This window comes from Magnolia sinica, chromosome 4 (genome assembly GCF_029962835.1).
Source record: "Magnolia sinica isolate HGM2019 chromosome 4, MsV1, whole genome shotgun sequence".
Taxonomy (NCBI): Eukaryota; Viridiplantae; Streptophyta; class Magnoliopsida; order Magnoliales; family Magnoliaceae; genus Magnolia; species Magnolia sinica.
In genome coordinates this window covers 25,689,885-25,750,832 of record NC_080576.1, presented here as the reverse complement: position 1 = coordinate 25,750,832, position 60,948 = coordinate 25,689,885, and the positions used below count along the sequence as shown (strand labels likewise).

Below are 60,948 nucleotides of genomic sequence, written 5' to 3'. Positions count from 1 at the left end.
CCACTTAGGCACTTACGGGTGCTATGTTTGGCTCGCGCAATGTGCAGCTGCAAGGAGCCTTGTTTTGACCGAGGGGTTTGGACACAGTGCGATGTCGAAGCGGACGCAGATTTCCTGCTATAGGCTCTGAGGTTCCTGAGCTGGGATGTAGGTCGGACCACCGTGATTTTTGTTGGAAATCCACCCGTCCATACGTTTTGCGAGATCATTTTAGTAAATTTGACAATATAAGGGCAGATCCAGAACTTAACTAGGCCACGCGAGAGGGAAAATTGAGTAAAGAAATACACACCGTTGAAACCTTCATGGGTTTTACGTGGATGTTCATATGCCATCCAAACCGTTTATAAGGTCATTCCCATTTCTGATGAAGTGAAAACCCGAAAAATCTTAGCCTGATACAAAAATATTGTGGCCATGCGATTATTTGAAGGATAATCATTGAATCGGCACTGTTTCCTCTCATATGGTCCACGTGAGTTTTGGATCCATGTCATTTTTTGTCTCATGTCTTAGAATTAGCTGGCAGAATGGATGGATAGAGGGATTTCTCACACACATCACTGTGGGTCCCACATAGCATCTGCAAAACCAAGCACGTGAGTTTCGGCATCTACCTCAAATCCTAACCGCTCAATCAGTGGGAACCACTTATCCTAACTGCCATATCGGAGGGCATGTAATCGAATGTAAAAAGGGAAAGAGTGGATGGTCCATTTTAGTCAAAGGAAGACCGTTGATCAGACTTCAGTGTTTTACAATCGGTTTGGAGCACACGACCAATCCACAGTGGGCTCGACTATTTAATCCGTTTGGATTTAAGGTGCGTGCCACGTGTACGGTAGAGTAGCCTCCCCTGACTAACGGCTTCCCCCACGTATGGCCCGCTATGTCAGAACCCTACATCGATATCTCGGTACGACAGCTAGGCCTTCCACACGCAGCAAACTTGTGTACATCGCATGCTTGTGCGACACTGGAGCCGTTCGTAAGGTGATCCCCACCATCCAGCTGATCCGTGAAAAAAACCAGTTCTGTCCACTCAAGCAGACCACCACGAGCATACGTAACCCCGCGTATGGCCACGCTATATAAGAACCCTACATCGATATCTCAGTATGACAGCTGGACCTTCTACACCAAACAAGCTTTAGTACATCGCATGCTTGTGTGACACTGGAGCCGTTCATAAGGTGATCCCCACCATCCAGCTGGACCTTCTACACCAAAAAAACTAGTTCTGTCCACTCAAGCGGACCGCCACGAGCAACAAACCCAGTGGTGTGCTGATGTGCTGGCTGTGGGACCGAGTGTAATCTCAAGTGGACCACACCACAGGAAACGGTGGGGACAATGACATCCACCGTTGAAACCTTCCTAGGGCTCAACGTAATGTTTATTTGACATCCAAACCGTTGGTAAGGTCAGGTCACTCAGACCTGGATGAAGCGAAAACATAAATATCAGCCTTATGAAAAACGTTTGTGGCCCCAAGAAGTTTTTAATGGTGCACGTTAAATCACCACTGTTTCCTGTAGTGTGGTCTACATGAGCTTCAGATCTTCTTCATTTTTGGATTCATGCCCTACAATGAGGGGGAAAGACGGATGAATGGCGTGGATATAAAACACACACATCACGTTGGGCCCCACAGTGCCCAATGCATGACACACCACCGCCCGATCCGCATCCATAAAAAAACAAGCAAAGTTACCAAATCAAACATACATGCGTGCCTAACTCGACGAGCAGGCTGATCTGGTTGCACGGTGAGGCCCACATGATGTACGGTTCAGATGTTCCACACACCTACCGGCAGGCACATGTTCTGCGTGTAAAAGTGCGCGTGGAGAGAAGCGCGTCTGGGGCCAGCAGACCTCAGTACAAAATCGAATCCTCCACCGGAGAGCTGCAAGAAAACTAGATCAGAGCTGTCTCTCTCTCTCCAGCTTCAGCCATTTTTGGCCAGATCTCAGAAGAACAAGAAGCAAAAAGTACGACTTTCTTGTTCCTTTCCCCCTCGTTTTCTCGAGCACCATACCATTTTCTCTCCATTTTAAAGAAAACGTTAGGGTTTCTGATCTCCCTCTCTCTCTGTCTCGGTCTGTCCGTCTGACGCAGAGAAGAAGAAGAAGATAGAAGAAGAGGAAGAAGAAGAAGACGGAGAAGAAGAAGAAGAAGAGCTGAACATGCATTTTTATCATAAACAGCGTAAGATCTCATTCTCGCTCTCTCACATGCATTTTCTGTCCTTTCTTTCTCCAATTTCTCCTCTCTGCATTAGATCTGTTTTATTTTATTTTATTAAGTAATTTTTCTCTTCAATGCGATCTTGAACCGTTCTCTCTTGGATTCATGCATCTCTTCTGGGCAGGAGATTGATTATCCATGGGACCACTTGAACGGATGTTCTGTAATGGGAGGTCAAGATCGAAACCGTCTATTCCGTGGCCCCCAGCATGGATGCCCGTTGTGCAGAATTCCAAATGATCGGGCAATGAGGCGGCGGTGGCCGCAAAATAATTGTTAAAACTGAAACACCCAATGCTGGCATCGTGATGGGCTGGTTCTGATATTTGAGGGTGGACCCCATGTTGCATGTACCATAATGTATGTCTGCTGGAAGTATTAGAAAAATCTCACTCGCATGTACCATAATTTATGTCTGCCGGTAGTATTAGGGCCTGTTTGGGAGCGTGGATTTGAAACCCCGTGGATTCGGAACCCTCTGGATTGGAAACCCCCTGGATTTGGAGCCCCCTGTTTCTGTTTGGCACCTTGGATTTGGAACCCCCTGGATTGTAAAATTTGTGTCTGGGAGTGTGGATTTGAAACCCCCTCAAATTTTGTGGTATATTTGCATGAATATTCAAGGAGACCAAGTAAATTATTTAAAATACCCAAATTGATTAAAATATACTACAACATAAATAATTATGATAACAAGCCCATCAAAATATACACATTGGAAAAAAAGAAGAAGAAATTCCGAACTTCAGGTGGGCTATAAAAGTGGGCCCACTAAATTTCACCATTGTCATGTTTCCTTTTAAATCTGAGTAAACTCCGTTGGGCCCATCGTCAATGCATGTGGTTTATCCATGCCGTTCATCCGTTCTTCCATATAATTTTAAGAGTTGAGCCCAAAATTGAAGCATATACAAAGCTCAAGTGGAACATACCACAGGAAAGGAAATAGTGGAAATATTAATTTCCACCGTTGAAACCTTTACAATGTCTCCAGTGATGTTTATTTGTCATCCAACCTGTTCTTAAGATCACATGGACATGGATGAAGTGAAAACACAATTATCAACTTGATCTAAAACTTCTGTGGCCCCTAGTAACTTTTCAACAGTAGATGTTCAATTAACACTTTTTTCAATGGTGTGGTCCACTTGGTTTTTTTATATGCTTTGTTTTTAGGGTAACCCACTAAAAGTATTTGATAAAATAGATGGACGGAGCGGATAATATGCATGAAAGACGGTGGCCCCACATTATATTTTAAAAAATGCACAACGCTGCATGAATAACACTAAAATGTGGTGGCTTTACAAGGACGTTGCCAACTTCCTTCATTTTTATTGCAAAAAATAAAGTTCTTCGGCTTCCTTAATGATAGTTGGAAATTCACTCTGACCATAATTTGAGTTATCTTATTTTAGGCCAAGGGCCTAAATTTCAGGGCCATTGGTAGTTCAAGTTGATCACACTGCACAGAGTTCAAAATAATGTGTAAAAGCAATTATAATCGTTGAATTTGTTTTCATTCCTGTGGCCCACTTGAATGATATTTACCCCTAATTTTTTTCTCAAATCTTAAATTTTAATGGGCTATATAATGAGTGGATTACACCGTCCATATAACCATCACGGTGGGACATATGAATAAAGTGTTCTCCTCCCTCCATTCACTGTTTCATTTGGCGTGGTCCATGTGAAACCTAAATCAGTATAATATTTTGGTCATATGGATAAATTTTGACAAGTCATCATATGGTTGGAGCAGATTTTTCATAACCATTATAGTGGGCCACCCAAATAATAAGTTACAATTCATTAAAAGAAAACGGTAAAATATAAACCAACCTTTACAGTAAAGCTTCGTCTCCTTCTATACCAGCGATAGTGCAGCAACCTTTTGGCAGACCTTCTGCAGACTAGCGGCAGTATAGCAGCAACCTTCTTCTGCGGTACCGTAGAGAGTTGTGGTACTGGAGAGAGTTTTTTTTGGAGAAGATGAATGAGAGAGACATGTGCGTCGTTGCATGTGAAGATAAGTTTTTAAAGAAGATCTCTAAACGGTCGGATTTTTGACCGTTGAGTTGCTTTAAAAAGGCTATCCAAGGTTGGACCTTGGATTACAAACCCCCAGATCAAGGGGATTTGAAACCCCCTGGATTGCAAACCCCCAGTTACTTTATGGTGCCAAACAGCCAGGGGATTGCCAGTCCCGTTTAATTCCCTCCAATCCCCTCCAATCCACGATGCCAAACGACCCCTAAGTCCTTAAGAGAAGGAATTGTCTGGATGCACCTAGACCGTACATGTGGGGCCCAGTTTTAGTGATCCAGACCATTGATTCGATGTTCCTGACCATAGATGGGGGTTGCCCTAAAACTCTACTAGAGTGACCTTACCTTCCAATGATACGGAGGAAAACTGAGTTTTAAGGGAAGATACAGCGATCATCTGGGAGAAAATAAAAAAGAAACATAGATTGGATGTCTGGTCAAACCTAGAGAATTTGGGGGCGGACCCCGCCAAAATGAAGCCCACTTGTTCAGACTAGGAGTAGCAGGAGTACTATAATTACTCATTCAGGTTTTGGGAATGCCAAACAAACTTGGCACTGATCAAGACACTCAAGCCGAAAATGCAATTCTGAAACAAAGTGGACAAAGAGGTCTACATCAAGATTTCAAGGGGCGACGTCCACAACAAGAGTTCCGAGGGAGAGAAAGGGCGCCCAAAATCTCCATAATGTGATCCTCACAACAGTTTTTTTTTTTATTTAAAGGATGTGATTCTAACAACATCACTGACTTTCTTGAAATAACCACACATCGTTCGAGTGAGATATTTCTAAGGGGTCGTTTGGTACCGTGGATTGGAGGGGATTGGAGGGGATTAGAGGGGATTGGCAATCCCCTGACTGTTTGGCACCATAAAGTAACTGGGGTTTGCAATCCAGGGGGTTTCAAATCCCCTCGATCTGGGGGTTTCCAATCCAAGGTCCGGCCTTGGATTGCCTTTTTAAAGGAACTTAACGGTCAGAAATCCGACCGTTTAGAGATCTTCTTTAAAAACTTATCTTTGCGTGCAACCACGCACAAGTCTCTCCCATTCATCTTCTCCAAAAAAACTCTCTCCAGTACCGCAACTCTCTACGGTACTGCAGAAGAAGGTTGCTGCTAGACTGCCGTTAGACTGCAGAAGGTTTGCCGGAAGGTTGCTGCGCCATCGCTGGTATAGAAGGAGATGGAGCTTTGCTGTAAAGGTTGATTTATATTTTACCTTTAAAAAAAAATGAATTACAACTTATTATTTGGGTGGCCCACTATAACGGTTATGAAGAATCTGCTCCGACCATGTGATGACTTGTCAAAATTTATCCGTATGACCAAAATATTATACTGTTTTAGGCTTTACATGGGCCATGCCAAATGAAACAGTGAATGGAGGGACGAGAGCACTTTATTCATATGTTCGACCATGATGGTTATATGGACGGTGTAATCCAGCCATTACATAGCCCATTAAAATTTAAGATTTGAAAAAAATGTAGGGGTAAATATCATTCAAGTGGGCCATAGGAATAAAAACAAATTCAATGATTATAATTGCTTTTACACACTGTTTTAACTATGTGCGGTGGGATCAACTTAAACTACCAATGGCCTTGAAATTTAGGCCATTGGCCTAAAATAGGATAACTCATATTATGGTCATAGTGGATTTCCAACTATTATTAAGAAAGCCGGAGAACTTTATATTTTGCAATAAAAATGAAGGAAGTTGGCAACGTCCCTGTAAAGCCACCACATTTTAGCGTTATTCATGCAGCGCTATGCATTTTTTAAAATACAATGTGGGGCCATTGTCATTCATGCATATTATCCACTCTGTCCATCCATTTTATCAGATACTTTTAGTGGGTTAGCCTAAAAATAAAGCATATAAAAAAACCAAGTGGACCACACCATTGAAAAAAGTGTTAATTTTACATCTACTGTTGAAAAGTTACTGGGGGCCACAGAAGTTTTATATCAAGTTGATAATTGTGTTTTTCACTTCATCCATGTCCGTGTGATCTTAAGAACAGGTTGGATGACAAATAAACATCACTGGAGGCCTTATAAAGGTTTCAATGGTGGAAATTAATACTTCCACTGTTTCCTTTCCTATGGTATGTTCCACTTGAGCTTTGTATATGCTTCAATTTTGGGGTCAACTCTTAAAATTATATGGAAAAATGGATGAACGGCATGGATAACCCACAAGCGTTGACGGTGGGGGAGTTTACTCGGATTTAAAAGGAAACATGACAATGGTGAAATTTAGTGGGCCCATTTTTATGGCCCACCTGAAGTTCGGAATTACTTTTTTTTTTTCCAATGTGTATATTTTGATGGGCTTGTTATCATAATTATTTATGTTGTAGTATATTTTAATCACTTTGGGTATTTTAAATAATTTACTTGGTCTCCATGAGTATTCATGCAAATATAACACAAAATTTGAGGGGGTTTCAAATCCACACTCCCAAACACAAATTTTACAATCCAAGGGGTTCCAAATCCAAGGTGTCAAACAGAAACAGGGGGTTCTGAATCCAGGGGGTTTCAAATCCATGCTCCCAAACAGGCCCTTAGAATACTCTGCTACTTAGCAAGTTTTCAGCTGGCAATGCTGCTGTCACTATCATATCCATGAATGTTTATTTATGCTCAGATTGTGTAAGATTAACTGTAAACCATTACGGGCGAATTCCTATAATATGTAGGTTGGTGGGAAAATTGATTTTTCGTCATATCCATCATTTGCCTAGTTTCAGTTGTCGTATCTAGTCTTTTTTTTGGGGGGGGGGGGTTGAGTGGAGCTCACAGGTGCTTTTCCATAATTTTGCTTTTTAATCTGTCTGTTCTTACTGCAAAAGTAGTTAGAAGAAGAAAACAGAGTTTTGCATAAATGAATCTAGAGACAATGTATGGATGTTAGAATTTCTTTTTCCTTCCCTTTTAATACAATGGCATGAAATTAGAAGCAGCTCTAGAGAAATGGCTTTTATGTTCCCACAGACTCTGTGTATTGAACTAAATGGTTTCTTTTTGGTCTTGGATGATCTTCCTCCTGATTTTGTGTGTGTGTGTGTGTGTGTGTGTGTGTGTGTTATTGCACTAAAGTTAGCAATCCCATGATTCAAATCTAAGCATGCCAACTATGACCCTTGATGTGAAAAGTTCTTGCAGATATGGATAACAGTGCCGTGCCTAATTTTTGTGGTATTTTATTCATTGCCTTGTGGTTTGCAGGTCTATTTTATGGACTTCAGAACAATGTTGTACATCCATGAAATGTTCTATTTGATGGTGGTCCATGCTAGGGGATATCTAAGTTTCCATCCCATTTATGCTGACGAAAAAGCATGTGTTGAATTGTAGCCTCTTATTATCAAATTGGAGGAGTGGTCTTTTCAGAAAATCGGTTCATTAAGAATTGATAGCCAGGAAAGGGTGGGTTTTGAACTAATTAGTTGGCACGATGATCAGCAAGCCACTTTTGTTGACCTATCTATATCTACTAATCTACATACTTCTCTCTTCTGGAGTCATTTTGTACAACAAGGTAATGCATTTTGATGTTTTCTTTATGTATTTCCGAACCTTATTGCTGTTGAATTGTTGTATTTGTTCTATTCATAAAAGTTCTATTTGTTATGCTTCCTCATTTTCTTAAGCATATGCATTGGGTTGTACTCTTTCTTCACATGATTCCATGACATGGTGATGATGATATCTTAAGTTTTTCATTGGGTTTCATGGCCCCAAACTAGAGTAATCATTGTTTGGAGATTGCAAATTTTTGAGTTCTTTTTGTAACAAGCAAGTAATAATAATTGTAAAAGGAGCTGTAGCATGAACACACACACACACACACACACAGAGAGAGAGAGAGAGAGAGAGAGAGAGAGAGAGAGAGAGCAACCCATCTTCCTAGAAATGGATTTGCTCCCCCTCCGTTTTTCTTGTTTCTTTAGAAAGTCAATCTCATTAGCTGACCTAAACATTCAATTCTTCGAAGGTGGATGGAATTGGTGGATGATTTGAGGAAGTTCATGAGAGGCTTTGAAGTGGTCTTAGTTTGAAGGTTAATATATGGGTATTTGCTTTTCTAAGGAAGATATGGCTAGATTGGCGGAGGCGCTTGGCTACAAGGTGGGCTTCATTTCCCTCATCATATCTTAGTTTTTCAATATTCATTGCTAAACTGGTGAAACATTTGTGTGATAAGGTAATTGGAAGAATAGAGAGGAAGTTGTCAAGGTGGAAGAGTTCGGTATCTATCCTTGGGAGGTTGGCTAATGTTAGTTAATGCAGCCTTGTTAAATTTATCTTTGCATTCACCTCTCTCTTCAAATGTCTGAAATCTATCTTGGATAAATTCCAGAGGCTAAGATTGGATTTTCTATGGTGCGGCTTTGAAGCAAAACAAAAATTTCACCTTTTGAGATGGGAAGAGGTTTGCAAGCCATACGGGGTGGGGGGAGCAGGTAAAAGGGATTTGGAGACGATGAATCATGCCTTGTTATGTTAATGGTTGTGGAGGTTTGGTACGAAAGAGGGGAGCTTGTGGAGAGAGGTAATTGCAAGCATGAGACTTGAGAAAAGGCGGGGGGGGGGGGGGGGCGCGGTGAGAGTAAAGGAATCTTCTTTTTACTAGGCTTCAGGTTCATGGAAGGAGATGAATAAATTGGCAGTTGAGTTTAAGGAGGGAGGTAGCTACTCTCTCGGGGAAGACAACATGATTCACTTTTGGGAGGATGTGTTTGTTGGTGAGATTCTTCTCAAGCTTGACTTCCTAAATTTAGTTTGGATACTTAGGTAGGAATATCTCTATTGCTTGTTGCTTCTTTGCATGGTGATGTAGTGCTTTGGACCCCTCCTTACCGTAGTAGTTTGGTGGATGAGGAAACAAAGCGCGTTCATCAGTGCTTCCTAGCTTTGGGTAAGAGGAATGCATTGGTGTGGAACAAGGACATGTCGGCTTGCTTCTTGGTTCGTTCTTTCTAGAAGTTGCTTAGGGGATACTTGATAGGCGAGAGCTGTGGTCATACTATCATAGTTTGGTCATACGGTGCCCTACCTAAAGTTGCGGCTTTCGCGTGGCTGGTGGATAGGAAGAGGGTCCTCACAATCGACAACCTTAAAAAAAGATCGGTGGTGCCACTCAACATTTGCGTGATGTTTATGAAAAATGCGGAATCAGTTAATCACTTGTTCATTCACTGCCCTTTTGCTCAAAGGGCGTGGGATTCCTTCCTTAATTGCCTTAAGAGTTCAATGGGTGATGTTGGGGGCAATTGTTGAGCTCTTCTTGGCGTGGCATAGAGGGGTTGGGAAAGATAGAAGGGTGGTGTGGCAGCTTATCTTGTTGGCTGTTTTATGGGCTATTTGAGGGGAGAGGAATAGTTGGTGTTTCCAGAATAAGAGTAGTTCAGTGTCGGAGGGGTTCGGTAGGGTTAAGCTTAGTCTTTATGGGATGGTTGTCATGATTGTAATTTTTCTTCCTCCGTTGAGATGTAGCTGTTTCTCTCGCTTGTAATTTCGTTGGCATTTTGCTTAATAAAATTTCATTATCTTTCAAATAAAAAGGAAAAAAAGAAAGAAAAAAAAGTGAGGGGTCTCCATTATCCATATCAAATACACTAATCGAAAACCACTGATGCTAAAATATACTGAGAGAGGGGAATGAATCCATGACATCTTTCATGCGTAATGCTCTTTTACAAATGCTTCATGATGCAGACCAGGGTGGGCTATTATCTCACAGGGAAATACACTAATCCAAAACCATTGATACTAAAATATACTGAGAGAGGGGAATGAATCCGTGACATCTTTCATGTGTAATGCTCTTTTACAAATGCTTCATGATGCAGACCAGGGTGGGCCATTATCTCACAGGTGACTGGTTTGGGCATTTGGTGGACCCGCATGCCCATGATAATCCAAGTCTTATAAATCAGGATTAGATTGGTTTTACGGTATAGTAGATGCTTTTGTTTTAATCGTATAGCCCTTCCTAGCATCTGTTTCCTTTGCAAATGTGAGGAGGAATCCATCAATTATTTATTCCTTAATAATGTGTTGACATTTATTCTTCATTGTTCCTTTGCATCTTATTTATAACCACCTTTTTCTAATGAATATACTTAATATTATGTGGTAAATAACCCAAACCATACTACTGTAGCATACTGCAAACAAAAGGTAGTTGCTATTGTACCTTGGCGACCTGAATGAGCCTACCCACAGCTTACCACATATTGGATGATGTATCTTACTGTATACCAAAGCAATCCGAACGAGTCTACCCCAAGTGTACTGTGTACTTGTTCTCCTATTGTGTACTTGAGTGATAAGATTTCTGGGTATCACTGCCAACACCATTGCCTTTGCTATGGATGGTTATAAGGAACTATGGTGCCTCAATGGGTTTTGGATCAAATCGGGAACATTGTGTGATGCTTGGGATTCCTTTTGGCCATCTTCTTGGGATCCTAAACATGTGGTTGACCACCATCTTGCGAAAAAAGAAAAAAAGAAAAAAGAAAAGAAAAAGAGTTGTGTTTAGAGATTCTCTCTTTGTCAACCAATCTTTGCTATCTTTCTAATTTGTTTGCCATTTGTTTTTAACAAAGTGTTATTTTCTTTTAAAAATGAACTGCAAGGGAAGGGCTGATTCTACAAATGTTTGTATTGGTAAGCTCCCAACAACTAAGTCATAGAACATTGGAAGATTATTGCAAAATATCTTTTTTAAGCAAAATGATTATATGGTGAGTACTACTTGACTTTATTTGTTTGATCTTTTTATTACTGTTCATATGATTGTATCTCAGATGTGACCTTTCTTTCAAATTTGGAAAGTGTACAAGACCGTTATCATGTATATGTTTGTTGAGTAATTAATCCTGGTTAGCTGGACTTATATCCCAACTTGGGGTGAGCTAAGGCTGCACTTCCTTTGTGGTAGGTTGTAGAGTATTTCTTGCTTTCATCTGTCTTTCAATCTTTAATACTGCATTTCTCTTATTGTAGCATGTAGTGTATGAGAGACAATGACTTTTGATTTATGTTTTTCATATTTAATTTTGCTGCTAGAACTTCTATTTGACCGAATAGGTCTTTGAAAATTTTTCTATCTTCATCCATTTGCAGTGGGTTCTCTCACCAAAATATTTCAATTTTCCACTTCCTATAACGCTTACTATGATTCACATGGGATTTTCTGGCGCGGTATCATTCTTTCTAGTTCGCGTTGTCAAGGTATGCTTTTTGTTAATCCTTCGGGACATCATTCATGCCCCTGGTGTTTTCCTCTTACTTTATCTTTAGTACCATCGGTATTTTCTGTGGCCATGAAGCTCACGTTACATGTTTTCTATTTCATGCTGCTTTCGTTTTCTCCTTTCTTCTGCTTTCCTGCAATTTTTTTCCTTGTTGTGTAAATAAATGGCTGCATGACAAAATTTCCTAATATGTTAGATGCATACGTCTTTCTTTAACATCATGATATTTGATTCTCCTTTATCATTGGTATGGGGTGCCAATGCCATCGCTTTTTGGAAAAAAAAAAGGGGGTGCCAATGCCATACATATTATTTATAATGTGTTTGAATGTTACTATAGTGGATGGAAGACTGAGAGTAATCACTATTGACAAATTTGCCATTGGCTAGATTTGGTGGCCAGTCATATTATGTTTCAAAACAGTTTGACGGAAGAAATGACCTGAGCACCCTTGCATGCTCCCCAACCACTTAAAAGGAAGCAACACCATTTAATGAATTTCAAATAATGAGAAATTTGCATTTGAATGTCCTCCTTGCAGGAATTATTTATTTATCTGATTTTTTATGGTTTATATATGATTGTTATAAGCATGCTGAGCTAGTTATTTAATCTTACATTACACATTACTTGATTTTTTAAGAGTGCTTTTCATTGAAAGGACAACCGAAAGTGCAACAATTAAAGATAATAGAGTCACAATGTCCACCCTTCTACATGTATTTTTAAGACTTTGATTGAATTAGAAACCACACCCAGAGCTCCGAGAGGGATAGACTGGTCGAGTATCCTAGGGATGCTATACCTGAGACATCACAAAAGGACCTAAGGCACTTGTTTGATAGTATCTGGAGGAGGAGGCTTCACGATTGGAGAATAGCTTTACCATTGTCAAAATTAAATGTTTTTGGTACAGGAGACCATACTCTGTGTCCATATGACTATGTCATGGTGTAATCAAACATTTGGGACTTCACACAGGAAAGTGTCTCCCTTCTTGGGTGTATTATGCTGAGATTTCTGATTTGGATGACTTTGAACGCATCTACTAGATTTTGTCTCCCTCCCTCCCTCTCTATTTCTAACCCGCTTTCAATGAAATCTCATTGCTTTTGCTGCTTTTTGCTTGATTGTTGTATGTCAAAACTGTTCGAGACATCAGTGCACCATCATTTCAAATAAAAGTATAGATCCTAACTCCTACAAACTCTAGATGGACAGTCTACTGTCCATGTTACTCAACTAAGCACTGTTCTAGAGGAATCACAGATTAACATGGACAGTCTACTGTCCATGTTAACTTTAAAGTCAAACTAAGTACTGTTCTAGAGAAATCACAGATTATCATTAATCATGCGCCCCCACTTTATCCAAGTTATATTAAAAATCACTTTTAGATCATTGAAGAGTTAAAAGTGCCCCACCACATGCATGTCAGATTGTTATAGGGTCTAAGATAAATGAGTCCTAAGTTAAAAACTGTTAATTGTATTATACTGTTGACTTTGCTTCAATGGGTGCTCCATTGCAGACACTGGTAGGGCCCGTGTAGAAGATTTCTTAGCGATGAGAGGAGTAGTCAAATTTGTAATTCCAGTCAGTTGGTTAACAATATTCTAATGAAGCAAAGGTGGGATGGGAACAGAAGCGTGGGAAATATCTTTGGAAAGACGAGTCTAGCTTCTGAGGTGATACAATTCGCTTTCGGCAAGATGAATGGTGGGGTCGGACTGCCGCAAGTGTTTGGTGTCTAGTCCAATTGGTATAGAAGATCCTAATGAGGCACAGGTGGGGGTGGCAACAAAAAAGTGGAAAAAGATCTTCATATAGGGGTTTCAACATTGGGATAGGTGTTTGAATATGTTATAGGAAGATGAATGGGTTGGGTTGGACCTTTGGACTATTTGGCATCCCCAGGTCATTGTAAGGTGGCTCTCATTGAAAGAAAATTTAGTGAAATAATGTAATGATTTCATGTGGAGAAAATGGATTGAAGCACGTGGAAAGGAACCCCTAATGGTGATTTCTCTTCATTTTTTTTTTTTTCCAAATGCCATTATGTTTATTTTCCCCTTGTAATAAGAGAAGTTGTCCTCGTCTTAATGGATATTAGTTTCCTCGTTGTTTCTCTTTGATTTCTTCTTGTTGCTAATAAAAAAGGGTGAAGGGAAAAAGGCCTTCTCTGTGTGTTGGGGGCTTTTTGTTGGATGGTAGTGGTTAATAAAGTGATGGCGGGTAACTTGAAGAAGTGAATGTGGAGGATGCTGAGGTTTTTCCCCCCTTTAAACAAGGAAGCTAAGCAAATTGGGGAGCTTCTATTTTGTTCAATGAGCGACAATGAGATCTCCAAGTTGGATGGTGGAAGCTCAACTTTGATGGCTTCTTTGTTGGCAAAACGAGTCCTTCTGGATTCAAGGATATTGTTAGGAGTGTTAAGGCGGGTGAGGTTATCACAGATTCTCTGGGTCAGCCAGTTGGGGTGACTCTAATTCGGTATGCAAAAGCTCTTGGAGAGGGCTCCTATTTCTCTCTAGCTCCTTCAACTAGAGGATTATTTTTGGAGGGGATCTGAGTAATATCATAGTCATAGGTCGGGCTTAGCACATATACGTTCAATGAAATTAGGCAACAACCAATGTTTTAAATATCGACAATATCAGCTGATATATCCCACAATATATCTTGTATCCCACCCGTGCGATACGAAACACATAGGTAGTGTCGATATATCCCACCTATTCGATCTAGTGAGCATTTTCAATTTTCGATCCATGTTTTTGTTGTAAATCAAATTAAATTAGTGTCAAATGGTTAATCTATGATTCTTCATGTTTTCCATGAAAAATTATGGAATTGGAACTTCAATTTTAAGATATGGGAGAGATGGGTTAGTTGCGGAAAATTGAGAAAAAATAAAATTTCTCAATTTCTTACAAATCAGTTGCAATCTTTGTATCTAAACACAAAATTAAACATGTATGTAACCCGATCTAGTGATTCTTCTTTTGCTTTTGAATGTATTGCTTGTGTTTCCATTCATGTCTTTTTACGTTTATAAATTATATGAATAGACTTTGAATATACTTACATCAGTTGGAAAGAACATATATTAGGACCCCATACAAAGGAAACCCCTATTATATGCACATTTTTTTTTTTTTGTAATGTTTTGATTTCTAAATGTGTACTGATGTGTTTTTCAACAATCCCTGAAGTTTCATTGAAAAATTCAACCAATTTCCCAATGTTCCCATGTTTCCCAACAACAATGATATATTATGCAATACAACCGATATATTCCATGCGATAACCGATATTTATCCGTATCCCAAGGGTGGATACATTACGCGATAACGATATTTTAAACATTGACCATAACTTGCTTAAATATCTCATTCAACCATTGTCTTCTTCAACATCTATCACACCCCCTGATGTGGAACCTTTCTGGTTGTCGTTACCACCCTGCCCTTCTTCGCAGCGTTGAAGCGTGCCATGATATGGATCGCCACAGTCCTTCATCATTCACGTTCTTTCTCTGATCATCTCTGAACCTCCCTCTTGTTTGCTCTTTTCTCCTCTATTGCAGATTCCTTTGGGATATCTCTCAAAGGCTCTCGCAGATACACCCACGTGGTCTTTATTAAAACACTTCTATAATATCATTAGAACATGGCCTCCTTTTGGGAGAACTAACAACATAGCTCTCATGGATATTACACCTTTCCCTCATCAATAAGATGACATATTCTGTGCTATCCCCGGCAATCCCATTAGGTAAGCTGACATGCAACAAAGGCTAAGTGGTGATTATCTCGTCTATCTACCTAGCAGAATGCTTCTGAGCAACCCATGTGTAAACGAATGATCTCCTCTCCCCCCCCCCCCATCACGATAATTCCTGTTTCGAAATTGCTAAATCAGGATTCACGAAGCCAAACCCAAATAGCTGGGGCTATGCTATGATGACAATGATTATGATCGAAAGTGTTTTCATTCATTGATTTATTTATTGCAAAGAGCAATCAGTGGAGTGATATCTTCTCTTTTCAAATGGGGCTGATGGAGAAAGGTGGAAGAAGAAAAGGTGCAGGATTTACAATTTTTAAAGAGTGCTGACTGATTGAGTGCCTTTGAAACTATTTTTCCATACAAGCCAAGTAATCAGGCATGTGGAAAAAGATAAAAACAGCACCTGGACTTCACCCAAACCCTATTGTATATACACTGCTTGTAAACCTTAATTACCTCTAATGGTGTGGTAGAATGTGGTTTCTGCATTTCTGAATCGTTGTTTTAGGCAAGAGATGATAAATACACTATCTGATTCTTTATTGATAATGTCACTTAGTTAAAATAGATAAGAATAGGGGAAGATAATGAGAAGAAGAGATACATGAAGAGTGGTGCTTCGTAGGAACACCAATCTAATCTACCTAGGTATGGGTATGACACTCTAAGCTCTCCCCCCCAAGCTGGAGTATAGATGTAATGCATTCACAGCTTGTCTATGATGTGCTTGATTCGGTGGAGGCTGGTTGCCTTTGTAAAGATATTGCCCAATTGACTGTAGGATCGAACGAAAGGCATAATGAACAGTATTTTCATTACATTCTCTCAAACAAAGTACAATCCAATTTGATGTGTTTTGTTCTCTATGGAATACTTGATTTTTAGCAATATAGATTGCAGCTTGATTATCCTAATGGAGAGGGACAGGAGTACCAACACCAAATCCCATCTCTTGGAGGAGATTTCAACCACATTAACTTACACGTAGCATTAGCCATTGCTTTATGATCACCATCAGCAAACAATTGAGCAACCACAATTTTTTTCTTACTTTTTCCATGTTACCAGTAATGTAGGACGGCCTAGTCCAACCTTAAATGAGCATGGTATTTGAAAGGGGTAGATTCATGCAATCTTAAAAAAAACAAATAAATATCAGCCTGCTTTATACATCATAAACACAAGAAAGAAATAAGGTTAATATAGCATTGATTAGGCCATCCATCACAAACACGAAGTATTGAATCTTAAAATCTGAATTTAGTTGGATCCGGCGAAAGATAGAACTTTCGTCTTGCAATAGGTCCGTCTAACGATCCAAGTGGATTTTCTAATATAGAAAAATAGGAATTTCCTGGATTGGGAAATCTGGAAATTTTTTTTTAAAAAAATGGTGGTTCTTCAAATTTAGATTTGGGTGATGGGTTTTATGGGGGGATGAAAATCTTTTAAGATCTAATGATCTAGATAAAAAGAAACAAGATTTGGCTTCTAGATCTAAAGATTCTAGGAGAAAAGGAAGAGACTGGGGTTAAAGAAAAGAGTATCTTGAGAAAAGAGAGAAGGAGAAAGAAGTAAGGGATGAGAAATCGTTTACCTGGGCCTCACGCCCTCTTCCAATCACTGGAAGTCGAAGACGAGATCGTCAGAAGAAAAAAAAAACTTTTTTTTTTTCATAAACATAACATAACATGCTATGGGTTTAGGGCAACCCTTATAAATTAGTAATTACATGAAATTACCAAAATACCCTATTAAAAAAAGTTTCAAAAAAAAGAAATTCGTACAAAATTGTGCACAAACTGTCTCAAAACTTAAATAAGTCAAATGTTCATAAACTAAATGCAAATTGAAAATGCCCGATGGGCCCCGATGATAGCGCCGTGAAGGTGGTGTAATGAAGTTGGGCTGTGACGATCCAACGGTCCGATCACACCATCCTCGCGATCCAACGGTCCAAGTGTCTCCTATAAGCAACTTACACATGTCACGAACACATGTGTAAGGTCTTCAACCTCTAGAGACCCGACCCGTATCCGTTATCCAACCACATTGACGTGGGTAATGCACACCTTCTGCGTTGATATACTTTGAATGGCCTGGTGTCTGCATCAATCAGATTTCCTCCAACAAACATACAGTCACCACCGGTAGATCTTCTGTTGCCATACGGGCCTGCCCATCTGCATCACAATATCCTGCTTATTTTCAATCGACCGTGATTCAAATAAAGAAATCCTCTTCCAGGAGCAGCTTTTAGAGACTGAAGAATACAATGAAAAGTGATGAGCCTGAGAACTATGCATGAATTTACTTACTACATTAATTGGATCTGTTGTCTGCTCCAATAATAGTCAAATAGATAAGTTTGCTGACAAGTTGTTGATAAGTGCCTGGATCACTTACTACTAAAGGCTTGTTTTCATGAAGACGATGATTAATTCTATAGTAGAATCATCCGGTTTTGCACCAAGCATGCTCTCATCAGTAAGCAAATCAAGAGTATACTTTCCTTGAGAAATGAAAATACCCCGATTTGATCTGGCAACTTCAATTCCTAAAGGAATTTTAGTGGTCCAAGATCTTTGATAATGTCAAACTCCTTCCTCAAATGCAATTTTACTCCCTGTATCTCATCACTATCACATGTCAGAACAGTGTCATTGACATGGACAACCATGATTACGATAGCATCATTGTTTCTTTTAACAAACATTGAATGATCAAATGTGCTCCTTCGAAACTGATTCCTAGATAGAACAGTGCTGAATTTTTCAGACCATGTTCTGGGAGAGTGTTTCAAACCACAAATAACCTTCGTCATCTAACATACTTTATCTCTCTTCCCCTCAGAAGAAACTCCTAGTGGATGGATCCATGTAAACCTCTTCTTCAAGATCACTGTGCAAGAAATCGTTCTTGACGTCAAGTTGATAAAGAGACCATTCTCAATTAGCTGCAACCAATAAGAGAGCTCGCATAGGTTTCAACTTTGCTCGCATAGAATTCTCAGTTAGATGTTCAATAGATTCATTTGGTCTGTGCTTTAGTGAAGACCCACTTGCAGCTGACTGTGCTTTCCTTTAGGTAACTCAACTAGATCCCAACTCCCTTTTTTTTTTTTTTTAAGTGCAATCATTTCTTCCATCATGGTTGCCATCTGGTGGGGATTAGCAAGGACATCTGTAACCTTCTTTGCTATGTAACATAAATGGATGAAAGAAATTTCTAGAGAAGGAGAATTTGTCGACATCTGACGAAATTCTTGATGAGATGAGAAGTGCATGACCTTTTTTACGTATGCAACTTGATGGGAAGGTTTGAAGTAGAGGATGTCGATAGATGGTGGTCCACAGTCTCTTTGCTATATAACAACACCACTTGCACATATGGCACTCTTGACAATGGGCATTCTTGCCAACTGGATGGATCTTTCTAGCATATGATGGTGCTTTCGAGCACTCAATGTTTCCTATTTCTGTTCATTGATGAGTGCTAGTTCTTTGTTCCTGCTTACCCCTTTGTACTTTAGTTTCCATTCATCTATAGTATCAAGAAATGTAATGTAGGATAACCTGCAACAGCAGAATGATCTGAAAGGACTAAATGAGCAATGTTGCCATATTGTTGTCTACTACACACTTTTAACTGTAGAGATTATTATTATTATTATTATTTATCTTATGACCATGCTGCAGTCATGCTGACCTTTACGTTACATTTTTGAATTTATTGCTACTCTCACACACAATCCAGCTGATTTTACATATGGACTGCTTTACATGCAGTTGAAATCTTGCAAGTTTATCTTTGATTTATCAATTAATTCTGCCTGGTTATTGTAGCCTTGATTTAGTTATGCATCTTTGCCTTTCACTATTTGATGGTTTGATGATGCATGCAGGTTGTAGCACCTGTCAAGATGACATTTGAAATGTAAGGGTGCGATTAGAATACGACCTTTTGTGGTCATTTTGTTTCAGCTTTCCTTCACCCTTATATACTTTCATTTTTTATTTTGTTCAGATATGCAACATGTGTGATTCCCATTAGTGCCTTCTTTGCATCAAGCCTTTGGTAAGCACAAACAGAGGTGCAAGTACACTTTTGATTACTTCCGTTCTTCCATGCTCAGGCAAACATGGGTGTTTATTATTTTTATTCCCTGATAGTGTGAAGTATTATATTCATGGCCGATGCTGTTTCTTAAATATGCATGCTGTCTGATTTCATCGATGAAACATCTTTTAAATTTTATTTCACGTTTGTGACTTTTTGTGAACAAAGTTTTCCGTTGATGTGGAAAGTGTACTACTAATGGATAGCCTTTAATACTGAGTACTTGAAGATAGCTGTGGTAGATGAAAACTTAGATATGTCTGTACACACATAATGGGCTACTTATGAACTCTCCATTAATGCTAAAACACATTTAGTAGGCTACCATGCAAAAATCATGAAGATAGGACAATCTGATCCATCCTCGATTTGGCCATTTTTCATAGCCATCCTTTTTCCAAGCCATGGATGGGATTGGTTATGACTTCCTAATGAAGGCAATTCTTCAGAATCATAAGCAATCCATGATGAGCTGTAACAAATAGATGGATCAAATTATTGATTGGAAGTTGGAACTACTTTTTTGTAGATGGTCTTGACCTTCCATATTAAAGGCCATTGATCAGATGTTTATTTATTTTTTAGATTAATGCGATATTTGCTTGACAGCTCATGAAATGTGTGCTGGACCTGAGGAACAGTGCCGATCATGGGATTGAACTGTCTAAGCGTCCCATGCAACTAGGAGCACTGGAGTATTTCTCACACACACGCATGCGCGCGCGCACACACATATCCTCTATTTGTTTTGCAAATATGGATTTTCTAATATTTTACAGTTATCAGTGTCCATCCAGAAAATCATAGATATTTGTCATTTTTTTGAAGTTTCCACTTGATGACAGGTCTTTTTTTTTTTTAATTTTTTTTAATTTTTTTTAATTTTTTGAATTTTCCACTTGGTGACAGCCTTCAATAGCAGATCTCTCAAAATGAGTCGTGCTAAATTATTTCTGGAAAGTCATGCACTTGTACTATGCTTGCGGCATCGCTTAATATTGGAAGAGTCAATGGAAATCCATGCTTTCTGCTCATTCACTTCTAGAGTGTTTGTGCCTGAGTCTATAGCTGATAATTCTTTCATATTAAAATATAAGGGCACAAGTATTTGGTTTCAGTTAAGGAACTGTACTGATGAAAGATTTTAATTGTGATCACAGGTTTGGTAACACTGCTTATCTCCACATTTCAGTGGCTTTTATACAGATGCTCAAAGCCCTAAGTATGCACTCTTTATGCTTTTTTCTTTTCTTAATTTTTTTGAGAATGCTGACAGTAACTAATTCGTTGATTATTGTTGAAATCTTATTTGCTGCAGTGCCAGTGGCAACATTTCTCATGGCTGTTATTTGTGGCACTGACATATTAAGGTGTGACGTATTCTTGAACATGGTGCTGGTCAGTGTTGGAGTCGTCATTTCCTCATACGGGGAAATTCATTTTAATATAGTCGGGACAGTTTACCAGGTCACGGGCATATTTGCAGAAGCTCTTAGGCTGGTCTTAACTCAGGTCCTCCTCCAAAAGAAAGGCTTGACTCTAAATCCCATCACCAGTTTATATTATATAGCTCCCTGCAGGTATTACATTTTGATGGTTCCAAAAAATTCTTTTCTTTTTCCTTTCTTTTGTGAGTCTATCTGATAGATACTTGCAGAACTTGCTGAGAAATGCTACTAGTATATGCACATTCCATGGAATTCCATGAAGTTTGCACCATAGCATCTCCGCTGTAGACATGGCACTTGTGATCCGGGCTGTTGATTTGGTGGGTCATCTTTAGATGGTTCATAGCACAAAAAGCAATACGATCAGACTATGGACGCCATCTAATAGGTGGTCCTGTAATGGATGGTTAACTCAAGCAAACAGTGAGCAACCGTCCATATTCAACCCGCATAAATAAAAGTGAACAGTTCAGGTTGTCCAATCAATGTCTTTGGGCTATTTCCAATGCATGCAGTGGCCCGTCAGATCAAGCAATCCCAATCACAGTACCTGTTTTCAATGTGCATTTTGATCAAGATTCCCAACCATGCTTTCATGTTCCTAGTTATTCTATTTGGAGGTAGAGAACTGTTTCATGTTGCCTTGGATCTTCTCTCCCATGTGTCCTCTACTCACTTCTAACTTCTTTGTTTGTCAAGATCTCTACCTAACTTAAGCCCACTGTGATCTGAACATCTAAGATAGCATGTCTTCTGTGAGTCCGCTGTGCATATAAAATCATATTATCTAATTTTCATTTTCTTGTGGCTGCATGGGATCTGATTCGTATTTTTTCCTCTGTTGCTCTTTTTGCGACTCAATCCTAATGCATTAGGAATTTCCTTGTTCTCTCATCTTAAAAAGAAGTGTTGTGAACTAGGAGGTTTGCTGGGTCCATGATGCAGTCCCGTCTATGATGAATCCGAGACGCATACGGCTGCGCTAAAAATGATGATGAATGACAATTAGAATTGTCTCATGATAATCTGTCCACACTGCAAGCGCCTCAGCAATTGGTCGGCAATGGCCAGTGAAAATGATGAATTCCGCGAGCAACTTAGCTGGAATTGGGTCTCATTCTTTCAGCAAAACCAGATTCCCTTGCTGGAAACAGCATGGTGAACGTGAAGGCTGAGGGAAATAACATTATTCACTATGTAGGAAAACCCTTATTAGAACTTACAGAGGAAGTTTGCTTTGACATTAAGCTAACTTAACAACGAGTGACACCCTAATAAACCTAATTAACTTTAAGCTAACTTAATCGCGATGCAAGCCCTAAGAAACCGCAACTAACCAATGTTTATCAAAACACAAATAGTTGCAAATAAAAATTAACTGCAACAACATCTATGGCCCACTGGTGGGTCTGATATTCATCTAGACTGTTTGGTAAAGCTCTAATTTTAGCGCCTTTTTTTTTTTTTCCAGAAACTAGCAAAAAAGCTCTTAAAAAATAAGTGATGGGGGAGTTAACTTTTTCTTTAAGAGCTTATTTGGCTTAAGCTGTTAGACATTTTTGGTTAATTTTTGGACAAGTTTGTCGTTAAACTTTTTAAGTAATTCCCATCTTGCCTGCTCTTCTTTTCTTTACCATCTCTCTAAGGCGGGCCCACATGATGAATAACTCATATATTGAAGGTGGAGCTCCACATGATGAATGGTCCACATCAAGGTGGGCCCACATAATGCACGGTCACATCAAGGTGGGCCCACATAATGCACGGTCACATCAAAGGTGGCCCCCACATGATGGATGCCCCACATCAAAGTGTGCCCACACATATGAACCATATCAAAGGTGGGACTTGCATGATGGATTGTGGACATTGAAGGTGGGACCACATGATGGAAGGTTGACATCAAAGGTGGGCCCATATGATGAACGACCCATATTGAAGGTTGGGCCCCACATGATGGATGGTGAACATCTAAGGTGGGTTCCACATGATGGATGGCCCATATCAAAATGCGGCTCTGCATGAAGGACTGTCCACGCCAAGTGGGCCCCAGATGATGGGCGGTCCATGGCAAAAGGTGGGACCCACGTGATGGATGGTGGACATCAAAGGTGGGCCTGCATGATTAACAATCCATATTGAAGGTGCCACCCACATGATGAATGGTCCACATGAAGGTGGGCCCACATAATGCACGGTTCACATCAAAGCTGGGCCCCACATGATGGATGATCCACATCAAAGTGTGGCCTAACATGATGGACCATCCACGTTAAGTGGGCCCCACATGATGGATGAGCCACATCAAAGGTGGGACCCACATGATGGATGATGGACATCAAAGTTAGGCCCATATGATGGACGGTTGACATCAAAGGTGGGCCCACATGATGAGCGGTCCTGTATTGAAGGTGGGCCCCCACATAATGAATGGTCCACATCAAGGTGGCCCACATAATGGATAGAGTGGCCTCACATGATGGATGGCCCGCATCAAAGTGTGGCCTCTTGCGATGGACAGTCCACATCAAGTGGGCCCCACCTAATGGATGGTCCATATCCAAGGTCTCACATGATGGGCGGTCCATATCCAAAGTGGCCCAACATAATGGATGATCTACATAGAAGGTGCGCCCCACACGATGGATGGTTGACATCAAAAGTGGGCCCACATGATGGACAACCCACTTTGAAGGTGGTGCCCACACGATGGACGCATCAAATGTGGATTCCACATCATGGGTAGTGGACATTGAGGGCCCCCCCATAAAGGACAATTAGCATTGATGATGGGCCCCATATGATGGATGGCCTACATCATGGTAGGCCCCACATAATGGACAATCCATGTCAAAGGTCAACCCCTAATGATGAATCGTCCACATCCAAGATAAGTCCACAGGATGGATGACCCACTTTGAAGGTTTGGCTCACACGATGGATGATCCCCATCAAAGGTGGGCTCCATATGATGGAGGATCCTCATCTAGTGTTCAACATAATGGACGGCCCCAAATGTCTTAAAACATGAAGGTTGTAGCCATCTATTGTTTTGCCATTTGGGGCACGGTCAATCTATAATGAGATCCACCAAAACAACCATCGGGATTGCTCTTATAATGAAGTTGTTGTAATCTTTAAAAATGACATCAATTACCCTTAAAAAAAACTCTTATTTCAAATAAGATCCTTTTTTTGTTGTTGTTGTTTTGAAAACGTGAATTTACCAAACGAGCTTATTTTAAACAAGCTCTATAACAAAAAGAGCTTATTAGAGTAGCTCTTATTTGAAAAGCTCTTATTAGATTAGAGTAGAGATGCCAAATGAGCCCATAACCTTTGATCGTGGCTACATAATTCACTCCTTTATCTGGAGCACACTCACTGATCCATGGATATGGTGGGTCCCACCATGAAGGTGGCCTCCAACCTTATGTATGAATCAAGTTGGTTCACTAATCCGGTGGACCTTTGGCGAGGATTTTTTAGAAACAATTTTCGTGCAGGGTGAACTGCTTGATTTGTTTATTTTTTGTGACTGATCATCTGCATGATTTGGCTCACTTTTTGTATGGGTTAGATGTCCACACGTGCTGTTTTTGCACATAATCTGCGTGTAAATTTGTGCATGGAGGGGTTGTTTATGGGGATAGGAAACATATATGAACAAGTGTGGGCAGTGAAACTTTTGGTTATCTAGTTTTACCACAACAATGCTCTGTTTATTTGATATCTTCCAATAGTTGTTTCTTTTATGCTGTTTTAGCTAATTTTAGTTACTTATCCGTCACTCGCTTTTTCATATTTTGATCCGTGCAGTTTCCTGTTCTTATTTGTACCATGGTATTTACTGGAGAAGCCGGCAATGGAGGTTTCACAGATTCAATTCAATTTCTGGATATTCTTTTCGAATGCTCTCTGTGCTCTAGCCTTGAACTTCTCAATATTCTTAGTAATTGGTAGAACTGGAGCGGTCACCATCCGGGTTGCTGGTGTTCTGAAGGATTGGATATTAATCGCCCTTTCTACAATTATATTTCCAGAGTCAACAATAACTGGACTGAACATTATTGGCTATGCAATTGGTATGATTTATTTTTTATTTTTGTTCAGTCTGAGTTTTCATATTCTTAATGGAATCGCAAAATTTTCTATCATTCTTAATTAAGGCTCCATTTGGAAGAGGTTGCTGATAGTCAGCTGTGCCCTATACGGATGGAGCCTGCTCCTGATTGAAATTGGTTCTTTGCTTGGAAAGTTTGGAAAACCAGATCCCAATGGAGCGGTTAGAGAATGCATGTCACACTGCCTCCAAATGGAAAGTGAGCTTCTTTCGTAGATTCCAAGACAGGATCTCACTTGCCATTTGGCCCACTGGCTATTCCAGTCAATCCAAATACAGTAGCTTCTGGATGCACGCAAAGATATGGTCTGTCTAAAGAGCAAGTGTGTTTTTCTGCAGCTCTATTAGGTGTTGTCATGTACAACTACTTGAAGATCAAGGATGGCCGTGCATCAAATCAACTTCTGGTGGAAACTGTACCTGAAAGAGTATCAAAGGTTGGTGCTGTCAATTATCTTTGATGTCTAATAGGCTTTATTAGGTCTGTTCTGTTTCCATGAATGATAATTCCACACTGCAAATATGAGTTCCCATAGAGGAGCATACTGCTGTTGTTTATGCAGCCCCCGCCGTGTATGGGCCTGGGCCAGGGCCAGCTAATCAGGACGTTTAGATAAAATCCCAACTGCTTGTTGATAAATATGCCCAAAACGGGGCTGCAGCCTGCAGTCATTTTTTTTTCTTGAACTCACACTTAATATCCTTATATCATAGGGATGTCAATGGGCTGGGGCTGGGCCGGGTGAGATTCAGTTCAAACCTGATCTGATAAAATCAGGCCTGAGCCTGATCCATGCCCAGAATAATGGCACTATTGGTGAGGCCCACAGATCCGATTGATGACCTTATGGTGCTTTATATAATACAATCCAATTTAATTGTCAGAAACCTTACTGATCCAATATAAACTTGCCTAAATTCAATTGAATGGAATTCCTCCCTCTTTCTTTCTTCCCCAATTACAACCCCCTTGAACCTTACTGATCCAATATAAACTTGCCTAAATTCAATTGAATGGAATTCCTCCCTCTTAATTTCTTCCCCAATTACAACCCCCTTGAACGTTACTGATCCAATATAAACTTGCCTAAATTCAATTGAATGGAATTCCTCCCTCTTTCTTTCTTCCCCAATTACAACCCCCTTGAACCTTAAAAAAAAAACAAAAAAAAAAAAACAGAAGAAGAAAAAGAGAGACTCATAAATTCCTTGTTTTTCTGTTGGAGAGATTGTTAAATTTTTGGAGCATATCTTGGTGGAAGTAGATATTTTATTGGGCATGTATTCAAATCTCTTTTACGTTGGGCAGGTTTTAACTGAAGCTCTGGCCCTTGATAGAGTGGAATGATGAAACATGATTCATGTAGCTGACCCCAATTAATTGGGATAAGGCTTAGATGATGATGATGATCATTCAAATCTCTTTTACTTTGAGTTCATTTCTGGCACATAGCTTCCTTAGTTTTTGGTATTAGAGCGAGTTCTTTTCTAGGGATCTTTTGTCCTTTTTTTTTTTCCCTCTCTTTTTTGAATTGAAATGAAATGCTGCCAATTTTTGAATTGTCTTATGATCTTATCCCAACCTTAAACCCTAATTTCTTAGAGTTTCTCCAAAAAATTTCGATTTGGTATCCGAAACCCTAATATAATCTCCAAACCCCAATTTAATCTTCTCCAACTGTCTGATATGGGGCATGATGGGGTAGAGGTGCTTATGTCAGGTTGGACGATAAGCTACCATCCAACCAAAGGATGAGTACCAAACTGTAATTTGAATGTGACATCCAACCCTTCCAACAGGTTGGGTCCACCATCAGGATTACCTAGTGCTAAAATCAACCTGATTCACTCATTAGGTGGGCAACAGCATAGAAAACAATGGACAGCCACTACTATAATTAAAAAAAATTGTAGGTGCAGCCCACTCGGTGAGTGGATTGATCTAATTTTAGCACAAGATGATTATCGTGGTGGGGCCAACCTTTTGGATGGGTTGGATGTTGCATGCATATAAGAGGGTGGAAAGTATCAACTGGTTGGATGGTATAATAGGGTCCAACCAGTTGGACATGAGCATCTCTTGTCAATATACTATCCTCCTTTTGGAAGAAAAATCCAGGTGAGGCATCGTTGGTTGGAGTTTGTGTGTGCACACACATGCATGCTCATGTTGAAATGAGAATGTTAGGTCATTCTAGAAGCACTTGGATTTTATGTGCTTGTTGATGAGTTTGCCATTTTACAGAAAAGTGGCAATGTTATTTTCTTGCTGGCTTATTAGAATTCAAAGCAGCATGTCTGTTGCTTCTTAATGGTGGGCCCCGGTGCTGAGGACTTTTTAAAGTTGTTAATCATTGTCTTTGATACAGGAGTGGAAGTTGGACAAGAAATCATCGGATCTATACCCCAATAATGGGAATAATGGCAATGGCGGAGGCAATAATGGTGGGAATGGTTTGTCATTGGATTCTAGCGTGGACGAAGAAGCGCCCCTTATTACGTCCTCAAGGCTGTCTCACATTGGCCGAAGCCAGCTCAGCAGCAGCAGCAGCAGCTACAATGCGTGAGTAGTAATCAAAGATCACAAGTATATTTCCGCAACAACTTCAGCCTCTCTGCCTCTCTCATTCGTCAAAAGGAAAAGAGAAATAGAGAGGAGGAACCGACAGTCTGAATCCTAATGTAGCAATTCTTTTGTACGAAAAGCTGGCCATTTTTTTCCCTGCCAAGAGCACATCACAAGGCGTATCATGAAACTGCCTGCGGTAATGTGGTAGTAGCCAGTTGATCGGATAGTAATCATTGATCAGGCCATGAAGATGTGTTAGCTTGAGTGGTTTTTCTTTCTTTCAAGTAATCTCTTAGTTTTGGCATGGATGCCTGCCAGTTAGAAACATAGAACATATCTTGTCCTTCACATGCATTTCATATTCGGTTGTTTTTGAGGCCGTTTGACGAGGAAGGGCATCCATAAAAAGGGCATTTTGGTCAATAAGCCATTACGCGGTATTCTTGCGTCCCTTTGTTGATAGGGAGGGGGTGTGAATGGTGCCCACAAATACGGCTGAGGTTTTGAAAATCTCGCATAATATTGTGATGAATTCACAAAATGATATTATCATAATCTCGGCACATTTTATAATATTGCAGTTTTATCACGATTTTATTTCGAGAAATAGTTGAAACATTAAGAATTTTTTCTAATGTGAACATTTAATGAAAATTTAAATTTCTTTATTAATTTTTAAAATATATTTTTAAATTTTTTTATTTTCAGTGAGATTCTCCCGATGATATCATCATCTTGAGAAAAACCTCAATTTGAAAATCTCCCTCGAAAATTTTAAGGCTGAGATATTGCCCGGAACGAGGTTTGTCACTATGGTGCCCACTTGTGTCCTCGTCGGCTTATTCTGTGGAGGTGGGGCCTTTTTGGAATCTGATGGTTTGAAGCAAATAGATGCACCCAAAGACCTTCCGTTTTGGATGATCCTAACCCTGTTTGGTGTGAAGCATGGCAATGATCAGCAAGTAACTTGTTAAACTCTGTTCTTTTTTTTTTCTTTTTTTTTTGGTCACATATATAGTGGTCCTTACAATTGTGTTGATCTGGATCGTGAATTGTTGCCCATGCTAGAAAGAATGGAACGCGGTTTCGGTGGATCATTCCATCCACCATGGTCGGCGGATCCCTGTGGGCACATAAGTTTTGGATCAAGCTGATGTTTGTGTTTTCCCTTCATCCATGTCTGTGTAACCTTATCAACAGTTTGGATGATAGATAAACATCATTCTGGTCCTTAGAAAGGTTTCAATGGTGGACGTCAATATCCCCACTGTTTTATGTGGTGTGGTACTTGAGCTTTGGATATGCTTTCAATTTTGAGGTCATGCTCTAAAATGAGCTGCAAAAACGGATGGACGGCATGGATAATAAACATACGTTATGGTGGATCCCACAGAGTTTACTTAACATGCTTAGACAATCCATCTCTGGTCTGCGAGGGTAATTTCAGAATTATTTGACACTCGTTCAGCGCATGATGATTGATCTAAAACTTTTGTGGCCTTTTGAAGTTTTTAATGGTGGGCGTCACTGTTCCTTCTGTTTTCTGTGCTGGGGTCCACTGGAGCTTTGGATTTAACTCATTCTTTGGATGTTGCCCTAAAATGATCTCTCCAAATGGATGGAAGGGGTGGATACAAAACATACATCATGGTGGGGCTCACGGAACTTGGAGACGTCACTTCAGTAGCGAGTCACGCTACTCAAGCTGTCAGTAGCTAATCCGCGCCCCTTCTTGTGGAAACTATATTTGTTGAATGGTCATTACTCCTGATTCATGGGCCCTTGTTGAAATCCGACCGTTGAATTTATGATCCATCTCAACTAGAGCTTACATTTTCGACGGTTTAATTTGAGTGTCTTACACGCCCCGTTTATAATTTCTTATACGCCCAGTGTTTTGGAAGTATTTCTGTTTTAGCAATGTTCCTTGTCGTTGCAACTCCAATCCTGGCTTTAGAAGGGGGAGGGTATTTTGGCCAAATTAGTGGTTTGGGAGAGAACTTTGGTCATTGGCAGAAATAAAAAAAAAAAAAAAAACCATTTCCGCTCTAGCGTTCATCCCGTCCGTTCATTTATTTCTTTTGCATCTTATCCACTCTATTTCAGTCACCTCGGTAGAAAACTATAAACCAATAGAGAGAGAGATCGTTGCGCTTGCCATTCAGCGGTTTTCGGTGGCCTACCAAACAGGGTTATTTAAGTCATTATAAAATTTGGCAGGTCAGAGTTGCTCGATTTATTGGGCTGATGCGTTACACGTGGCGTTCTCTATTTTGGGCCAAGAATACAAGTGGAGGGTATGTTGGGCATCTTCGTCCACCCCAATTCTGTAGTGGTTTTTAGCCCGTTGTATTTTGGGCTGTTTTAGTGATGCGGCTAACTCCTTCCATCAACACCACACCACATGGAGTGTTGTGGGGCCCACTGAAAGTGATTGTACGTCGTTAGGGTGCCCATGTGACAAAATCAACGGCCCCCACGTGTCGGATGTGGTTGGACGGGCCAAATCGGCCACATGCAATTGTTTCCTTTTTCTTCTCTCACCCGCTTTTCAAGGGAATTAGAAGGTGGGGCCCACTGAAAGGGAAAGTTAGGCGAAAAGCTAATGCTATGCATGCATAAAGTCAAAAATAGACTGTATGAATATACAAGTCTTCCATTTTGATTGGCTGAGGTTACCCAGTCGGTGCCATGACCCATCCACTGCTGGACTTTTAGATGAACGGTTGGATAATCATTGACTGATTGTATAATTAAGATAAACCATTGCACAGATAGACCTTATCCCTTCCTCCACTACTTGAAAGATTTTTTTGAGGGAGAATAATCCAGAATTGTCTAGTTTAAGGTAGTGGATGACATCTGTAATCCCTTCTGTCCATCAGTTGCGCCCTTCGATGTGCTAAATGGGTCCAAGATCTCCTATCAGGTGGGACGTATGACATTGAAGAGATAGGGAGGGGACGCCAACGAATAAAGCACTCCATATTATTTATGGGGCCACCTTGATGTATATGCCGTCCACCGCCTAAGACTACAGTGGGCCCCGAAGGTTTTACAAGTCTTATGTATGAATTTATGTTGTTCCCACTGGTGTGGCCCCTCCCAGTTTTGTGTCAGCCAGCGGTGAACTTGATGGAACCCAATTGACCGTGAGGATAGTTCTAGAGGTAGATTGAGTGAAGATAACTCATTTCAACACTAAGGTCTTGGTATCAATTCCCTAGTGGGGTACCTAACAGTAGAGCGTGTACTGACGGTGGTGTGTACTAACAGGCTAACCTAAAAAAAATAAAAACATGACTTAAATCATGCATTTTATAACCATGCTCTCTATCTATTATGCCAACTCATTTTAAAATATAGTTAAAAAATGAAGTAGATTCAAATTTTAAATAAAACACACTCGAAAAATAGAGGTGATTGAACGCCTATCATTAAAAGCTTTTGTGGGCCACCAAGATCATGCTTATATTTGTGTTTTCCCTTTCCAGGTTGGATTTAAAATAAACATTACAGCTGAAAGCAGAAAGCTTTTAATGTTGGGCGTTTAATCACCACTATTTCTGGTGATGATGGATGGACTACTTGAATATAAAGCGCATATATTAAGGTGGGCTTTACAGCCACGGTCCTAATCCGCTCCCAAATCATGTGATAGTGGTTATACGTCACACAATTGGGGGCTGGACCAATGGAAACCCTCCACGTCATCGTCTCACTTGTCCTATGCATCATAAAGTTGGTGTCCGTTGCGTACGTTTGCTACATGTGGGGCCCATGGTTTGTTGATCCAATCCGTTGATTTTATGGGACTTAGGCAGACTGGATGATCCACAATTCTTCAAGAATGGAAGATCCCACCCATTAACTTTTTGTCCCTTTTTTTTTTCTGAACTCCTGTTATACATTGTTATTAACGGTTTACTAAAACAGACACTGATCGAAGGGTCAGTGACCTAATAGCCGGGATACATTAGGAAGATCCTCCATCTACTGTAGGATCTGTAAGATCAACGGTCTGGATCACCCAACCATGCGCCGTATAAGTGCACTAATCAGGAATTTTTCTTAAATTGGGAGCCGGGTGGCGTAGGGTAGCTTTCTTGACTTGAAGCCTCCGAAAAATATTCAAAAGGGAGGCAGGCTGTTTGCAACCGTGAATCTGCACGCGCAACAACAAGCGCCACACGTTTTCCCGGGTTTCAGACATCCACGAGATCTATCCCGTTCAACAAGCGTTCCATTGAAACGGATTACTGATGAACGGAGTAGATCTTCAACAGATTTTCTTAAATTTCCTTTTTCATACAAGTACAAAAATGAACGGTCAGGAAAAGGATAGTGAAGGGTCCTGATCCAACTCGCGCGTTTTGGCCAACCTGTTGGATGGATGACCTATCTTTTAGTCTAGGAAGCATCCATCGAAGGGCTCATCTGACTAAGCAAATAGGATCTTTCACACGTATTCCAGGTCGGCAAGCGTGCTGATACACATTCGAAATTGCGTGCGCGTCTACACGTAGCGTCCTTCGTATTATTAGTATCTTTGTTTGGTTTATTCATTTATATATATATATATATTAACGTAAGTATTTCTTCACGTGATGCATATGAAATTCGTGGGATCGCCCAACAATTACGGATGAGATCCTTTAGGTAAGGGCCTTGCGAAGGAAAAAATCTATAATATTGCGAGAAGAACGAGTGTTAGGCGAATTGAGTGAATTGCCCATACTGGTAGCCCAAACTGTATGCGCGGAGACCTCAGAAAATGGGTTCAATAGGAAAAACAAGTTATGGAGTTGTTCAATGTCATACTGGATTAATGAAACGGGATTTTTTTGACTCATTCTAATGAAGAACCAGTGCAACTTGTGACAATCTAAAGGATGAGGTTAGACCTCTTAATGAATATTATATTCTATATGGATGAGACACATAGTCATAAGTGCGTCCTTGATAAACTTGCCTATATGAGTGTGAAGGTTTGGTCGTCTTTTATGAAAATTTGGCTAATTTTTTAGAGCACTCGTGAAATTGAAATTTGCATATGACCTTTATAATGCATTGCACTCATATGTACCATAGAAGTGGTGATTAAAGATGACGATATTCAAGTCTATGTGACTCTTTTGTTTATGCATGTGAGGTCAGATACATATCTTTTGTTTTTCAAAAATAGTTGGGGATTGTTGGTTTTTTTTTTTTTTTTTTTAAAGAGCGAAAGTTTGAGCAAAAAATGGTTTGAATTTTCTTTGGGTTTTCGCTTGTGGGAATAGTCCCACATTGGTAAGAAAGGAATTTTTTTTTCCCCCTTTATACATACGAGCATAATAAGTTTATGTTGAGCTCTTAAGTATGCTATGCCATGGACTACACGCATGTGTATGCCTGCTGCGCAGTGTGTTGTCATGCGGGCCAAGCTCGAGCTTGTTTACATGATTCCTTTTGTTTTATTTTATTTTGATTTTTTTCTTTTGACCGAGTCTGTTGCTACAATATATCACATTTCTTTGTAATATTATTATGACCGTTTGTAACACTAATGGTTATGTTGGCTGACACCTCAATGCTGGTGTTTGCCACATAAGCCCTACAATTACTATAAATAGTGTTTTCGAAAGAAAACCTAGTATTATGGTAATAGCCGCAGTATCATTCTTTCCATCTTACGAAAAAAGAACTTTCTCGTTTTCTCAAAAAATTTCCATTGTTTTGTTTTTCTATTCAAGTGGAGGTATTGTAAGCATCAATCACTTGGTGTTTGGGTAGGTCATTCGTAGTCGATTGATGGTTGTATCTCAAGGACTTTTCATTGTAGGAGATTTAGATCGGTCATCTAGGTTAGGAAGATCTAGATCGGACAATTAGGTCAGGAAAATGGCACGAATAGTCTTTAGGAAAGCGACATAGATCCGCGCCTCCATTAAGTTTGTTGATACTATATTTTCCGCCTGTTCATTCATTAATTGATCCAGGTGCATTTCTTCAATAATATTCTCTGTATTCTTTATCTCATAATTTGTCATTAATTTTTGTTAATATTTATAAATTTATATTTCTGATTAATAATTTTTGTGCATTGAAACAACACACTCATCCGTCCATGCCAATGGCTCTCACATGTGGCGACGACGTAATCTGAAAATTCTCTGCCGTTTATCATGACCTCACATAAATAGTGTACATATAGTACATTAGTTCGTGTCTTAGACAATTCATCTCGTGGTATCCGTAGTGGATGGGCCATAATCCAAACATTATATGAATATATAATTCTGGTCGTTCGATTGTTGCAGTTTTTCTTTAAGATGAAATTGTTGTGAATATATGCTTTTCATGATCGGTTAGAGCATTGTCATCCATAAAAATGATTGGTGTATGGCCCGTCTAAATCTAAGTAATCCAAACCTTGGGTTATAATCTTAACCATAAATAGTGTAAGAACTTTGATCTAACCGCACAATTTCATATTTTGTCGTAGGATTTGACTCTGAGGCCGTGCATGCGCTTCCTAGCAACGTTAGTTGGCGATTCAATTTGTAAGGTGATGATTTCTTCCCTTTGAGCTTTTCATTTTCCCACTAGTTTAAGTGATAGTTTCTGCTTTAAGTTTGGTTAATAATTGATATATTTATCTTATAATTATATGTGCTAGTTATTGGAATTGAATGCTAGATTACATGCTTAATATTTATCCTACATATTTTCTCATGCTTGTGTATTGCTTGTGAAACTTGAATTGGTACATTTATCAGTGAAGAACCCCACTTACATATGTACATCCATACTTAGGATGTAATTTGATTTATTGTGATTATAATGGACCTTCGACCTGGTGGTTACTTGAATGATGTGAATATTAATGTGGGTTTACCATCCATGGATTGTTGTGCTTACGTGGCTTTTGAGGACGATCTTTTTATCACATTAATTTGGTATTTGTCCTATGTGGCTTTTATCTGATATTTGCTCTATGTGGCTTAGTTTTGATATCTGCCCTATGTGGCTTAGTTTTGATATTTGTCTTATGTGGGTTCGATGTATTATTTTTATACAACCATGCGATAGTAAGTTCCACTTGTCGAACTATGATTGACCACTAGCTGATGATGTTCCATTAAACATCCCAATGTTGGAGTCTCATGAGCCGGGGATGGTGGTATGGGACCTATGCCCGAGCTGTCGGCCTATGCTGAGTGATGAGCCCCCCGTAGTGACTTTTGAACTTTCTTAAATTGACTGGTTGTAATTGGAATAATAACGATTAGGCTAATCATGCCTTCATAGCATAAGGGAGATGATGGGTGACTAATTTAGCATGTGCCCTTAGGCCTTAGTTGTGGTATCGTTTCGCTAGCTCCCAGACCACACTGACTATCGGCCCACTTTTGGTGAGTTTGGCACTATGCACGTACGGGATGTACTTTCGCTGGTGACCGGCCACATGCATGAGTTTCGCCCAAAAGCCAACTAGACGAGCATCCCCAGTTATGTACATTCACGCATCCATGCATTTAATAAGATTGCATTGTGTATTGTTTTTTATACATTTTTATTTACAGCTATGCGTAACTAATGCGGTGGTGTGTAATCTTGAGGAGAATTCACACTGAGCTGATCACTCATTCATTGAACATATAACCGTACATGTAGCGCAAGTGGTTTAAATAATATCTATGTTTAGATTGACAAAAACCAGAGTACAATTATCAGGAGTGCATGGATGTACCTGCCAAGAGAAGCTGCGCGATCTTGCAGCTTAAGTTTATATATTTTATTATTTCTCATGTGTTAAATTGTGTATTTCTTGTGATTGCTGACATAGAGACATTAGTTTGTATAAGTCACTTGGGCGACTGCTCGTACATTTTGCATGAATATGCAATTCCTTTTATGCTTGATTTGTTAATCGTCCACTAAGCTGCTAACTCTAAGAGAAAAAGAAAAAATATATATACGTGGAATTTAGTTATCTTTAAAGGTTAACACTCTGGTTTTTGGAAAACGAGTCATATACTCAGATTTCAAAAACTCAAGGCATTACATTTATCTTCTAAAAAATAAATATGACGTTTTCATCATTTTCAAGATGTGGAAGAAGATAGTAGAAAAATAGTCAGGGCGGAAGTTAAAATTGTTGAGGATAAACAATAATGGAGAATTGACTTTTAGAAAATTCAATCAGTTTTGCAAAGATTAAAGGATCGTGAGGCACAATACAGTAAGGCATACATTTTGAGCAGAATGGTGTAACAGAACAAATGAATCAGACTCTCTTAGAGATAGCCTGAAGCATGTTGAGTAATGCTGCATTGGGCAAGGAACTATGGACTGAGGTTGTCAATATGTCTTGTTATTTAGTGAATCGATCTCCATTTATGCTCATACATACTAAAATTTAAGAAGTGTGGAGTGGTCATGATGTAGATTTCTCAAGGCTACTAGTATTTGGTTGTAATGCTTATTCTCATATACTGTCAGTTAAGAGAAATAAGTTATACCAAATGATGAAGATGTGCACGTTTGTGCGCTATGGTGGTGGTGTGAAAGGATATAGGCTGTATGATTGGGTCACAAAGGTAATTGACGTAAAGCGATCGGATGTAAGTGGTAATTAACGTTGAAATCGAAAAAGGTGAGACATAAAGCCGAACCATATGAAGAGGAACAGGAGCAGGTGGAGCAACCATCTGTGAGGAGAAATACACCGAGAGATTACAGATTACCAGCGAGATACAAAGATGACTCAAATATTGCATTCGCTCTCATTACGGATGATGAGGATCTATCTATCTTTCATGAAGCATTGGATGACACAAATGTTGAGAAGCGGATATGAGAATGTAGGATGAGATAGATTCTTTGCACAAGAATGAGATGTGAGAGTTGGTAGAACTTCCTATTGAAGGTAAACCGATCGGATGTAAGTGGATTTATCAGAAGAAACATGATAGATACAAGGCTATACTGGTAATGAATGGTTATGCATAAAAGGAGGGTGTCGACTTTAGCGAGATTTTCACGCTTGTAGTCAAGCATGTATTTATCATATTTATGTTGATATTGGTTTCCCAATACAATTTGGAATTGGAACAAATGGATGTAAAAACTACTACATGAGGAATTGGAAGAGCGGATCTACATGGAGCAACTAGAAAGGTTCGAGATACAGGGGATCAGAGAATAAGGTTGACAAGTTGAGGAGGTCATTGTACGGCTTGAAATAGTTACATATGCAATGATATAAAAGATTTGATTATTTTGTGGTGAGTCAGTGGTTTACCAAAAGTGAATACGATCATTGTGTATACTTAAAGACACTAAGTAATGGAGAATTCATTGTACCGGTATTTATACATTGATGACATGATTATCGTCAATTATAGCATGTATGAGATTAATATAATGAAGACTCAGTTACCAGAAACATTCGAGATGAAAGATCTGAGGGATGTAAAGAGGATTCATGACATTGATATACATAGAGACAGAGAGAAGAGTATGTTACAGTTGTCTCATGCAAAATACATTGAGAAGGTATTGGTCAAGTTTGGGATTGACAAGGCTAAACCAGTTAGCACACTCCATGCTGCTCACTTTCAGCTTTATTCAGAGCAATGTCCCACTACAAATGAAGAAAATCATTTTATGTCTCATGTGCCCTACTCGAATGCAATTGGTAGTTTAATGCATGCCATGGTTTGTATAAGACCGGATATTTTACCTGTAGTTGGTATTGTGAGTAGATGGATGTCAAATCTCGGCAAGCAGCATTGGGAGGTAGTGAAATGGCTACTTCGATACTACGATATCTACGAGGTATAAGGGACTACATTTTGATATTCGAAAAATCAGAGTAAAAACTTGTAAGCTATATTGACTCAGATTACCCAGGGAATGTGGACAACAGAAATTCGACTTCTAATTACTCATTTGTGCTAGTAGGTGGAGTGATCAGTTGGATGTCGAAACATTAGTTTATTGTTATTTTTTCCACAACCGAAATTGATTATATGGCAATGATGGAGGCATTTAAAGGTGTTTGGTTGAGAGAAATGATTAATGAACTTGGGCTTTGGTAGGAGGTCATGCCGGTTAATTGTGACAGCGAAAACGCAATCAATTTGGCAAAGAATCCAGTACATCTTTTTTCCACTAAGTATATTGATGTTCGTCATCATTTTATCCGACAAGTGCTTGAGGAATGTAGTGTTACTCTTGAGAAAATCCACACGAGCATGAATTCGGCAGATATGCTTACGAAGGTGGTTCCTGTAGAGAAGTTCAAATTCTGTTCGACTTCTCTAAACTTAGCTAAGGTTTGTTGAAGACGGAGTGTATACGAAAAGCAACAACGATGTTGTTACCGTGATGGAGATGATTAGAGATGGAGCTTGAAGTTATGGATCTTGATGATTAAAGCCATGGTGGAGATTGTTAATTGGATGTTTTCAATCCGTGTAGAAACATGAGATTTCGATCAATCGAGAGAACCTCAGATTAAACAAATTGATCTCTTGATAGTTTAAAACAAGTTTAATCAATTGAAAGTGGAGGGTCAATCGATCGAGATAACTCGAAAAATTCAAGTTAACTCTCTGAACACTTTTAAGCATGTTTGATAGATCGAACATGAAGGTTTGGTTGATGTCAATCGATCAATGGGTAGATTGACAGTGCGCGTGATTTTGCGTAATCACGCGATTTATTTCTTATTCCGAGTGTAGCACTATGTGTGTGTGTGTGTGTGTGTGTGTGTGTGTGTGTGTGTGTGTGATATGGGATTTGGATAAAGAACGATGAGAGCAGAACCATTTCTAGGGTTTAGAAGGGAGGATACTGGAGTTTTCGCATCTGTAAGTTGATTCTATCTTACGTACTATCATTTTCATAGTAGATTGTTTATCGCTTTGTGCCATATTTTAATCCCACATGGATTTTTTCACGTAAATCACGCGTTTTTTGTGTTGCTTTGTTTGCATTTATCTTTCGCTTGTGTGATTCTACTTAATTTTATTTTTTTCACAGCTCCCAACATCCAAAGCTAAGTGGACTACTCCATAGAAAACAATGTAAATTGAACATCTACGGTTGAAAAATCCATGGGGGCCATAGAAGTTTTGGATCAAGCTGATATTTGCGTTTTACCTTCATCCATATTTGTGTGATCTCATGAATAGGTTGGATGATAAATAGACATCACGATAAGTGTTAGAAAGTTATCAAGGATGAAATCATTACTGCCACCGTTTCAAATAGTGTGGTCCACTTGAGTTTTGGATATGCTTTAATTTTAGGCTCAACCCTTGAAATGAGTTAGAAAAACAAATAAACGATGGGGATAAACTATTGGATTTTAAATTATTTTAAAATAATTTAGCGTTTCAAAATATCCATTGGGACGGGCCATGGCTGTACCATAGGTGCGCATGTGCCCTACGGATGTGTCTTTTCACTTATGTTTGAAAGGTTGCATCTTTTCAATTTTTGTTTTGAAAAGTTACGTCTTTTGAAACCTAAGGGTTGCACCAATTGGGTTTAAACCCAATAGTCACAACCTTTTTGAAATGGTGTCTCTGCACCTTTAAGGGTGTCTTCACAAAGTTTATAAATAGACTTTCTCTCATTTGTTTTAAATTAGTAAGAAAAAGTTTGTTTTACATTAAAAGTATGGTTTAAGTGTTTTCTAGTTCGGGTTAAGACTGCAAGTGGTTCGAGCCCGTGTACAGTGAATGCATCGCTGGGACCAGGTCATAGTCGTTTTATCCTGGAGATCGATTGCTCTGGAAACCTGTTGCACTTGGGACGTTGTCCAAGGGGAGCACATTCGATTTCAAGCAGAGTGACTCACGTCACGCCTCGACTTATACAAATTGATAAGTTTTCTAATTTTCTTATTTTAATTTTATATAATTTAAATAGTTTTCCAAAATTCAATATCTAACAAAGGCACTGATGCAAAAAGGAAAATGGAAGAAAAACAACTAGTTTTGTGGGGATGGGAAAGTGACCGTTGATCGCATGAAATCTGATGTCAATCGATCATGAGAAGTGAGATTGTCGAAAAGGCATTTTAAGGAATTATGATGCTTCAAAATTTCCAATGGATGTTTTGGTGGTTTCAAGAATATTTTGGTGATTTCCAATGTACGCTTTGAACCACCCCATTAATTAAAAATGTTTGATAGGTAGATGGACTACCAAATTATGTGGTTTTCATTTGTTGTTGGGGTCATTGTAGGAAACTCAGTCCATTGGTTCTTATTGTCCGCTCATAGTCTGCAAATTGGGTCATTAGTATGGATTATCGGAACAATTCCAAATGTGGATCCCATATTGAGTGGGTCATTAGAAAAGTTTGAATCTCCACAAATGATGCAAGCCATTTGATTAGTTGACGGTTGCATAATGTTAGGCATCATTTTTCAAGGACCATTTATGACCTATTTTTCGTGGGGGCCGACTTCCTGAAATGGGTCCATTGGGTCTTTTTGAAGATTGTATGCTTTGATAGTGACTTATCACTAGAGCTGGGCATCGGACCGAGTCGAATCGGATTCGGTCCAACTTGACCAAGTCCGAGTTCTGCATGGCCTGACCCGAACTCGGACCAATCCTGGACTGAGTTCGGGTCATATGACTCGATCAGATCCTAACACCTGCTCCCCTGGACCGATCCGAGTCCGACCCGGTTAGGAAAACCAAGTCGGATCGGATTAGGCCAGATTCGGATCCACTGTGTTCCTGTGGCCTACAAATAGTTTTTAATGGTCATTCATAACTGTTTTTAGTGGATGTGAAGGAGCAATGAAAATGCATCAGAAGAAGTTCAAATTTCACAAAGTCGCACCAAGCAGTTAAGTTTGTAAAGCTATGTTACTAACAAAGCAGTTGGGCTTTTTATTAGTTATGCCCAACTGAGAATTTTGGTAGCTGAAGAGACAATTGCAGCCCATATTCCGCATGTAATGGGCCAAAACGAATCACAAGACAGACCAAACGTCTGACCATGGGCATGGGCTGACAGCATTATGTTGGACTCACTGTAAGCCTTTTTTGGGCTTGATGTGTTGGCCTAATGTTTTTGAGTTGTGCTGTGAGTGGGATTCAAGAAACCTAGAAATCTCTAAATTGTAGAAATTTCTGGAGTAAATCTGCAGAAGTGCAAATCAAGAGGGCTTTTTTCAAGGTCTTGAGGTATTTTACTCTAGTTATTTTTCTTTTTCATTTCTGATATATATTTTATTATGCTTTGTGGAGTTCATGCATTCACTTGAGGTTTTTTTCGTGTGTGAGATATCCACTTGAGTTTGTTGGCAAACTAGAGATTTGATTTGAAAATCAACCCCTACTCCTATCTTGTGCCCGCGCTCAAAATAGTAAATTATTATCTTATTGTAGTCTGTAATCTGTAACTGTAATTGAATGGGAAAATGCAGTTTAGAAACACAGCAACTCAAGATCAATGGGAAGTAGGAACACTTTAAACACAAACTAGTCCTCCCATTCAACATATCATATCTTGAAAAAGAATAAATGAAACCATCACAAAGATTGCAACATCAGTTATACTGATATTTCTTGAAGGTAAAGACATAAACTAGTAAACTGTTATTTTTAAGAAAAGGCAGACATTCCAGTTTTTTCATCAATAATTCTTACTGCAGGTCATATTTTAACCCCAAAAAAACAGTTGCCTGTTCTTTAAGATTTTTTTGGAGATAATGGAAATTTTATTGAAGGCAAACGAAGGCAAGGACAAATACAAAGACAACCAAAACACAAGGATTGATGGGACAAAGATGATGAGGGGTCATCAATCCCTAGACAAAACAATCAGTTCCCCAACTACCATCTAAAGCCCCTTTACAACACCCTTTGAAAAACTCTGATCAAAGGGCCCAAGCCACCGTACTTTGTTTGTTGAAAGTAATATTTAAAATATTTTGAACACTTTTCTTGAAAAGGCAATAGAAACTTTCATTAAGAGGAAAAGAATCTGTGAGGTAGTGCTAAATACAACCCACACAAAAGCAGAAAACAAGGAAAAAGACAAAAAATAATAAAAAAATAAAAATACAACTTGACAATGCATCCCAAACTTGCAGCCCATTCACATACAAGAAACATTGCTCTACTAGCAACCCGCTCCTCCCGACTGCTTTCATTTCAGAAGCACCTTCCGTTTCTTTCTACCCAAATCATCCACAAACTAGCGAGTAAGTATAGTCTCCATAAAATTTTAATTTCCTTCTGAAAAGCCACCCCATGGCCCATGCCAAGCCTGAAAAAGATCTCCAATGTCAAGAGGCATGGACCAAGCTAAATTGAACCTTTTAAGAAAAAGCTGACCACACTTACAAGAATAATAATAATTAGAACAAAATATTCATTTCCAAGTGACCAATCTACAGTTTGAAATGGGACAGCGAATACTCCATAAACTCATACATTCAATAGATTAGGTAACCATGTCCAAAATATGATGAATGCCTAACCATGTCCAACATCATGTCCAAAATCAAAAGTAAAAAAACCTAACATGCACATACTGACATATAGATTAAGTAAAATTTTCATACATTCAATACCCTCTATATGATGAATGCCTTTGTGGCATGTAACTAAATGAACCTTGTCCGTAATAGTAACCCCCTCCTCCACCTCCACCTTCATCGCCAGATTCATCCTTCGGTTCTCTTTTTACTGATTCAACTGCAGGAGAATTCTTAGGCGACTCCGAGCTAGATGTGTCCAAAAAATGGTCGTTCACCTCTGCTGAATCAGATGGTGGGAATCCCTTCCTATCGTCGTCATTCACAGATGCAAGAACTTTTTTCAGACGCTTTTTATGTTTCGATTTGTACGGGATTTCCAACAGCCTATAAAATGCTGCAAGACTTTTAACAAACTTTAATGGTTTACTTGTGCCTACTTCAGCATCATGTTGTTTCAGAGGTAGATATTGTTGTCTGATACTTCTTGATCTGTATGTCATTTACATGCTTTCTTTGATGGCCTCTTTATAATCATGTTCTTCTTGCTCCCTTAAAATTCTATCTTGTTCTTCTTCTCTACTAATGATGGTTGTGGAAGGCCTGGAACTAGAGCTAGAGGCAGTTGCAGTTCCTCTGCTAAACCCTTCTTCATTTATAACAGGCCTACTTCTATAGATTCTTTGGTTAGTTGTATTGGTTTTAGTTGCAAGGTGAGGGGTGTGGGAAGTCTTTGTATTAGAATCAAGAATGGCTCCAAATAAATCTCGGACCTCCTGAGAAGCTTTGTTACAAGGTGCGGCGTTTCCTCCTCGACAAGCCAAATGTAATTTGAGTCGATTTGTTTTGTTGACAAACTGTTTTCCACATAACTTACATTTCAACTTTATCTTTCCATCCTGAGAGTAGGTTTGGACTCCATAATCCCAAATATCCGTCAATGCATCATCTTCCGATGACATATGTAGTGTATATCAGGTTAGCTTATGACAAAAAAAAGAAACAAATTAAAGTTATAAATGAATGCAATTACCTAACAATATAATAGGAGATTTAAACAACATTATCTAATTGAATAGTACTAATGAAAAAAGACAAATATTCATCCACCCATAAAACATAACCATAAAACTTCAATGTAACTGTTTTAACAAAATTACAAACAACATGATATAACAGAAATAGAATGCATCGAAATCATATTACAGCTGCAGGTACTGTCTCATCAATCTTGTCACTCTCCTCATCATCGAACTCCTCATCAATAGAGTTCTCTTTCCCCCACATTGGACGTAGCCAATCCTGAGTACAAATGAGTGCTTCAACTGTTTCCGGTGTAAGTGAGCTTCTATACTTGCTTACGACCCGACTCCCCGTACTAAAAGCGGATTCTAAAGCGACAATTGAAATTGGAATTGATAATATATCGCGTGCCATTAACGAGAGTACAAGGTACTGTAATTTACCAGATCTCGCCCTCCACACTCCAAAATATCAAAATCGTCACCTTTATTTAGAACTAGAAGATCCTCCTTGAGATAGTCTTCAAATTCTGATCTAGCCATCCGTTCTTGAGTCCCTTTTAGCTGTGTATAGTAAGACATGAAATCATCTGTCGTGTCTTCTTGCGATTCATTAACAGCAGAACTAGAATCCACGTGAGGAGATTGTTCTTTTGAGGCACACACATACAAATTGTACAATTCACTAATTGCATCAAAAATCTTTTCAGCCTCAGCAACACCCATCAAACCATACAACTTGTTACATATGAAGCCAACCATATACATCTTGTATCGGGGATTAAGAACGAACGCAATACTCATTACCAGACTACACTCAAACCAATACTTATCAAACTTTACCTGCATACCTATAGTCATAAAGTGTAAAAAGTCTTGTTCACTAGTGCTTTTGCGTAAGGCGTCTTTTACCTTCCAAAGTGCAGGCAGAAATATATTTGCTGTTGGATATTTGCAACCCGAAAATTTCTTCGTACAGTTGTAAAAAACAGAAAGGAACTTACGAACTGATTCAGCTCTTGACCAATCATCTTCAGAAGGCAGCCAAGCATACGCACTATCACGCTCTGCATAATAAGAGAATGCGGGTCTCAAATCTATCGCTAAATCCAACATTTCAAAAGTTGAATTCCAACGTGTCGTGACGTCCAACTTCATCGTTCTCTGAGTTGACAAATTCAACCGCTTCACGATGTCATTCCATGCATGTAATCGTGAAGGTGACCCTCGTATGTACTTCACACTCTCTCTTATATTCTCGATCATTGGATCGATTGTTTTAAGGCCATCTTGTACAATCAAGTTTAGGATATGGGCAAAACACCCAATATGAAATATCTTTCCACCGAAATACAGGTCACCGGTGGCCTTAAACTGGTTGCGCAAATTAACTATCACGCTATCATTTGCAGAGGCATTATTTAGAGTAATTGTGGAGATCTTCTTCTCAATTCCCCACTCCATAAGACATCTGTGTATGTAGTCTGAAATCATCAAACCACTATGAGGAGGCGTAAGATAACGAAAGTTTATTATTCTCTTGCAAAGCCTCCATTCAGCATCAACGTAGTGAGCAGTTATGGACATATACCCCTTTCGTTGATTGGATGCCGTCCACAAATCTGATGTCAGGCTAATTTGGAAAATCGTTTTCAACTCTCTTTTCAACTTGACCTTCTCGCTTTCATACATCTTCATACACACCCTCTTGATTGTTGTACGAGAGACCTTCTCGTATTTGGGTTTAAGGCATCTGGCTAGTCCAACAAAAGCAGTACTCTGTACTATCTGAAATGGTCTTTCATCTGTAATAATTAACTTGGCCGTCCACTCATTCACCGACTCTTTGTCATACTTATAGATAGACAATGACGGACCCTTTGCAGATTACGAAAATGAAAGTGTTTGTTGTCTTGTCGTACTTCTCACTTTTTTATAACACCTTGAAATATGTTTCTTCAACGTTGTGGTCGAACCATCTGCTCGCTTAGTGTAATAACTCTTGCAGTGCTTGCATTGTATCTTCACTTGGCCGTTCTTTAGGGTTACTTCTTCAAAATTTTCCCACACTACAGATCTCTTCTTCGATTTTTCCACAACATGTAATTGTGTGGTACTAGTATCAACGACGTCGACGGGCACCTCTTCATGTTCAGGACCTAATCCTTCATCTTCAAGGATCATAAGTGATGTAATTGACCGACCACCAGGGGCCGGGGACAGGGTATTGGAAAGTCCCTCACTTTCCATCTGATAGTTGAAATATATTAAATCATATTAGCATTAGCAATCTAATGCTAACAGAGTTATATTAAATCCTAAATTAGTTACCCATTTAAGGATGGATAGATTGTAATACTTTCATATTCCCATTTAAACGTCCACGCCGAAAATCCGACAGCATTTTCCCTTATCTTTCTAGATAAGTTGATCTTACGTTACATTCCGATGTCAAATATCTAAAGCAATGAAAAAATATTTGGCATTGGATACGAAACGGAAGAAACATATCCAGAGAGAAACGAGGAGATGGACCGCGGATCAAGCATGAACATTTAAACAGATTATATGAAAGCATACTATCTATCTAACCTTGAACTGTCCAAAAATAGGACAATTTAAGCGATTTCTATGCCACCAAAAACACACCATATCTATGCATGGCCACATAGAATCCTCAAACGGGTAACTAATTATCTAGCTTACAAGTAACATTTAAATCCTAAATTAGTTACCCATTCAAGGTTGGATAATTGTAATACTTTCATATTCTCATTTAAACGTTCACGCCGAAAATTCGGCAACATCTCCCCGTGCCTCTCCAGATAAGTTGATCTTACGTTACATTCCAATGCCAAATATCTAAAACAATGTAAAGATATTTAACATTGGATACGAAACGGAAAAAACATATCCAGAGATAAACGAGGAAATGGACCGCGGATCAGGCATGAACATTTAAACAGATTATATGAAAGCATACTATCCATCTAACCTTGAACTGTCCAAAAATGGGACAATTTGAGCGATTTCTATGCTACCAAAAACACACCATATCTATGCATGGCCACGTAGAAATCCTCAAACGGGTAACTAATTATCTAACTTACAAGTAACATTTACAACTCACAAGTCACAACTATAAACTAACAAGTCACAATAATAATTTAAGATAAAAAATAAAGTAATGATTGAATAGATAGTTGCATGTTCATGTTCACATAAAACTATAAATAGACAGTTGCACGTTCATGTACATACTGTTGTTTCAAAGTACAGATTCAGTTTATCTATGTGGTAGTAAAAGCTTTAGTGGTTGGTTTCTTGTTGAAGTATCCCTTGAGTCTGACTTCTACCATCTTAAATAGTTCAAGACTCTTTTTTCCCATTCGATGTTGATCGCTAACCATTTCATTTTTTAACCATTGGTTAAAGGGCAACATTTACAAGGCTAGGATCACCCACTCAGCATGATTTCAAGTGTGGATAGGACCTAACCACTGGATTAGGATGGTCCAGATTCACTGGCCCACCAACCATGTGTAAGGCATAGGGCCAGAAATGCCTATTGCTGATGCAGATGCCTAGAGGCGATATATTGGTGGGTCAATTGTAATTATTTATTCAGAAGTATTTGGTTGCATTGGATTTCATGGAATACCACAAAATTTTGCACCCAATTAAACTGATTAATCGTGAAATCAATGCAACCAAACGCAACTTTAGAGATAATATTTGGAGAGATAAATCAACAATGAATTGAGGAGGTGCTTCCACCTAAGTATTAATATGAAAATCTCTCTCTAATGACACCCTCTTCTATACATAATCACCCCTAACTCAATTTTGGACGCAATAGTGCCCAATTTCTAGTCATAGTTAACCATCTCTAGCTTATAGAGAGAGAAAGTAGTGGTGAACCATCTAGCAAGGAGATCTAAGTAATCTAATCCCCATATTAAAGTAAGTGAGTACACCCCCTCCACATTAACTTTACCATATTAGTCCTAGCCATGGGCCCAAAACTCAGGTAGATTCACTGTTCAAGTGGACCACATGTAGGGATTGAATGCTTACCGTTGAAAACTTTTAACTGCACACTTTAATGTTTACTTGTCATACAATTGTTGAAAATAAATTATTTATATATACAAAACAAATAATAATAATAAAACATATTAGGCAGCAACAGATGCTGCTGCAATACAGCGTGCAGCATTGCACGCTACGTTACAACGAGTTGCTGCAAACAGCCATGTCTAAGATCTGTGGGGCCCACCGTGGATCACACCATGATGTATATGTTAGATCCACACCGTCCATTCTACTTTGCCAGTTCATTTTAGGTGGGTCACACCAAAAATCAAGCAGATCCTAATTTCAGGTGGGCCACACCCAGAGAACAGTGGGGATTGAATACTTACTATCCAACCTGTTTACAAGGTCACGTGTGACCTGAATCAGACGAAAAACAGGGGAGTGGTCCCAGCCGTGGGCGGTGGGACTAGCTGCTCTAACAGCAGCGTGCTGCCTGGATGCAGGCGTGGTCCCACGCTGTGGGGCCCACCTTAACGTATGTATTCTGTATCCACCCTACCCAGCGGGTGGGCCCCTTTGTCAAATTTGGAGAGTAGAACAAATGGCATGCAAATCAATAAACTAACCAAATAAATATAAAAAAAACCACAGATTCTGCGTATATCCCACAACAAATGGATGAAAAAGACCCATCCAAAAAAAAGGGAGAAAGGACCCCGACCCTTACCCGAGTAGATGCAGACGTAGGGCAGGCATCAACGAAGAGGAGAGGAAGAAGAAGAGGACGGACGGGACGGCTGGACGTCAGGCAGGCAGCAGCGAAGAGGAGAGGAAGAAGAAGAGGACGGATGGGACGGTTGGACGTCGGGCAGGCCGCAGGCAGCAGCGAAGAGGAGAGGAAGAAGAAGAGGACAGGAAGAAGAACCGAATGAGGGACGAGCGAAGAGGAGAGGAAGAAGAGAGGCAGCACGTTCTCGTTCGGGCTGGAGAAATTTGGGGAAAAAATCGAGCTAGGGTAAAAACGAGGGAGAGATTTGGGAAAAAAACGAGCTAGGGTAAAACACTCGGGTGAAAAAATAGGATATTTATAGTATACCCAACGTCGCTCTGGGTCGGGTCAATTCGGACCCATTCGGTCCGGGTATTCGGACCGGATCTGTTCGGATACAATGCTATCCGAACCCGATTCAAAATTCTGTCCGATCTGGGCGATCATAATCGATCAGGCCCGATCAGACCGTCGGTTCTATTCGGAACAGTACCGAGTTGGGTCTGGTCGGGTCGGATCCACCGGATCGGGCCCAAGTTGCCCACCTCTACTTATCACACAACTATATAGGTAGGCTCACTTGACATTTGGTAATCAAGATTGTTCCAATTATACCCCATTATCAATGATGTGTGTGTCAACAATGTATTTTCCATTGGACAATCTTACCTGCCCATCTTGTGGATTCTAAGAAGATGACTAATGACATTGATGATGGCCGACAGATAAATGCATGGTTTGGCCATTCCGTTGATATAGAACATGTCATTATTTTGCTCAGTTCTATGTTTTGATTTTGTCTTTAATTCACGAATATGCATGAAATGAGTAATTATGTTAATAAAGTAAAAGATTAAAATTGGTTAGGAAAACACCATGATGCACTGCACGAGTGCACACCAAGGAGTCACCTAACACAAGTGTTTTTTTTTTTTTAAAGTAGGTCACACACACATATAATGTTCATTAAATTATACTGGTTTAGTTGTGCTAGGAAGACTTGTTGGAGTACACATGATAGCATGGTGGTATAAGAGATAGGTTGTAGTGTACAATTATTATTTTCCAAAATTCAATATCCAACATAAACCATGTCCATTCATCGGTGGACCCAGCAGAATTTACTCCTTACAATAAAAAGATGCTGAGTTACTTGGGTCATACCATAGGAAACTGTGTGAAGTGAACATCTATCATGGAAATTTTATTGAGAGCCATGTAATTTTTGGATCAAGTTGGTATTGTTTTACTTTTATTTATATAGGTGTGATCTTATTACAGGTTGAATGACAAATAAACATCACTGCACTCTCTATTAAAATTTCAAGGGTGAAATCATTACTCCCACTGTTCCAGTGATGTGGACCACTTGAGCTTAGGATATGCTTCAATTTTAGGCTCACGAGACGTGTGCCAGTTCCTTCACGGTCGAGCTTGTCGGCCCCAAGAGATGTGTGTGGAATCCAAGCCGCTCATCGGGCAACCAGCCTTATTTTTACCTTCTGATCCAACAATTAGCCAGATCCAAAAATTAGGTAGGCCACGCTACAGGAAGGCATGTGTATTCATCGATATGATCGTTTACGTGGTGTGGTCCACGTGAGTTTGTAATAGACTTTCTTTTGGGTTGTCTCTTCATCCTGGTGGGGGCGCGTCTGATGATCAGATTGGATGGGCCCCACACGGAACGGGCGTCCACGTTGTCCCACTTTGCTTCCCGTGTTGTGGCCCACCTATATTTCGGACGAGGATGATTTTTTCGATCTGGGATCACATATGAAAACGAACGAGAACGGGTTGGCTATACTCTCTCAGCCACCAGCCAATGGCTAGTGGTTGGTGCTCTGTGGGCCCTACCATGATGATGTGTTTCATCCATGCCGTCCATCTATTTTTATAGATCATTTTATGATATGAGCCCAAAAATGAGATATATAACAATCTCAAGCGGACCACATTACAGGAAATAGTGTTGATTGAACGTTGACCATTGAAAACTTTTTGGGGACATAAAAGTTTTGGATCAAGCTTATTTTTGTTTTTCCCTTCATCTAGGTCTGTATGACCTAATCAACAGATTGGATGTCAAATAAACAGTACAGTGGGCCTTAGGATGATTTTAATGGTGGATATACAATCACTATTGTTTTCCTGTGGTGTGGTCCACTTGAGATTTATGTCCCTCTCATTTTTTGGATCGAGCCCTAAAATGATCTATAAAAATGGATGAACGGCACGGATAAAAGGCATACTTCATAGTGGGGCCCGCAGAGTACCGACCACAAGCCACCGGGCTACTGGCGGGGGGAGTAGCCAATCCGTTCCCGAACTGACCGGGCCTATAAACTGCATGGTGGACCCACACAGTGCGAACTCACATACGTCGGAACATACGTGATCAATCTCTCAAAAGGGAAGGGGATTAGGTGACGCCCCGGCCTAACCCAAGACTGTACGGACCTTTCTATGGGGCCCACCTTGATATATGTAATATATATCCATGCCGTCCATACATTTTTTCAGATCATTTTAGGGTATTATCTCAAAAAATGAAGCAGATATGGGCCACGAAAGTTTTGGATCAAGCTAAATCAAGATAATATTTATTTCTTTCCCTTCATCGAGGTTTATGAGACCTTATCAACTGGTTGGATGATAAATAAACACTAGGTTGATCACTAGAAATATTTTAATGGTAGGGCCATTCATTCATCACTGTTTCCTGTGGTACAGTCAACCTGAGAATTTTACCTTAATAATTTTTGTGATTATGCCATTAAATGATTTGGAAAAACGGATGGACGGTGTGGATATAAACATACACATCAATGTGGGCCCCACTTTAAGGGCCGAACTGTATTGGGTGAGGCCGGTGCCGCACCTAATCCGCTCCCCCTAAAAAGGTGACGTGCATCAATTCCTCTGTTACGAAACACGCCTATTTGCTTCCTCGCAAGAAATAGAAATGCAGAGAATATTCGCGCGAGGACAGATTGCAAGCGCTTTGCAAACACGTCCACACATCACACGCGTAATAAAGATCGGGTCCATTCATTAGACTGGCCCATCACATAATGCCCGAAATCAATAGACTGAATCATTATACATTCCACTCGTGTGCTTTCGGTGGAGACATCAGTTATTTTCTAAGGCCCACCTTCTCCATTACGCGTGGCCCCCTTGATTTTAACGGCCTACGTTTTTCACACGCTATAAAAAGGATGAATTCCTGGATCTTTCTCGTACGTGCGAGTTTTGTATTGTGCGCCACGAATCTATCCTCGCTTAAACCGCCTGAAGATCTCTCGATTCCTCCAGTGACGGGAGACTTCTCCGGAACGATTGGCGCGATTACGTGTCCTCTCCTCGCCGAAGTTTACGCGGATGGTGTCTGTAGTCGTCTCTTTCCGCCACGTCATCAGTAACGGTGACGGCGAATCGACGCGTCTCGCCGTCATAAAAGACTATCATCTAAGAAATCAAATAAATAAAGCTCCTTATCATATAAGAAATTGACCAGGACCGTCCATCATATTTCCAAAAGAAAACAGCTATGACTGCTCGCGCGTGTGGAAATTTGGATGGCTCCTCTATCCACACGTGCGAATATTGAGCCTAGACGAATCCACTTGTGACCAACCACTGTGAGATAAAATCAGGACAGTTTCTCATTTTTTAGCCGTCCATTTTTGTGAACATGTGTGGCCCTTCAATCGATGATCCGGCCTAAATTTCGTATCATATACGTTTTATGGTATGGCTAACTAGATGAACGGCCATGATGGCTCCCACGCATGCCACGTAAGCACGTGTGGGAAGAGAGGGATTCTGGTGGCTATGAAGTTTCTCTCATTTCTTGACGTGGAGGAACCCCCAAAAGGTGAGAAAACCCCTCCAAAAAGTTATCGGAAGCTTAAAATTGCAAAGTTTACTTTACGAGCAAATTGCCAAACCCACACACTTCCGCTCCTTAAAAAGAGGGAAGGTTGACAAAAAAAAAAACCCTATTTTTCTAATTTTAGAAACACAACCATATAAGAATGTGTTATTGGGTTATAACAAGTATAAAAGATGGGTATATCTATCAATCGAGTGGATGTAGAGATTTAACAGTGGCTCCATGTGAGAGTTAGATATACTCTGGCAGAGTATGAAGCTTGATACTCATGCACTCAGAAATTGAACACGTGGTGTATGTGAGATATATTCTGGCCGACTATGGACCTCTTGATATTCAGGTAGTCAGAAATTAAACACGTGGTGCATGTTAGATATACTCTGGCAGAGTATAAGGCTTGATACTCATGCACTCAGAATTGAAACATGTGGTGTGTACACACTCTATTTAAACCGACTAAGTCGTTGAAGCCACTGTATCGGATTCACGATCCAAGAATCAGATTAGTTGAGAAATCCTAACCTCTGATTTGTGGACACGTGTTTATTAAAATATGACCATTGGATTTTTTTAACCGTCCAACAAATATACTTAATAAGCAGATAATTTAGTAAGAATAATTCTTGGCGGTGATGCATCTAAACTAGAACCCTAATTTGAGCGGTCTAGTTTGAATTGCTTGTATGCGACAGGTGCAATTTATAAGGGCCTGCACATCACCCATCAGTCTGCCGGAGTATCAAAGATTTTCTAACTCTGGACACGTTTCCCACCGCAATGGTAAGTGTGTGAGATCTTAGCTGTGAAATCGTGGGGGTTCATGGATGGATGATAGTGCTTAAATGCGACCGATCGTCATAATCATTGGAAGTCATCGCATGGACGGTCAAAAGTGAAAATGGTCAGCAGTTTAGATTCAGCCAGAATCGGATGGTTAAGATCACTGTGCTGTGTGATTTTCAGGCCATGTTCAATCAGAATGGGGACCAAGATTTGAATGGTTCAAATATATCACGTGTGTACCGTGTGCATGGCGAATGGCTTACTTCAATAGCCATTCACATCGCCATAGTGGAAGTAGGCGTGTACATCGAGTCGAACGTTGTCGAGCTCGCCTAAGCTCGACTTGACTCGGCCACTGGCTGACCTCGGCTCAAACTTGGCTCGGCTCGGTTCATTTAATAGCTCGAGCTGGGTTTGAACTAAGATCAAGCCGAGTTGATCATTGAAGCATTTTCACAAACACTTAGATCGCACCTTCAAAATCTATCAATTTCTGATACAACAAGAAAGGTACAAACCTCTTGCTTATATGAGCATCTCAGAGTAGAATCTTCTAATTGATGCTGCGGAGATCATTGAGAAGATTAGAAGAACAAGACAAGCGAAAAGACGATTAGGGGCGAAATCTTCTAACTAAGCTTGGTTCCTTCTATCTGTAAATCTCGTTGGAAGAAATCCCCTTCATTTCCAGCAGGTCTCTCTCTCTCCATCCATTGTCTAGAAAATCAAAACTCGAAAAGAAGATTAGGGGCGTGCCGGACAGGGTGAGCCAGAGAGGAGGGAGAGATTAGAGAAAGAGAGGGAGGAAAAGGATGAGGAGTAAAGATTTGGGGTGCCAGGCAGCAAAGGAAATGGGTTAGGATTTAGGGGACGCCGATCATGCAAACAAGCAAAATAGGTTAGAGCAGTGGATTTTTTTTTTTAATAAAAAAGATATATATACCCTTACACCAAGTCGAGTCGAGCCAAGTTTGAGCTGGATTCGATCCGAGTCGAGTCGAGCTGAGGTAAGCTCGAACTTGTTTTGGAGCTCTAAAAATCAGCTCGACTCGGTTCGAGTCGAGTCAATTCGAGCTTTTTCGAGCCGAATCCAGCGATCCAACCAAGTTAGCTCGGTTCGTGCACACCCCTACGTGGAAGCGGATTGCATACTGAGTAAACTTCATGGGGTCCATCGTAATTTACATAATTTATCCACTCCATTCATCCATTTTAATGGATAATTTTAGGGCTTGAGCCCAAAAATGAAGTATATCCAAAGCTCATGAGGACCTCACCACGCGAAATAGTGTGAATTGAAATTCTAAGGTTGAAAAATTCTTGGGGCCACCGATGTTTCAGATTAAGCAACAATTTGTGTTTTCCCTTCATCCATGTCTGTGTGATCTCAAAAAAAGGTTGGATGACAAATAAAAATCACTGTGGGCCCTACAAGGTTTTAACGGTGGAAGTCATTTTCCACTGTTTCCTCTGGTGTGGTCCAGTTGAGCTTTGGCTACGCTTAAATTTTGGTTTCAACCACTAAAATGAGATGGAAAAATAGATGGACGGCGTGGATAAACCAAATACATTCACAGTTGGCCTAACTCGGTTTACTCAGTACGCTATAACTCGGTAGGCAATCCGTTTTCCACCACAGTATGAAATAGACAACTGGGACCCATCTCTTTATAGGGACCCACGGCAGGTGACTGTTATGTTTCGTTTCTTAACCATCTTTTGACAGCCACAAATCGAAGGGATAAGATAGTCTTATCGTCGAGACTCTTGAGGAATGATCCATCCAATGCGGGGCCAGATCCATCAACGGTTTAGATCAATGAACACGACCCCCACTTAAACATAACGAGCTAGTGTGGATGGTGATAAGGAAAACCTAACCTAGGATTACGGAATTCGAATCGCGTAGTGTAGCATACAGCACCGTCCGCACACGTGCTACTTGAAAAGCTCTCTTGTCCCCACCATCATGTATATCTTTTATCCATGCCGTCCATCCATTTTATAAGCTAATTTTACAGAATTAATCCAAAAAAGAGGCAGATCAAGATATCATGTGGACCACAGTGGAGATTGAACTCCTACCATTAAAATCTTGTTGGGGCTATAAAAGTTTTGGATGAAGCTGATATTTCTGTTTTCCCTTCATCCAAGTCTTTTTGACCTAATCAACAGGTCGGATAGAAAACATGCATTACAGTGTGCCCTAGGAAATTTTTAACGGTGGGTGTTTAATCACCATTGTTTCCTGTGGTGTGGTCCACCTGAAATTAAGATCCAAACTCATTTGTGGTCTCAGGCCCTAAAATGATCCATAAAAATGGATGGACGGAGTGGATAAAACACATACATTATGGCTCGTCCACTACTAAGAGCACTCGTGAGAGCACGCCGGCACACGTGTTTAAGACTCAGGCCATTCGCCTACTCTAGCTCGAAAATAACGCAGTTTACCCATCAACCAGCCCACGGGTGTCTGCTCCAGCAATTACTCATCTACAGATGTGCTGCACACGTACGTGCTGGTAATTACAATAGACCAGAGTCCTACTCGCGCGAGTAGCCTTCTCGGTTGTACATCCATGGAAATGATATATGATACTGCCAGTCCGTCATCACCAGGTAAATCCACCCTTTAAGTGCACAAGTGTAAAGATATAAAATGGATCTGAACCGTTCACATAGTGGGAAACTCGTGGTAAAAATACTACTCAAAAAAAAAATAGCCCACACTTATGGATGGTGTCCATCAAAGTACAATATATTAACGGATGAGATTAATGGATGAAATTCAAGAGAAATATGGTTATTATTATCCTATTTGTGAAATCTTCAAAATAGAGATCCATTTACCCAAAAAGTGTACGTTCCCGATCCACCGTGTATCTTGCCACGCGTACGATGGAAATGTGGGCTATGTAGTTATAATAGATAGAGGCGACCCTACCGTATCTTTCCCGAGAGAGGGAGAGAGCCGTTGGATAACGTCGTCATTAAGTAAAAAAAAAAAGAGAGCGAGAGAGAGAGAAAAAGAAAAAAAGAAAAAAACCTACAATAGAAACACATCCCTTCGGCGCGTGCGATGCACTGAAAAGAAAGCAAGCGAGAAAGAGGAACGAAAGATAGAACATAAAAAGCAAAGGAAAGCAGACGTAGCAAACCAGCGTTCCGTTCCGTTGTATTCCGACATTTTCATCTCTCTCTCTGTGTCTCCATCCATCCATCCATCTCCCGGGCGATCGATCGATTCAGTGGGTTTTTTGGGGTTTTGGAATCGTTCGATCGGCATGGCTGCTGAGTTCGATTCCCCGTCGGAATCCGGCAAGGTGGCCGGAATCGCGTTAGAATTTCCGGCGTGCGAGTCGACTTCTCCGACGAAGGTCCCTAGGCGAATTCGGCAGCGGCTTCTTGAAAGCAGCCCCTCTTCTTCTTCCTCAACTCTCGAAGAAATCGAAGCCAAGCTCAGAGAAGCCGATCTCAGAAGACAGGTATGCAGTTGGCATCAATGATTCGGAGTTCTTTTCTTCTCCTTTTCGTCAAATTTCAGTCTCAACTTTCAAATTTTGGGCGTGGAATTTCAAATTTTCGGTTTAGAGTTTCAGAATGGGGTTTTAGGTTTAATTATTAGTATTATTATTTTTTTATATATAAAATTTCAGTTCTGGATTTTCCTTTTCCCGTTTTGCTTTTCTTTTTATGGGATTTGTGCTTTCACTCTTAAATTTTTTAGAGTGGTTGGTGGGATGTAATTCCTATTTTGGGTAATTTTTGTTTGGTGAGGAGTAATAACGAGTACTGCAGTTTAAGGAACTTGATCCTGTTGATTTTCCTTTCTTTTTTTACTTTTACCGGCTTCGAATTTGCTGCTAATTTTCTGGTTTTCTTCTTCAATCTGAATCCCTTTTCTTCTTGTTCTGCTTCCCGACCTTCATGTGAAGCTTCTAAATTACCTGTAGCATGCGCAACCATCGATCTGGACCATCCATTCATTTGTCCCATTGGGGCAAAGCTGAGGTGGTGGAAGTTATGGATCGTTCAACCAATAGCTTGAGAAATGGATTCTCAACGTCTCAAATCACCAATCTGGTTGCCAATCTTTCTTACTGTTAGGGCCAAGGCGCGATTAAAAAATAAATTAAAAAAAAAACACCAATCCGATGATTGTAACCATCCTATCGATAACTTGAAAAATTGATGGTTAATCCCCCCATGGGGATGTTAGCGATGGCCTAAATCCATTAATTGACACTCTGGGAGGGCCAATCATCAATCTGTCTGTCTGCTCATTCATACAAATAGGGGCAAGTTGTGGTGCCAAAATAACGCGGATCGTAAGCATGTACTAAATTTTGATTGATTGAATTCATCTTATCCTTCTAAATTTTTAGTGTTGCTCAATATACTGATTTCACTGTCTTGCAGCAATTTCACGAGTGGTTGTCGAACAAGGCCCGACCGAAGCCAAGAAGTCCATCGTGGTCATCACAAGATGAAGACCTTGCACAGCGGCTTGAAGCGAAGCTTTATGCAGCTGAGCAGAAAAGGTATTTTTTATATGGTGATGGGTTTTTATGTGATTTCTTCAATTTAAGTTTGCTCTCGGCTTAAAGTTGAGACTTCTTTGTGTGATGATATTTTATTTTTACAATCTGAGAAATCCAGTTTTGGGTTTTTGTGATAATACCTGAAGATTGATTTTCTACTTGTTTCTGCATGTTTGGACTGATAGTTTCTGTTGGGAAATCTGTAGCTCTAAAACTGGTTGGGAAATATAACATCAAAGAAATTCAAGGCCTTCGTTTTTATTTGCCATTTTGTCTCTTTCCTTCTTACCTTCTCAATAAGTTAGTCTTAACTTCTTACCTTCTCAATAAGTTAAACCTTAATGCGTTCTTAGCATGAGAGGAATTGCAGGGTCTGGATGTGCCGATCTGTATTATTGGGGCCTGCGATTTGGTGGGTCCTAATTGTTGATAGATGGATCCCACATTGGACGGTGGATTCCCCAAAAACCTCCCAATTTGGAAGATCCTAACCCCCAATCACTAGCCTACAAATAGACAGTTGAGAAGAATGTTTCATAACAGTCAAGAAAAAGGCTGACGATTTGGTTGGTCAAGATATTACTGTCTGGAAGTTTTCCAGGTCATCTCCCATCCATGTCATCATCAGGTCAAAGGTCTGGATTACCGTAGCAAGGGCTCCCCTTGTACAGTTTTGTCAGGGCAATATTCAAACGAGGATGCATAAAGGCATCACACCCTTAAAAAAAATGTGAAGGCATCATCATACCTCATGACTAATCTATATTGATGTTCTGTAAGTTACAAACAAAACACTTAGTGTTTGATGAGGAAGTGATCACATATTGTGTTTGATGAGGAAATGATCACATATTGTATCTTAGAACCCGCTTCTTGGCCTTCAGAACTACTTTTGCCAATCTTACCATATGGCTAAGATATTTTCTCCCCATTCCCTTGATGTTCAATAAATTCCAAACAAATGTGTATGTTCTATATTGATGTTATGTAAATTACAAACAAAACACTTGTGTTTGATGAGGAAATGATCACCTATTGTACCTTAGAACCCGTTTCTTGGGCCTTCATAACTTCTTTTTCCAATCTTCCCTTATGACTATCAGATATTTTCTCCCCATTCCCTCGATGTTCAATAAATTGCAAACAAAATACGTTTGTTTGATGGGGAATGGAATAATCAATCTACATCTAGTTGCAAAACCCCAGAACCTTTTCTTGGGCCTTTAGATTATTTTTTTCAATCTTGCCTTTGAAGACAGAACATACTTCCAAAATGTCATTCCTTTTCCCTTTTTGATAACACATGGTTATAAAATTGGTTCGTGGATTTAATTTAACCTTAATTGGTTCTAGCTAACCATTCCTCTATTCAATAGATGAAATACAGACAGGGATGATTGGTAATTCCACATGCACTTAAAACGTAGCGCCTGCACATGGCTCCCCATATGTCAATCTGGTTGAGGCCTGGAACATCCAAGCGGTCCATTAGGTGGGTCCCCAGTGTATGGCTGCCCTGGCCAAACATCTGGGCGGTCCACTCATCAGGTGGCCATAAGATATGGCACAAACAAACAGCTAGAAAATACTTGGCACTGATTTTTAGGCCACGGCATCTAACCAGGTCAGTGGAGGGCCCATGTCAGCACATGTGTACCATGTTCTTGCATGTCGGTGCAGTTGTGGGATCCTGTAATGAACAGTTATATATATATATATATATATATAAAATCTAAGGAATTAGGAACAACATAAATAAAACAACGAATACTTTAACATGTGTTTCTTAAAATCCAGGAAAATGGTGAATGAATGTAAAACAGAGATTGGGCTGACCTTTCTTAAATTAATGTAACAGCAATTGATGTGTTATATATATAAAATCTAAGGAATTAGGAATAACATAAATAAAACAACGAATACTTTAACATGTGTTTCTTAAAATCCAGGAAAATGGTGAATGAATGTAAAACAGAGATTGGGCTGACATTTCTTAAATTAATGTAACATCAATTGATGTGTTTTATATTATATTTTGAGAGCAACAAATAAGTGTCTCCGCCTGGACTTTTTCTTTTCCTTGTTTGGGTTCAGAGTTTCTGATGTCTTGGCTACTGAATTCTGTATGCCCCGTTTGAACGATAGGATGAATATTTTGGCAAAGGCTCAGATGCGTTTGGCTAGGTTGGATGAGCTGCGGCAAGCGGCAAAAACTGAGGTAGAAATGCGTTATGAGAAGGAACGTGAGGAACTAGGCACGAAAGTCGAATCGCGTGTACAACAGGCGGAGTTGAACCGAATGCTTCTTCTCAAGGCTTATAAACAGAGAAGAGCTGCAGCTCAGGAAAGGACAGCCCAATCTCTGTTGCAGAGGAGACTTCGAGAGAACAAGTACAAAGAACGTGTCCAAACTGCGATGTGCCAGAAGCGTGCTGCCGCAGAAAAGAAGCGATTGGGATTATTAGAGGCAGAGAAGACACGTGCTCGTGCTAGAGTGATGCAGGTACGACGGGTGGCCAAGTCTGTCTGTCATCAACGAGAGATCGAGAGACGAAGAATGAAAGACCAACTGGAAGATCGGCTTCAAAGGGTACGAGAAATTAAAGCATGTGTATTGGTTTGTTCTATTCTACTTGTTCTTAAGAAAATTCGATGAATAACAGGCAAAGAGACAGAGGGCAGAGTATTTGAGGCATAGAGGAAGTCCCTACAGTTCAACTCGCATTAATTGGAATAAGATGCACAAGCATGGGGATTTCCTTTCGAGAAAATTAGCGAGGTATTACTCAATTGAGTTAGGTTGTAATGTTTTGGGGTTCATTCCTTCTCTAGTTCTCTTAGGAGAGAGACTGATAACTGATTGGAAAACACTTGATTGCCATACGAACCAAGAATCTAATCACGATCTATTTTCAATTACAATACTATCATACCATATCTGGAGCTTAAATAATGTTTGACTGAATTGTGCATCCAAACAATGCCTCTGTTTTTCAATTTTGAAATATGAGAATGAATTTTGACATCACCCATATTTTCAGGTGCTGGAGGCGGTTCCTGAAGTCTAGAAGAACTACTTTTGCTCTGGCTAAAGCTTACGAGGCCTTAGAAATCAACGACAAATCTGTCAGGTCGATGCCATTTGAGCAACTTGCTGTCCACATTGAATCAGCTGCAACCCTTCAGACAGTGAAATCTTTACTTGATCGGTTGGAGAGCCGTTTTATGCTTTCACAGGCTAGTTTGTCGAGATTGGACAACATCGATCATCTGCTCAAACGTCTAGCTTCTCCAAATAGAAGGGGGGGATCTAATAACACTGCTAAGACTAGAGGGACAAAGAAAGGATCAAAGAAAGAAACAAAAAGCCTGGAAGTAAATAAATTGTTGAGGTACCCAACAAGAGTAGTACTCTGTGCTTACATGATTTTGGGCCATCCGGATGCGGTTTTCAATGGGCAAGGGGAGTGTGAGGTTGCACTTGCCGAGTCGGCTGCAAATTTCATCCAAGAGTTTGAGTTATTGGTTAAGATTATATTAGATGGTCCTTCGCAAAGCAATAGTGCAGGCTCCTCAAGGCAATCATCTCCGGATATAATGGCCGACAGTTTGGATATTGAGGAATCTGCCCCATCACCAACTCGACGGACCTTCAGATCCCAGCTGGCAGCTTTTGATGCAGCATGGTGTTCTTATCTGTACCGCTTTGTGGCGTGGAAGGTTAAAGATGCAAGGTCTCTAGAGGAGGATTTGGTTAGAGCTG

The 60,948-nt window shown here is 39.9% G+C and overlaps 2 protein-coding genes and 1 long non-coding RNA gene across 8 annotated transcripts in view; all 3 read left to right on the top strand.

The window, feature by feature from the left end:
• The first annotated feature begins 1,860 nt into the window (after positions 1–1,860).
• On the top strand, positions 1,861–28,070 carry LOC131242840 (probable sugar phosphate/phosphate translocator At3g17430). 4 transcript variants are annotated; one of them, XM_058241746.1, is made up of 12 exons: positions 1,861–1,994; positions 2,122–2,211; positions 2,375–2,610; positions 7,539–7,851; positions 11,448–11,555; positions 19,276–19,307; positions 19,398–19,448; positions 20,651–20,712; positions 20,809–21,070; positions 24,758–25,023; positions 25,401–25,498; positions 27,431–28,070. In XM_058241746.1, exons 4-12 carry the CDS (start codon positions 7,768–7,770, stop codon positions 27,626–27,628), a joined length of 1,161 nt encoding a protein of 386 aa, XP_058097729.1. In that variant the 5' UTR covers positions 1,861–1,994; positions 2,122–2,211; positions 2,375–2,610; positions 7,539–7,767; the 3' UTR covers positions 27,629–28,070. The 4 variants fall into 4 exon arrangements, with proteins under 4 accessions (XP_058097729.1, XP_058097730.1, XP_058097728.1 ...); XM_058241747.1 differs by lacking the exon at positions 2,375–2,610 and having other exon boundaries at positions 7,668–7,851; XM_058241745.1 differs by lacking the exon at positions 2,375–2,610.
• LOC131242842 (uncharacterized) lies at positions 21,077–24,749 on the top strand. The gene is made up of 3 exons (XR_009169745.1): positions 21,077–22,653; positions 22,685–23,214; positions 23,249–24,749. It is a non-coding gene; the product is annotated as an uncharacterized LOC131242842 (long non-coding RNA).
• Positions 28,071–55,671: 27,601 nt separating the features above from the next.
• LOC131242839 (uncharacterized) overlaps positions 55,672–60,948 on the top strand; it is a 10,452-nt gene continuing 5,175 nt past the window's right edge. The window contains exons 1-5 of one of the 3 annotated variants that reach the window (XM_058241743.1): positions 55,672–56,129; positions 57,064–57,185; positions 59,331–59,775; positions 59,849–59,964; positions 60,227–60,948. The exon at positions 60,227–60,948 is cut by the window's right edge and continues 98 nt beyond it. In XM_058241743.1, the coding sequence (XP_058097726.1) occupies positions 55,929–56,129; positions 57,064–57,185; positions 59,331–59,775; positions 59,849–59,964; positions 60,227–60,948 (1,606 nt within the window). In that variant the 5' untranslated portion in view covers positions 55,672–55,928. The remainder of the gene's footprint in view (positions 56,130–57,063; positions 57,186–59,330; positions 59,776–59,848; positions 59,965–60,226) is intronic. The other 2 variants (XM_058241742.1, XM_058241744.1) reach the window with 2 other exon arrangements.

Excerpts from the sequence above, each read along its gene's own strand:
- LOC131242840 (XM_058241747.1), top strand. The coding sequence starts at position 7,768 with ATGATCAGCAAGCCACTTTTGTTGACCTATCTATATCTACTAATCTAC. Across the intron at positions 11,556-19,275 it reads TTCTAGTTCGCGTTGTCAAG|GTTGTAGCACCTGTCAAGAT; the intron begins GTATGCTTTTTG and ends TGATGCATGCAG. Across the intron at positions 19,308-19,397 it reads GTCAAGATGACATTTGAAAT|ATATGCAACATGTGTGATTC; the intron begins GTAAGGGTGCGA and ends TATTTTGTTCAG.